The sequence below is a fragment of the Mus caroli genome, unplaced genomic scaffold (genome assembly GCF_978045245.1).
Source record: "Mus caroli unplaced genomic scaffold, Mus_caroli_1 scaffold_8, whole genome shotgun sequence".
In the NCBI taxonomy this organism is placed as follows: Eukaryota; Metazoa; Chordata; class Mammalia; order Rodentia; family Muridae; genus Mus; species Mus caroli.
Genome location: NW_028227263.1, coordinates 118,249,004 through 118,321,092, shown reverse-complemented (window position 1 = coordinate 118,321,092; position 72,089 = coordinate 118,249,004). Strand labels below are relative to the sequence as shown.

At 41.9% G+C, this 72,089-nt stretch overlaps 1 protein-coding gene, 2 long non-coding RNA genes and 2 pseudogenes across 4 annotated transcripts; 2 read left to right on the top strand and 3 right to left on the bottom strand.

The window, feature by feature from the left end:
• The first annotated feature begins 14,825 nt into the window (after window positions 1-14,825).
• On the top strand, window positions 14,826-23,077 carry LOC147003371 (cytochrome P450 2A12). Its single transcript, XM_085842006.1, has 9 exons — window positions 14,826-15,047; window positions 15,344-15,506; window positions 16,533-16,682; window positions 16,900-17,060; window positions 18,285-18,461; window positions 19,881-20,019; window positions 20,463-20,650; window positions 21,164-21,305; window positions 22,700-23,077. Exons 1-9 carry the CDS (start codon window positions 14,871-14,873, stop codon window positions 22,882-22,884), a joined length of 1,482 nt encoding a protein of 493 aa, XP_085698132.1. The 5' UTR covers window positions 14,826-14,870; the 3' UTR covers window positions 22,885-23,077.
• A 1,136-nt stretch (window positions 23,078-24,213) lies between these two features.
• Window positions 24,214-28,824, top strand: LOC147003370 (uncharacterized). The gene is made up of 2 exons (XR_015047990.1): window positions 24,214-24,418; window positions 28,430-28,824. It is a non-coding gene; the product is annotated as an uncharacterized LOC147003370 (long non-coding RNA).
• Window positions 28,825-52,152: 23,328 nt separating this feature from the next.
• Window positions 52,153-53,556, bottom strand: LOC147003369 (apoptosis inhibitor 5 pseudogene; annotated as a pseudogene).
• A 220-nt stretch (window positions 53,557-53,776) lies between these two features.
• LOC147003368 (uncharacterized) lies at window positions 53,777-60,529 on the bottom strand. Its single transcript, XR_015047989.1, has 2 exons — window positions 60,011-60,529; window positions 53,777-56,065 (listed from the first exon to the last, which is right to left on the bottom strand). It is a non-coding gene; the product is annotated as an uncharacterized LOC147003368 (long non-coding RNA).
• Window positions 60,530-61,912: 1,383 nt separating this feature from the next.
• Window positions 61,913-67,848, bottom strand: LOC147003367 (cytochrome P450 2A12-like; annotated as a pseudogene). Its single transcript, XR_015047988.1, has 8 exons — window positions 67,637-67,848; window positions 67,182-67,344; window positions 65,962-66,111; window positions 65,371-65,750; window positions 64,545-64,680; window positions 63,910-64,097; window positions 63,255-63,396; window positions 61,913-62,284 (listed from the first exon to the last, which is right to left on the bottom strand). The product of XR_015047988.1 is annotated as a cytochrome P450 2A12-like (transcript).
• Between the last annotated feature and the right edge of the window lie 4,241 nt (window positions 67,849-72,089).

Genomic DNA, 72,089 nt, shown 5'->3' with positions numbered 1-72,089 from the left:
ATTTTTCGCAGAACTAGTACATCAGTGCTGCAAACCAGACGCAGAAGCTGATTGCTACCTGAGCCAGTGACTTACAGAGATTTTAAGCCTGAAATTCACAATCGCCTGAAATTCACAAACATCTGTGTTAAGTTATTCTTCTAATCAGGATTTAGAGTTAGAGGACTTCCTTAGGAACATGTCTTTTTTGTGCATTTATCCTGCTCCTGTTGGTTGGGGTATTCAAAAGTGGTGGGGGACTTGCCTTGCCTAATATTCATATCTTAACTTGCCAACCAGAATGTCAGCTACTCACCTACATGTCTCTTGTTGTCAAGTAGGAAGTCAATTCCCAGGGAGGTCTTGGGAACTTAAACTTTATTCACCCTTTACTCAAAATGGAAGTCTTATTCCAAATAGCTTCTTATATTTATGCAGGTGTCTCTCTTATGTTGGAGTCCACCCCAGGAGGCAGCTTATCATACACAGGTGCAGGAAGTGCTGCCAGGTGGTTAGTTCCTGTCCAACCTTATTGTGACTAACTAACAAAGTATTTCTAACTGATCTCTATTGTGATTGGTGTTCAAGAACACCAAAGCACAGAACATAACAGAATATGCAGTTGACTCCGGCATGAGAAAGTTTCCTAGTAACAGTAGTAATAGCCTATGATAAAGGGTTTGGGGTTTTTGGGTTTTTTTGTTTGTTTGTTTGTTTTTTTGGTTTTTTTTTTTTGTAACATTAGTAGCAGAATAAAATGGCTAGCTAGAAAGGAAGCAGTTATCTAGGCCTTAACAGATGACATGTACTCTAATATGGAAAGATCATGGAGAAAGCAGGCACACAAAAATTCTAAAGCAGGCCAGAGACAGAGAGGGGACTAGGAGGCAATTAACTTGCACGTGACAATTACAGGACACAGTGTTCTGCACCATCACCAGAAAGATCAGCCAAGAATGAATCGGGATTCTGGAATCAAAGGCCATCATGTACCTGGCCAAGTGCCTTCACATACTGTTGTCCCCACTGTACCCTTTGTAGATCCATGCCAATCAAGTTTCTCCTACAAATTTTCAGCTAAAATTAGCAGATTTCCACACCTATCTCACTCCACCCATCTCCCTGCCTGGTAGTACATTTCTAAGGCAGTTGTACAGGTTTCCCATGTCCAGCTGCATCTAATTGTCAATTGAGAGCAAAGAGGATCCTGAGGGCATCATTCCTTCTTCCAAACGGACATTAAGATCATAATTCTTGGGCAGGCCAACATAGCCACGAAAAAGAGACTTCTGTGTACACTGTGGTGGCAGAGAGAGAGAGACAGGAAGATATTGACAACTAGATATTTGCCTTTATATTTCCTGGGATGGAGGGCTGGACTTTGGTCCTGATTATGCAATTGCTTCACTGCACAGTTTTGTCCCCTAATGCACTATGTGACAACACTGTGGAAGTTGATAGGAAGAGGAGTCCTATTGGTTGATCCACAAGCAGACTGGCTCCAATCGAAGGCTGCATTGGAAGAGAAAATATCCAAGAACTGGTTATGAGATCAACCCCAGTATTTAAGACATTGGATGGTGTGATGGCTATTTATAGTTGACTAATACAGACAAACTTCACAGATAATCACCTGAACTTAGATCTCAGAACAAGTAGGAATGTTAAAGATTGGTGTTATGGATCACAATAGAATTTGATGTTTTGTATTTTCCTGGGATGAAAAAGAATGCATAGCTATAGATATGAGGCACCACTCTGTAGCCGCCTACAGCTACACAAACCAGGTTCCTGAAAGGGAGGCTGGGGCTGCATGGGAGAAAATGGCAAGAGAAATAATGAGACCTAGACAAAGATATTGATCAGACAGTTCAAAGTTTACTGAAGAGTCTGAGCTTATATGGGGGTGGGGGGAATCCCATCCCCCACCATGCCAGGATCTCATTTCATCAGGATAGTGTCAGGAGAACAGGTTCAGCCTCTCAGCAGGTAGTGGCATCTAGGAGGAAATCCCAGAGGTGACAGAAGAATAGACCTATCCAGGTCAGAAAACTCCACCCTAGGTGGGCTTGTTCACAGTGGCAGAACAGCCTGAGCCAGCCTGCTCAAGGCTGGGCGAGGCTACAATTCCTTCCTAATTATATAATAAAAATTAGCTGGATTGGGGCATAAAATTCACTTATGCTCCATGGTCCTGCCTGGGAATTATGGTGGCTGGTGATTGTGCCTATCTTAGGACTGCAGTCTCAATGAAATTATTCTTATCTGTCCTGGAGAACATGTGCAGCTTGTTTGTGTTTATTTGCACAAACACGGCTCTATGGTGTTATTATGAACAAATCATGGCCTCTTGGCACATGCCTCAGTCTTAGATTGAAATAAGTCATTGGCCCAGTGCCTGTCCTTTGCTGATGGCCCTCATTGCACACCTTTCCCCCCAACAGACCAAAGCCACAATATACACTCAATGCATCTCTTCATATTGATGAATTTCTGCCATCTGTGCTTGCTGAAGGTGAGAATGGACAGAAGGTAACCCACCTGCTTGAAATACAAAGCTGAAAGTTGAAAAGCAACAGCATTAAGGTTTTCTGTGGGGAAGTCCAGGTACTCTATTCAGTTGCAAATTAGCAACAATTAAGCCAAGTTCTGCCCTCCTAGTGTGGGGAGGTGACTTTGAGAATCAACAGAAAAGCTATTAGTTTTCATGTAAATAGGCTATGGTACAGAGACTATTAATGAGTGCTTCTATTTCTTTAGGGGATATGGGACTGTTTAGATCATTAACTTGATCCTGATTTAACTTTGGTACCTGGTATCTGTCTAGAAATTTGTTTATTTCATCCAGGTATTCCAATTTTGTTGAGTATAGCCATTTGTAGAAGGATCTGATGGTGTTTTGGATTTCTTCAGGGTCTGTTGTTATGTCTCCCTTTTCATTTCTGAATTTGTTAATTAGGATGCTGTCCCTGTGCCCTCTAGTGAGTCTAGCTAAGGGTTTATCTATATTGTTGACTTTCTCAAAGAACCAGCTCCTCATTTGGTTGATTCTTTCAATAGTTCTTCTTGTTTCCACTTGGTTGATTTCGCCCATGAGTTTGATTATTTCCTGTTGTCTACTCCTCTTGGGTGAATTTGCTTCCATTTTTTCTAGAGCTTTTAGGTGTGTTGTCAAGCTGCTAGTGTGTGCTCTCTCTAGTTTCTTTTTAGAGGCACTCAGAGCTATGAGTTTCCCTCTTAGAAATGCTTTCATTGTGTCCCATAAGTTTGGGTATGTTGTGGCTTCATTTTCATTAAATTCTAAAAAGTCTTTCATTTCTTTCTTTATTCCTTCCTTGACCAGGTATCATTGAGAAGAGTGTTGTTCAGTTTCCACGTGAATGTTGGCTTTCCATTATTTATGTTGTTATTGAAGATCAGCCTTAGTCCATGGTGGTCTGATAGGATGCATGGGACAATTTCAATATTTTTGTATCTGTTGAGGCCTGTTTTGTGACCAATTATATGCTCAGTTTTGGAGAAGGTACCAGAAGATATATCCTTTTGTTTTAGGATAAAATGATCTGTAGATATCTGTTAAGTCCATTTGTTTCATAACTTCTGTTAGTTTCACTGTGTCCCTGTTTAGTTTCTGTTTCCAGGATCTTTCCATTGATGAAAGTGGGGTATTGAAGTCTCCCACTATTATTGTGTGAGGTGCAATGTGTGCTTTGAGCTTTACTAAAGTTTCTTTAATGAATGTGGCTGCCCTTGCATTTGAAGCATAGATATTCAAAATTGAGAGTTCCTCTTAGAGGATTTTACCTTTGATGAGTATGAAGTGTCCCTCCTTGTCTTTTTTGATAACTTTGGGTTGGAAGTCAATTTTATTCAATATTAGAATGGCTACTTCAACTTGTTTCTTTGGACCATTTGCTTGGAAAATTGTTTTCCAGCCTTTCACTCTGAGGTAGTGTTTGTCTTTTTCGCTGAGATGGGTTTCCTGTAAGCAGCAGAATGTTGGATCCTGTTTGTGTAGCCAGTCTGTTAGTCTATGTTTTTCATTGGGGAATTGAAGCCATTGATATTAATAGATATTAAGAAAAAGTAATTGTTGCTTCCTATTATTTTTGTTGTTAGAGTTGGCATTCTGTTCTTGTGGCTGTCTTCTTTGTGGTTTGTTGAGGGATTACTTTCTTGCTTTTTCTAGGGCGTGGTTTCCATCCTTGTATTGGTTTTTTTTTTTTTTTCTGTTATTATCCTTTGAAGGGCTGGATTCGTGGAAAGATAATGTGTGAATTTGGTTTTGTCATGGAATAGTTTGGTTTCTCCATCTATGATAATTGAGAGTTTGGCTGGGTATAGTAGCCTGGGCTGGAATTTGTGTTCTCTTAGGGTCTGTATAACCTCTGTCCAGGATCTTCTGGCTTTCATAGTTTCTGGTCAAACGTCTGGTGGAATTCTGATAGGCCTGCCTTTATATGTTACTTGACCTTTTTCCCTTACTGCTTTTAATATTCTATCTTTATTTAGTGCATTTGTTGTTCTGGTTATTATGTGTCAGGAGGAATTTCTTTTCTGGTCCAGTCTATTTGGAGTTCTGTAGACTTCTTGTATGTTCATGGGCATCTCTTTCTTTAGGTTTGGAAAGTTTTTTTCTATAATTTTGTTGAAGATATTTGCTGGCCCTTTAAGTTGAAAATCTTCATTCTCATCTACTACTATTATCCATAGGTTTGGTCTTCTCGTTGTGTCCTGGATTTCCTGGATGTTTTGAGTGAGGATCTTTTTGCATTTTGTATTTTCTTTGATTGTTGTGCCGATGTTCTCTATGGAATCTTCTGCACCTGAGATTCTCTTTTCCATCTCTTGTATTCTGTTGCTGATGCTCGCTTCTATGGTTACAGATTTCTTTCCTAGTGTTTCTATCTCCAGCGTTGCCTCACTTTGTGAATTCTTTATTGTGTCTACTTCCCTTTTTAGGTCTTGGATGGTTTTATTCAACTCCATCACCTGTTTGGTTGTGGTTTCCTGCAATTCTTTAAGGGATTTTTGTGCTTCCTCTTTAAGGTCTTCTACCTGTTTAGCAATGTTCTCCTGTATTTCTTTAAGTGAGTTATTAAAGTCCTTCTTGATGTCCTCTACCATCATCATGAGATATGCTTTTAAATCCGGGACTATCTTTTCGGGTGTGTTGGGGTGCCCAGGACTGGGTGGGGTGGGAGTGCTGCGTTCTGATGATGGTGAGTGGTCTTGGTTTCTGTTAGTAAGATTCTTAAATTTGCCTTTTGCCATCTGATAATCTCTGGAGTTAGTTGTTATAGTTGTCTCTGGTTAGAGCTTGTTCCTCGGGTGATTCTGTTAGCCTCTATCAGCAGAGCTGGGATTCTAGCTCTCTCCTGAGTTTCAGTGTTCAGAGTACTCTCTGCAGGTAAGCTCTCCTCTTGCAGGGAAGGTGCCCAGATATCTGGTGTTCGAACCTGCCTCCTGGCAGAAGTTGTGATCCACTCACCAGAGGTCCTAAGATCCCGTGGAGAGTCCTATGGGGACCTTGGGGGTGTCCACAGACTCCGCGCCCAAGGTGCTGGTGCGGACCAGAAGGGACTTGTGACCCTGGTCAGGCCGGGTTTTCTGCTTCCCTAATTAATGCAGTCTCGGGTCTGGCGCGATTGGATTGGAGCAGAAGTTGTGTTCCACTCACCAGAGATCTTAAGATCCCATGGAGGGTCCTGTGGAGACCTTGGGGGTGTCTTCAGACTCCGTGCCTAAGGTGCCCCGGTGCTGGCATGGACCAGAAGTGCGAGTAATTACATTTTTAGTTGTGTCTCCTGTTAAAGCAGTTACAACTAGAATGCCTAAAAAGGTGTAATAGCACAGTACATATTTTAATTTTCCAAAATCAGAAATATGAGCAACATCCATTTACCATAATTGATTAGGTGCAAGTTCTCAAAGATTAATACCAGTGTGTGATACAGGAAAAAATTGAGGACATTCAGGGCAAGTCTTTCCAATTTGACATGCACATTTTCTAAAAATATCAAATTGTTGTTTCAAGCTATTACTATTTTGATGATGTAAAGAATGAGAATGTTTAGATAATTGTTCCTGTGTAAAGCCTATAATCGACCTGGTATGCAAATCTGCTGTGGCACTGCCCTCAAAAAGGAGTCCGGGAAATCCAGTATAAGGCTTTTAAATGTCCTATAAAGTAAGGAACAGTGTGTTCTCTTAAATTAAGTTGTATTTGCATAAATAATTGCAAATTTTGAGAATTAGCAGTATCTAAAAAGGAAACAGTTTCAAGCAATTTTAAACCATAAGCTATATATTGGCTATCAGTATACAAATTAAAAGCTTGATTTTTCAACATTTCAAAAACAGTTGCTACAGCTCATAATTTAATAATCTGTGCTGAAGTGGGAAGAAACTCAAGAGAATAAACATGTGATCCAATCACATATGCTGCTTTCACATTAGATGAGCCATCTGTAAATACAGTAAGCACATTTTCTATGTGCAGCATGTGTAAATTTACAGGAAATAAAAAAGCATGCATAGAGACAAATTTTAACAACTTGTCTTTTGGATTATGATTACCTATTTTTCCTGGAAAATTTGCACATGCAATAGGCCAAATATCAGTATTCTGCAAAAATCAATTTAATTGCTGTTTGGAATAAGGAATAAATATTTCATCGGGTAGTAATCAAACAAAGCAATAAAGTTCCCAGAGTCAAAAAAAAAAAAAAAAAAAAAGAAAAAGAAAAAGAAAAGAAATAAATAAAATAAAAAATAAAAAGTTCCCGGAGTCACTGGGTCTGGGGACTTATCAGGATTACCAAGAAAAAAGAAAAGTCACATTCCTCTGCTGTTTACCTCAATCCTTGCATCAGCCCAAACGCAAATACTCTTTTTCTTTTTTAAGATTTACTCTTTTATTATATGTAAGTACACTGTTGCAGTCTTCAGACACACCAGAAGAGGGCATCCGATCTAATTACAGATGGCTGCGAGCCACCATGTGGTTGCTGGGATTTGAACTCAGGACCTCCGGAAGAGCAGTCAGTGCCCTTGGTGTTTGTTTTGTTTGATTGGTTGGTTGGTTTTTGTTTGGTTTGCTTTGGTTTGGTTTGGTTTTTTTTTTTTTAATTAGATACTATCTTTATTTACATTTCAAATGTTATCCCCTTTCCTAGTTTCCCCTCCAAAAATCCTGGATCCCAGTCCCCCTCCTCATGCTCTCCAACCTACCCACTCCAGCCTCCTGGCCGTGGCATTCCCCTATAATGGGGCATAGAGCCTTCACAGGACCAAAGGCCACTCCTCCCATTGATGACAGACTAGGCCATCCTCTGCTACATATGCAGCTAAAGCCATCAGTCCCAACATGTGTTGTCGTTGATTGTGGTTTAGTCACAGGGAGCTCTGGGAGTAATGATTAGTTCATATTGTTAGTCCTCCTATGGGGCTGCAAACCCCTTCAGATACTTGGGTACTTTCTCTAACTCCTTCATTGGGGACCCTGGGCTAAGTCCAATAGATGGCTGTGAACATCCATTTCTATATTTCTCAGGCACTGGCAGAGCCTCTCAGGAGATAACTTTATTAGGCTCCTGTCAGAAAGTTCTTGTTGACATCCCTAATAGTGTCTGGGTTTTGGTGGTTGTTTATGGGGTGGATCCCCAGGAGGGGCAGTCTCTGGATGTTCATTCCTTCAGTCTCTGCTCTGAACTTTGCCTCTGTAACTCCTTCCATGGGTATTTTGTTCACCCTTCTAAGAAGGGTCATACTACCCACACTTTGGTCTGCATTCTTCTTGAGTTTCATGTGTTTTGTAAATTGTATCTTGGGTATTCTGACCTTCTGGGCTAATATCCACTTACCAGTGAGTGCATATCATGTGATTTTGTGATTGGGTTACCTCACTTAAGATGATATCCTCCAGATCAATCCATATGTCTAAGAATTTCATGAATTTATTGTTTTTAATAGCTGCATAATACTCCATTGTGTAAATGTACCACATTTTCTATATCCATTCCTCTGTTGAGGGAACATCTGGGTTCTTTCCAGTTTCTGGCTATTATAAATAAGGCTGTTATGAACAGAGTGCCGCATGTATGTCCTTATTACAAATGGGAGCATCTTATGCCAAAGAGAGGTATTGCTGGATCTTCTGGTAGTACTATGTCCAATTTTCTGAGGATCCATCAAACTGATTTCTGGAGTGGGTGTACCGGCTTGCTATCCCAAAAGCAAAAGAGGAGTGTTCCTCTTTCTCCACATCCTCCCCAGCATCTGCTGTCACCTGAGTTTTTGATCTAAGCCATTATGACTGGTGTGAGGTAGAATCTCAGGGTTATTTTGATTTGCATTTCCCTGATGATTAAAAAGGTTGAACATTTTTTCAAGTGCTTCTCAGCCATTCGATATTCCTCAGTTGAGAATTCTTTGTTTAGCTCTGAACCTCATTTTTAATAGGGCTATTTGGATTTCTGGAGTCCATCTTCTTGACTTCTTTGTATATATTGGATATTAGTCCCCTATCTTATTTAGGATTGGTAAATATCTTTTCCCAATCTGTTGGTTACCTTTTTGCCTTCTTGACAGTGTCCTTTGCCTTAAAGAAGCTTTGCAATTTTATGAGGTCCCAATTGTCAATTCTTGATCTAAGCACATAAGCTGTTGGTATTCTATTCAGGAAATTTTCCCTTGTGGCCATATCTTCGAGGCTCTTCCCCACTTTCTCCTCTATAAGTTTCAGTGTCTCTGGTTTTGTGTGGAGTTCCTTGATCCACTTAGACTTGAGCTTTGTACAAGGAGATAAGAAAGGAACCATTCACAATCTTCTACATGCTAATCACCAGTTGAGCTAGCAAAATTTGTTGAAAATGCTGTCTTTTTCCCACTGGATGATTTTAGCTCCCTTGTCAAAGATCAAGTGACCATAGGTGTGTGGGTTCATTTCTGGGTCTTCAATTCTATTCTGTTGACTTACCTGTCTGTCACTTAACAAGTACCATGCAGTTTTTATCACAATTGCTCTGTTGTACAGCTTGAGGTCAGGCATGGTGATTCCACCAGAAGTTCTTTTATTGTTGAAAATAGCTTTTGCTATTCAAGATTTTTTTGTTATTCCAGATGAATTTGTAAATTGCCCTTTCTAATTCTGTGAAGAATTGAGTTGGAATTTTGATGGGGATTGCATCAAATCTGTAGATTGCTTTCGGCAATTTTTACTATATTAATCATGCCAATCCATGAGCATGGGAGATCTTTTCATCTTCTGAGATCTTTGATTTCTTTCTTTTTTAATATTTTTATTAGGTATTTTCCTCATTTACATTTCCAATGCTATCCCAAAAGTCCCCCATACCCTCCCCACCACTCCCCTACCCACCCACTCCCACTTTTTGGCCATCCCTGCATCCCTGATATAAAGCCTACTTAATCATGATGGATGATTGTTTTGACATGTTCTTGGTTTCAGCTTGCAAAAATTTTATTGAGGATCTTTGCATTAATATTCATAAGGGATATTGGTCTGAAGTTCCCTTTCTTTGTTGGGTCTTTATGTGGTTTAGGTATCAGAGTAATTATGGCTTCATAGAATGAATCATAGAATGGTTAGAGTACCTTCTATTTCTATTTTGGGGGAAAGTTTGAGAAGAATTAGAATTAGGTCTTCTTTGAAGGTCTGATAGAACTCTGCACTAAACCCATCTGGTCCTGGGCTTTTTTTGGTTGGGAGACAATTAATGAATGTTTCTATTTCTTTAGGGATATGGGACTGTTTAGATCATTCATCTGATCCTGATTTAAATTTGGTACCTTGTATCTGTCTAGAAAATTGTCCATTTCATCCAGGTTTTCCAGTTTTGTTGAGTATAGCCTTTTGTAGAAGGATCTGATGGTGCTTTGGATTTCTTCAGGGTCTGTTGTTCTGTCTTCCTTTTAGTTTCTGATTTTGTTAATTAGGATGCTGTCCCTGTGCCCTCTAGTGAGTCTGGCTAAGGATTTATCTATCTTGTTGATTTTCTCAAAGAACCAGCTCCTGGTTTGATTGACTCTTTGTATACTTCTTTTTGTTTATACTTGGTTGTTTTCAGCCATGAGTTTGATTATTTCCTGCTGTCTACTCCTCTTGAGTGAATTTGCTTCCTTTTGTTCTAGAGCTTTTTATGTGCTGTCAAGCTGCTAGTGTATGCTTTCTCTAGTTTCTTTTTAGAGGCACTAAGAGCTTTGAGTTTTCCTCTCAGGACTCCTTTCATTGTGTTCCATAAGTTTGGGTATGATGTGTCTCATTTCCATTAAATTCTAAAAAGTCTTTAATTTCTTTATTTCTTCCTGGCCAAGTTATCATTGAATAGTGTGTTGTTCAGCTTCCATGTGAATGCGGGCTTTCTATTATTTATGTTGTTATTGAAGATCAGCCTTAGTCCATGGTGATCTCAAAGGATGCATGGGATTTATTTCAGTCTTTGTGTATCTGTAGAGGCCTGTTTTGTTACCAATTATATGGTCAATTTTGGAGAAGGTACCATGAGGTGCTGAGAAGAAGGTATAGTCTTTTGTTTTAGGATAAAATGTTCTATAGATCTGTTAAATCCATTTGTTTCATAACTTAAGTTAGTTTCACTGTGTCTCTGTTTAGTTTCTGTTTCCAGGATCTTTTCATTGATGAGAATGGGGTGTTGAAGTCTCCCACTATTATTGTGTGTAGTGCAATATGTGCTTTGAGTTTTACTAAAGTTTCTTTAATGAATGTGGATGCCCTTGCATTTGGAGCATATATGTTCAGAATTGAGAGTGCATCTTGGTAGATTTTACCTTTGATGAGTATGAAGTGTCCTTCTTTGTCTTTTTTTAATAACTTGAGGTTGAAAGTCGATTTTATTCGATATTAGGATGGCTACTCCAGGTTGTTGCTTGGGACCTTTTGCTTGGAAAATTGTTTTCCAGCCTTTTACTCTGAGGTAGCATCTGTCTTTGTCCCTGAGGTGAGTTTCCTGTATGCAGCAAAATGCTGCGTCCTATTTATGTAGCCAGTCTGTTGGTCTATGTCTTTTTATTGAAGAATTGTGTCCAGAGATATTAAGGAAAAGTAATTGTTGCTTCCTGTTATTTTTCTTGTTAGAGTTGGGATTCTGTTCATGTGGCTGTCTTCTTTTATGTTTGTTGAAGGATTACTTTCTTCCACTTTCTATGGTATAATTTTCCTCCTTATGTTGGAGTCTTCCCTTTATTATCCTTTGAATGACTAGATTCCTGGAAAGATATTGTGTAAATTTGGTTTTGTCATGGAATAGTTTGGTTTCTTCATCTATGGTCATTAAGAGTTTTGTTGGGTATAGTTGCCTGGGATGGCATTTGTGTTCTCTTAGGGTCTGTATGACATCTGTCCAGAATCTTCTGGTTTTCATAGTCCCTGATGAGAAGTCTGGTGTGATTCTGATAGGTCTGCCTTTATATGTTACTTAACCTTTTCCCTTGCTGCTTTTAGTATTCTACCTTTATTTAGTGCATTTGTTGTTCTGATTATTATGTGTAAGGAGGAATTTCTTTTCTGGCCCAGTCTACTTGGAGTCCTGTAGGCTTCTTTTATGTTCATGGGTATCTCTTTCTTTAGGTTAGGGAAGTTTTCTCCTATAATTTTGTTGAAGATAATTACTGGTCCTTTAAGTTGAAAATCTTCGTTCTCATCTATACCTATTATCCCTAGGTTTGGTCTTCTCATTGTGTCCTGGATTTCCTGGATGTTTTGAGTTAGGATTTTTTGAATTTTGCATTTTCTTTGACTGTTATGCCCATGTTTTTTATGAAATATTCTGCACCTGAGATTCTCTCATCCATCTCTTGTATTCTGTTGGTAATGCTTGCATCTATGGCTCATGATTTCTTTCCTAGGATTTCTATCTCCACAGTTATCTCCCTTTGTGAATTCTTTATTGTTTCTACTTCTGATTTTAGATCCTGGATGGTTTTGTTCAATTCCATCACCTCTTTGGTTGTATTTTCCTGTAATTCTTTAAGTGTTTTTTGTGTTTCCTCTTTAAGGGCTTCTACCTGTTTAGCTGTGTTCGCCTGTATTTCTTTAAGAGAGTTATTAATGTCCTTCTAAAAATCCTCTACCAGCATCATGAGATATGATTTAAAATCCAAATCTTGCTTTTCCAGTGTGTTAGGGTTTCCAGGACTCGCTGTGGTGGGAGTACTGGGTTCTGATGATGCTAAATAGTCTTGGGTTCTGTTGGTTAGATTCTTGCATTTGCCTTTTGCCATTTGGTAATCTCTGGTGTTAGATATTCTTGCTGTGTCTGCCTGGAGCTTGTTCCTCCTGTGAGTCTGTAAGCCTGTGTCAGCACTTCTGGGAGACTGGCTCTCTCCTAGCAAGACCAGTGCACAGAGGGCTGCAGAAGAGCCCCACCTCCTGGCTGCAGATGTAGGCCCATAAGACCTGTCCCAGCTGCTCTGCTGCTTCTGCAGCCTGTGCACTTCTGAATGGACCTGCCTTAGAGAGGCACCAGAGAGAAAATGGAGATCTCCCCTGAGTCCTGGGGTCAGAGTACTCCAGTTAGTGCACTTAACCACTGAGCCAAATACGCTTATCTGATCTTACTACCTCCTCTGAGCCCAGTGACAAGTACTTGCCAAATTTCTATAAGAGACACCAAGAGCTCTCCACAGTGGTATAACTCTGAATGGACCACTATCAAAGGTGTCCCAGCAACCCACAGTGAGCCCTTTCTAGGATCAAGTGGAAGTCAATCTCAACTCGTATCTGATGCTTGCATACAAAGCTGCTAGGACCACCCTCAGGAATCACATGGTGCCACATCCTCAGGCCCCACCTGATGCCACCCTTATACTTAATGAAAGCAACTGCCAAGCCCCTTTGGCACCAGAAGTAGAAAGCTAAGTTTTACTCATTCAATACCAACTTCTTTCCTACTATAGTGTCTACCTATGTCGCTGATTTCCTGGGTCTATCTGATATCATAACTGCCAGTGGATCTCTCTGCCTACTTATGATGATGTTCTTAACATTCATCTGCCTCTAGACTTGGTCCTCATGTATCTCCCAGGGAAGGCAGTGCCAGATAATGGAGTAACCATAATGAAGTCACCATTGAAACAGCCCAGTTGGCACTAAGACCCAAATGACCAAGCACACATTAACTTAACCTTCCCAGAATACAACATGTTCACCAAAAGGTTGTTGTCCTTATCAGACCTTAAATAACGCACACACACACATAAATAAATAAATAAATAAATAAATAAATAAATAAATAAATAAATAAATAAATGGATTTTTTTTTGGTTTGGGTTTTGAGACAGGATTTCTCTTTGTAACAAGCGCTGGCTATTCTAGACTTGCTTTGTAGACCAGTGTGGAGAGCCGTGCATGCTGCGAGCAATCGCCATTATAAGATGGCGCTGGGCGAGCAACAAATCAGGAGCTGACACGCCACATCAGGTGCTGAAACGCCATGGCTGAGCGCTATATAAGCGACTCCATTTTCTGGGGTCGGGGTCTTCCTGAGAAGTATGCAATAAAGCTTTGCTGCAGAAGATTCCGGTTGTCCTGAGTGTGTTCTTGCCGGCAGGGACAAAAGCTCGGGATAGACCAGACTGGCTGTGAACTCAGAGATCAACCTGCCTCTGCCTCCTGAATGCTGGGATTAAAAGTGTGTGACACCACACAGAAATGTTGAACTTTTTTTTTAAAGAAATTCCGTAAAATAAGATCAGCGTGGTTATTTGCTCCTCCTCTTCTTATAGCGTCAGTATTCCAGGGTCAGCCTATGCTTTCCACACTGGAGTTGACCTAAATTTCTGTCATAACTCTTCCCTCTGCCTACTAAGAGCAGTCACTGAAAAACCAAGAAATATTGCTTTAAAACATCTTATGCACCTTCAAAGGGAACTGTCACTTCACAAGCACCCACTGTGCACAGCTTGTATGGCAATTAATATACAGGATGTCCACAGACTTGGATTAGGGAGCTTGACCCAAGGTCTTTCACCAATGTGCTCCATGCTTGCCCTGTGTCCTGTGGGAAACATGGATACTAATTACAGAAGTGACCAGTATCACAGTGAGCTACCATAAGGGTCTTAATGGGAACTCAGTAGGAGTCTTTGCCAATTAGAAGCCTTCTGACAGCTGGGGTTTCCCAATATTGGTAGTTCAAGCTGTTATTTCACAAAACTTTTATAAGTCCTTCACTAAAGTTCTAGGTTATTCTCCTCTAGTCTGTGAAAAGATCTGATAAAATATAGCTGTGGTTTTCTATCCTTTTCCAAGCCATACATAGGCAGGAAAGGTTGCTCACCCTAACCTGAAGTTGAGGCTCCTTTTAGAACTCTGTGCACCCATCAGTGGTGGCACATGTCTTTAATCCCAGTGCTCAGCAGGCAGAGGCAGGGGGATCGCTGTGAGTTCAAGGCCAACCTGGTCTACAGAGTGAGTTCTAGGATAGCCAGAGCTACACAGAGAAACTCTGTCTGTAAGAGAAAGAAAGAAGAAAGGGAGGGAGAGAGGGAGGGAGGGAGGAAAGGAGGGAGGGAGGGAGGGAGGGAGGGAGGAAGGGAGGGATATAGTGGGAAGGGGTGACAAGGAGGGAGGCAATGAGCCTCTTTGACTCTATCATATCCATGGGGCACCACAACCCAGCAAGGCTTTAAGTATTTCAAATTAAGCCTAGCATCCAGAGGTCTTCCTCTTTGCCCATGTTGTGGGTGTTGCAACACAGACAGATTCCATGTAAGGAGATAGGTTTGGAATCCAAAAGACTCAACTAAGTAAATAGAAGCAAAGGCCATCTTCTGCCCCTTCTGTCGCTGGGAGTATAAAGGCAGTATCTCAGCCTCAGCTATCAGCCTGTCACTCCTCACTGGCCACCATGCTGGGCTCAGGGCTGCTCCTGGTAGCCATACTGGCCTTCCTGAGTGTCATGGTCTTGGTGTCTATCTGGCAGCAGAAAATCAGGGGGAAGTTGCCCCCAGGACCCATCCCTTTGCCTTTCATTGGAAATTATCTGCAACTGAATAGAAAAGATGTCTACAGCTCCATAACACAGGTATCACTGGATGAAGGGATGGATGGGACATGGGACACATACAAGAGTTTGTGTGATTTCAGATGTTTTTGTCAGAAAATTCACAGAATAATCCAACGTCTCTTACTAGTGGGATTTAGAAGGCTCTGGAGCTATTTCAAGTCTTTGGTTTGTTGTTTGTTTGTTTGTTTGTTTGCTTGCTTGCTTGCTTGTTTGTTTTCAAGCTTTTTTTGTAGGATATCACATAATCTGACCTCTGTGTACTGGTCCAGTTAAGTGAATAAGTCCTCTAACAGCCCCCATTTATTCCACATCAGCTCCAAGAGCACTATGGCCCTGTGTTCACCATCCACCTTGGGCCTCGCCGGGTTGTGGTGCTTTATGGATATGATGCAGTCAAAGAGGCTTTGGTGGACCAAGCTGAGGAGTTCAGTGGACGAGGCGAAGTGGCCACCTTTAATACACTCTTCAAAGCCTATGGTGAGGAGAATCTGAAATCTGTGATTGTAGACAGACTTTTGCTACTTTGTGGGTTCTTCTTTCTTCCACCCTTCACCCTCTTCACCCATTTAACCTCCTAACACTAGGTAGAAGAGAAAAATAGAGAGAGTCGAATGGGAACAAAATTATTGTTAGACTACTTCCTGCTCATTAGGAGTGATGAGTTCCTTAGGGCAAGTTTAATCTTCACAGTCAGGATATCTAATTTCTTCTTGCTCTTGTTTCTTTGCACACGACTACTTAACAAACCACAACCAACAGTAACCAACCAACAACCAAAACCATCCTCTTGGGGCCCTAGCATTTATATAACCTCTGAGGAGTCCCCAGAATTCTAAGTACTTCCTCCCTTCTTTTTGTTCTTCTTCCATGGCTTCCACCGAGGCTCCTCAGTCCCTTCTCCTTCCTCAAGGTCTCTAGCCCAGTAAACCTAAACCCTGCCTATGTCTCTACCCCTAACTATTGGCTGATGGGATCTTTATTTACCAATCAGAATTAACTAGGGCAGAGTCCCTCAGGCTAAGTGTAGACTCCAAATCTTAGAGAGTAGCACTTAGCATTATGATAAACAGTGAAAGACAAAACCTCAACACCAGGGTATGTTTTTATATAAGAAGTCCTTACTTTAGTGGGGATTTGCTGTTATCAGAAAATGCTAAATATTGGTTGATTTAGCCATTTCAGGGACCCAGAGCAGCTAACCAGCATCAAGAGGCATGATAGAATTGGTCCAGCTAAAATATTGAGGACTAGTTTCCCTGCCTTCTGAGTCTCTCTGCTTCTGCCTGTTTGTAACTTTCTGTTTCCTTGCCTGGCTGATTAGTTCCAACTTTCTTATTCTGAGTGTGTCTAATGCAGGATCTGTGTTTGTATATTCTGTGTTCTTCCCATCTCTATCCATCTTTGTCTCTCTTCTTTTCTCTTAGAAGCCTTTTCCAGTGTGGACCTGGTCCTTCCTCAGCCTCAATCTACTTCTCTCCAACCCTCATGTTCTTATCTTTACAGGTGTGGTATTCAGCAATGGGGAACGAGCCAAACAACTCAGACGCTTCTCCATAGCCACACTGAGAGATTTCGGTGTGGGCAAGCGTGGTGTGGAGGAGCGCATCCAGGAGGAGGCAGGCTGTTTGATCAAGATGTTGCAGGGCACTTGTGGTAAGCAAGAGACCCTTAAGTGTTTGGGCAAGAGAAGGAACATCCCCTGTACCAAGAGCCTATGAGCTGTGGAGAAGGAGGGTGGGGAAGACCACCTACCAAACCATCCCCAAAATCTGGTGCTGAGAGTTTGGTGCCTCACTCCAATGCCCATACCATCTTCTAACTCTTCTTCCTCATAATTCCAATGTCTTCCCAACAATGTCACTCATCTCAGGAGCCCCCATTGACCCCACCATCTACCTGAGCAAAACAGTCTCCAATGTCATTAGCTCCATTGTCTTCGGGGACCGCTTCAACTATGAGGACAAAGAGTTCCTGTCACTGCTGCAGATGTTGAGTCAAATGAACCAATTTGCTGCTTCACCCACAGGGCAGGTAACAGACTCCAGCTCTGCCAATTGCCCTTGCAATATCCCACATTGGCCATACCCACAAAGGGCAAGGACCACCCCAAATCTCATACCCACAAACATAAGCTCCCCTCAAAACCAGCCTTTACCCTCAGACAATTAACATTTACATCAGAACCCATGGGAGCTATCGAGTACTCAGAACCTAATGACATCTGGATACCTCAAATAGCCTGAGAACAAAGCCCTCTGCTTGGCTCTCTTCCCTGTGCAGGTTTCCCCAGCTTAGTCTCTAACAAATCTTCTGTATGGTCCTCCTGAAAGTTGAGACACCTGCCCAAGGGAAACAACTGACCACCTCAGGTCCCCTCCTCCATTCCTGAACACCTACCTGGTTCTGCAAAATCAAGGCCAGTAAAGTTATTCAGCCCATCCACGCTGCTCTCCCAAAATATCCCACTGGCCCAATGGCACAAAAGTCATCTGCTTGTCCCAGGTCAATTCAGGAAGGAGTAGACAGGCACCTCAACCAAGGAAACTGAACACAGACCTCAGGACAGACTGTTTTCCTAAACAATGATATGAGTGTCTCCCAGCCACACACAGCCTTCATCAAAACAATGTCTGACAGGTGTGTCCACACCTTATACCCTGAACCATCCCACACTGAAGTCCTGACTATGTAGAAAACAGATGCTAATCTCAAACAAGTATCAAGACAACTAAACTCAGCCCTCCCGGATGCCTAAACATCTAGATTCATGAGTCACTGTGACACTCTGTCCTGAATGCTAGAAGCCTGGAGTCATGGTCTGATCCAAAAATTAGTTAAATAGTTGAATGTCTACCAGTGTCCCCTTTGGAGCCACCTCGTCTGGATTGAAAGACAATGACCTTCCTTCTTTAAATCGCTTCAGCGACAGATCAGTGGTTTAAGAGCATGCACGTCTCATCCTGAGTTCAGTTCCCAGCACCTATGACGTTTCCCACCTCTAGGAGATGTGACTTCAGACACCTGTATTCATGCACACACACATAATTAAAAGTAAAATAATAATAATAATAATAATAAATAACAACAACCACAAAATGAATGTAAAGAGTTCTTTAAAGACTAGAGTTGCGGTTTATTGCAACCAGCCTCACATACATACATTAGTACATGGATGGATGCCTTGAGACAAGTCCCACTCGCACTGAGTGTTGCCACTGACAAGCCTCATTCCCGTCTTTTCTCCTCCCACCCCAGCTCTATGACATGTTCCATTCAGTGATGAAGTACCTGCCCGGACCACAGCAACGGATCATCAAGGATTCTCATAAACTGGAAGACTTCATGATACAGAAAGTGAAGCAGAACCACAGTACCCTGGACCCCAATTCCCCACGAGACTTCATTGACTCCTTTCTCATCCACATGCAAAAGGTGATCCCAGCATCTGGGGATGGGACATCTAAACCAGGGCAGCATGAAATCACCCTAGAAAAGGAGGAACAGAGGCCCATTAAGTCCCTATGATGTTCCTCACAGACGCAATCATAATTAAACATCACTTTTCCATCTGTTGAGCCTTCCTTATGCAAGCCAGGGTATGGGCAAGCAAATTAGCATGCTAACCAATATTCCAGTGTTCCCCTACGAGACACTGTTCTCAGTGCATCCTGCTATTTGCCTACTTAGCATGCATTGAAGCTACTGTTGAAGAGCCTGTAAAGCTTAAATTTCACACAGTGTGCCCAGGGTTGCATGCTGACTTCATGCACCCAGAAAACTGTGCACTCTTGCCTCTCTGTGGCTCTCAGGCTTTTGCTCTTGGCCACGTGCTCTCCAGCATTTCATATCACCATTAGGATATACACATCAATACATATCAGTGGCCTAGGCAACTTAAGTGTTTTATGTGATATCTAAGGACTTCTTTCACAACTGAGAAGAAAGGACATAGAATTCTATTGCACATGAAGGTCAAGGGTCTGTTTAGGGGCTCTTCTATGAGTTGTTTGAGGGAGGAGAGAATGAAGTTTAAATTCTGATCTGTGTCTCAGACCTATCTCTAATAACACACCCCATCATGGCATCTGGGTTCTTTCTCACAGTCCTTACCCCTCACTGTCTAAATATCCCAACCATAAAATGAGTGGCAGACAGTCAGTAGACAGAGAAAAGAGCAAAGCTTCTCCTGCAAACCCAAGGCTCCACACAACCTGGAGATTACCTTTCCCGTAGTTGTCTGGACCCTTTGAGAATAAGATCCAAAGAAATGTCCAGAAATGGTGCCTGTTGGGTCAATCTCCTCCATGAGGAACTTAAGCCACAGTTGATGGCTGTTGAGAAAAGAGGAAATCATATTCCTTAGTGGTGTGGCTACCAGTAAATTATCCTTTCTCAAGTGAAGAACCCCTAACCCATACTCATGCAGCCAAGCCTATTTATAACCAGTTGTCCATCCCCCCCAAAAAATACATAACAGGAAAATAGGAAGGAGGCTTATTAAGGATAAGAAAGAATTCCACAAAGTGGAAAAAAGAAGATAACAGAGGGGAATATGGTTAAAGTGCATTTCACATATATGTCTAAAAAATGAGGACTCAAGGTTCAGTGGGTGTGGAAGGGAATTCATCTGGGAGGGGGAGAGGTGTGAATATATTCACAGTAAAATAAATGAAATTCTCAAAGAATTAATAAAAATATTTATAAAAGAATGACTAGAAAGTTTTAGAAAATTAAAATCCTTAATGTTCTCCAAGAGGATGACAAACTGATAGATTTGGGTTCTCTCTCTCTCTCTCTCTCTCTCTCTCTCTCTCTCTCTCTCTCTCTCTCTCTCTCTCTCTCTCTCTCCAGGAGAAAAATGCTAATTCAGAGTTCCACATGAAGAACCTAGTGATGACATCATTGAACCTCTTCTTTGCTGGGTCTGAGACAGTCAGCTCCACACTACGCTATGGCTTCCTGCTACTAATGAAGCATCCAGATGTAGAGGGTAAGGATGGCTGTGTGGCAGGGAAGAAGTTGGGAACCCCAGATGCTCCAACTTTTTCCAACCTGACAATGACCCTCACCTTTCCCAGGTCCCTGGATGCTCAGACATGCCCTGCTATGCAGAAACAAGAGCATATTAAATGCATAAACAGAGTTCTCACTGTTAAAATATTAGATATTCCCAAATTGATTTCCCACTGGCTGCCAGATCCTTACTCTCTGGTCCCTGCCCTGACTCCTCCTTCTTCTCCCCACCATGATTCTGTCATGAAAAGGATAAAATGACCCTGCCCAACATTTAGGTATGGAAATATGCTTTCAATGGCCTATATGCATGTCACTTACAGAGACATGTACTACATACAGTGTTACACATGTGAACTATTGCACCTGCTTTGAGGCCCCTGGACTTTAAAAAACACCCCAACTCCCCTTGTCTTCCAGCCAAGGTCCATGAGGAGATTGACCGAGTGATTGGCAGGAACCGACAGCCCCAATATGAGGACCATGTGAAGATGCCCTACACCCAGGCTGTGATCAATGAGATCCAGAGATTTTCTAACTTTGTTCCTTTGGGCATTCCTCGAAAGATTACCAAGGATACTTCCTTCCGTGGCTTCTTCCTCCCCAAGGTACAGCCATAGCCATCAGGAGGGGCCTTTAGCCCACTTCCTGATGCCTTAGGGCCCCTTTCCATCTACAGTTATCTAACTCCACTCTATTCCCCCAACTACTATGTCAGCCTCACCAGGGTCCTCTGATTAGATAGATTATTGTCACCTCTCCTAGACTTAGTGTCTCTGGAGATTTATCCACATGTCTCCAACTTCTTGTCCCATTGCTTTGAATTCCAAGTTCTATCTGCTCCTCTGTCTTGCTACCTTCCAATATCTCAACTCCTGGGCTGGAGGCAAAGGCCTGGTGTCACTCTAGCAGCCTGTCTCAGAACATGAACCCAATGGAGCTCATATCTCCTACTCCTGGTGGCACACATCACATCTCCTCAAAACTCATACTCCATAATATCCCTTACTCAGGAGACCCCCAACTCTGTGCCTTTCAGATCTCTTCATTTAGAACCTAACACCTTCTGTTGTCCTTTCTCCATTTATCCATCTTCTTAAACTCCATCTTCCCTCTTCCAGGGCACCGAAGTGTTCCCTATACTGGGTTCTCTGATGACAGATCCAAAGTTCTTCTCTAGCCCAAAAGACTTCAACCCACAGCACTTCCTGGATGACAAGGGTCAGTTGAAGAAGATCCCTGCTTTTCTGCCCTTTTCCATTGGTAAGAAAACACTGGGTTACCAGACCACTGCTCACACCAACAGGGGTAGCTCATGCCAGCTCCCCTCTCTGTGATGCAACCTAACATCAAGCCAACCAGTTGCAGCCCCTGGACCTCCCAAGCCTCAGACATCCTGGATGCCTATGAAAGGATCAGTGGGATCAGTGATCTCTTTCAGAGAGCAGGGGGCAGTTTTAATGCAGTTTTAAATGATTTTTTGTTTCCTTTATTTTTTAAAATAATTTATTTAATATGCACTGGTGTAAAGTTGTCGGATACCTTGGAACTCGAGTTAAAGACACTCATGAGCTGCCATATGGGTGCTGGGAATTGAACCTGGGTCCTTTGGAAGAGCAGACAGTGCTCTTAACCACTGAACCATCTCTCCAGCCATATATTCAGACTCTTTAAAAGAGGACAACAGCCAAGTGGTGGTGGTACCTGTCTTTAATCCCAGCACCGGAAAAGCAGAAGCAGGTAGATCTGTGAGTTCAACACCAACCTGGGTCTGTGTAAGTTACAGGACAGCAAAGATTACACAGAGAAAACCCTGACTTACAAAAACTAAAAATAAATAAATAATTGATAGATGATAGATGATAGATAGATAGATAGATTAGATAGATAGATAGATAGATAGATAGATAGATAGATAGATAGATAGATAGATAGATAGATAGATAGATTAGATAGATAGATAGATAGATAGATAGATAGATAGATAGATAGATAGATAGATAGATAGATAGATAGATAGATAAATAGATAGATAGTGTAAAGTTGTCGGATACCTTGGAACTGGAGTTACAGACACTCATGAGCTGCCATATGGGAGATAGATAGATAGATAGATAGATAGATAGATAGATAGATAGATAGATTAGATAGATAGATAGATAGATAGATAGATAGATAGATAGATAGATAGATAGATAGTGTAAAGTTGTCGGATACCTTGGAACTGGAGTTACAGACACTCATGAGCTGCCATATGGGTGATAGATAGATAGATAGATAGATAGATAGATAGATAGATAGATAGATAGATAGATAGACGCATATGTACATACATGTGTACTTAGATACATAGATGATAGATAATTAGATGAATAAATGAGTGAGGCCACAGCAGAGCATTCACATTGGAAATATAATTGGTAATTGGTAGAGGAAACATCTGACTTCTCATTGCTCCAGCCTACCATGGGTTACCCCACTTTGTGTGTAGGAACATTGGGGTTCTGAGAGACTTGGGAGCCTTTCCTAATGATCCCTCACACTCCAGTGTAGAAACCCCTTCTCCCTAAGAGAACACGGCTGCACACTGGGTACTGAGGCAAGGCATCAGTGAGAGCTGACTCCACGCCTGTGCTCCTTCCCTCTCTCCTCTTCAGGGAAGCGATTCTGCTTTGGAGACGGCCTGGCTAAGATGGAGCTGTTCCTGTTCTTCACCACCATCTTGCAGAACTTCCGTTTCAAGTTCGCAAGGAACTTGAAAGAAGATATCAATGAGTCCCCCACACCAGAAGGGTTTACCAGGATCATACCAAAATACACCATGAGCTTCGTGCCCATCTGATTCTGGGTTGAGCCAAGGTGGATCAAGAAGGAGGGAGAGACAGAAGTGGTGCCAGAAGGAAGGTGGAGTGAAGAGAGAAGATGAAGACCGCTGGGTTAAGAAGGGGCCACCTGCATGGAAGAAATAGAAAAGACTACTCACCTTGGTAAAATTGTAACAGTAATAATAAAAAAAAAAAAGAAACACACAGTAAGCAGCAGTAACAAAAGCTGTCACTCATCCAGCAAGGGTCACTCACCTCTGCAAAACTGTCCCATCCTTCTCTCATTCAGTACTCGAAACAAGAGCAGTGTGTTCCCAAGCCCAGTGTACAGGTGGCAAAGATGAAGCTTACAAATTTGAATCTAAACTGAGGTTTAAAAGACTCAGGTTAGCTAAGTCTGAGGCATGGCACTCTATCCCCAGCATTCAGAGGCAGGAAACATGAAACTCTAGGAGGCCAGCCAGGATTACACAATGAGAACTTATCTCAAAAAAGCAGCAAGAGCAACAAAAACAACATCGTTTAAATTGCATTCTCATAGACCATAAGAGTCTAGCACGTACTTAAACACAGATTTGTATCCACAGCCATTTGGTCAGGTTTTTCGTTCTTTTTGTTTTGTTTACCGATTGTGGTTTTGTTTGTTTGTTTGTTTATTTTGTTTTGTTTTGTACATCACTGTTAGGAATATTTAATTTGCATTTACCTATTAGTGTGGATGGTAGAGCATGCCATGGGTCACATGTGGAAACAAAAGGACGGTTTTTGGAAGTGTCATCTCTCCTTACAATACTTGGATCCCAGAACTCAAATTCAGGTGGTCAACCTTGACATCAAGCACTTTTACCCACTGAGACATCTAACTGCCCATTTAGGCAGTTAAAGCAGTTTCTTCCTTCCTTCCTTCCTTCCTTCCTTCCTTCCTTCCTTCCTTCCTTCCTTCCTTCCTCCCTCCCTCCCTCCCTCCCTCCTTTCTTTCTTTCTTTCAAGATAATATATATACATATATGCGCATACACACACATTATATATATAATGTGTGTATATGCATATATATATGTATATGTATGTGTGTATGTATATATATATACATGTATGTGTGTATGCAGATATAGATATAGATATAGATATAGATGTAGATATAGATATAGATGTAGATATAGATATAGATGTAGATATAGATATAGATATAGATACATCTGCATGTTCACCTGCATGCCAGGGAAATCACAAGATCATATTACAGATGTTGTGAGCCACCATGTGGTTGCTGGGAATTGAACTCAAGACCTCTAGAAGAGGAGCCCGTGCCCTTAAAAGCTGAGCCATTTCTCCAGCCCCCTAGACAGTTTCTTAATGTCACCCTTTCCTCAAATAAAACAACAAGGACTTGGGGCATTATTATATACCCAGAATAACCCTGTCTGACGTGTTTTTCCATAGCCCTGGCAGGCAACTGATCTGGCTCCAACACATACTTTCCAACAGTCTTGCTTTCTCCTATACACCTTAATCACCTGAACACCTGCTGTGCCTCACCCCCTGTGAAAGGTAAGGCCACTGTGTCTGACTTAGTCTGAGAGATAAAAATCACTTGGACAGAAATCCAGGAGAACATTAAATTATCATAGGTCAGCAAGGATGTGTGTGTTCATGCATAGAGTGCACATGGCTGTGTGATTGCCCATATGCCCATGTACTCTGCATGAGTTTCATGGGTCTCTGGGGCTCAGCTAAAGGGCACAGATAAAAGTCTTTGAATCTCCTGCCTGCTCCCACATGATTCAGTGTAAAACCTATACATCGGACTGGGATCCTTTTCTTCATAAACTAAATGCTGCATATAGGAATGAAGAGATATCTTATCATGTTAAAGAGATTGCCACTTGTGATAGTTATTCTTGGCTGTCAACTTGACCATATCAGGAATTAACTAAAGCCCAAGGACTGGGCACATCTATGAGGAATTTTTCTTGACTAAATCATTTGAAATGAGAAAACACATTCTAAATTCAGATCTTTGGAGGTGAAAAGGTTTACCTTAAATCTAGGCCATGCCTTCTATGGCTGCCTATATAAACAACATGGAAGAAGGAAGCTCTTGCTCATTGGCTGTTTGGCAGGTCTCATTCTCACTGGCAGGTCTATTCCTTCACTGGCATTAGAAACTACTTCTCTGGGATTCCAGCACATGTAGAAGACTACCTGAGACATCCAGCCTCATAAAATAAACAACTAGTGTATTTGTGGACCCTTTGATGGAAGACAACCATTGCTGGATTTGCTGAACCCACAGCTTCTAATCCAATTATATATTATACATACACATATATATCATACATATAGAATAGATGTTTGTATTTATATATTATACATCTAATTTATATATTTGCACATATCATATAATATAATATAAGTAACATAATAGAGAGAGAGTGTTGTGTGATTGATTCTATCAGTTCTGTTTCTCTAGAGCAGTGGGTCTCAACTTTCCTAATGCTGGAACCCTTTAATACAGTTCTTCATGCTGTGGTGATGCCCAACCACAAAATTATTTCATTACTACCTCATAACTGTATTTTTTCTAGTTATGAATCACAATGTGAATATCTGATATACAAGAAATCTAATGTGTGACCCCTATAGGACTTGTGGTCCACAGGTTGAGAACCACTGCCTAGCGAACCCTGAGTAATACATAAATGGTTCTAGAGTAACAGAAGTATAAGGACAGATTTTTAAATATCTGGAACAAGCTTTTAACTTTCCAACACCTATAGTTACCGAAGTCTCTCATAGAAGCTTGGAAAATACAGAGAGCCCAAGATGTGTGCTATTTAACAAACTCTGAAGACAAATGTATTTGATTATCCTAATTCACCTATTGTGAGATGCAAGGAATCTAGTTATTCTGTACATAAAACTTTTGACAATTTGTGGGAAAGTAAGGAAATGATGATGTGGATTGGTTGCTTCTAGGATCTCTGGATAAATTGACAAAGGGGGAAAAAAAAGCTCTATGATAAAATTAACCAATTTCTAGCATCTCGGAACACTGTGAAGGGAAACAACTAAGTTATAATATTGACCAGCTCCAGGTGCACATAACCAGTCTAAAGGATTCTGAGTGCAGTCTGGAAAAGGATGTTTCACCAGCCAGCCCTCACCAGCCCACCCCAGAGGTCAAGTTGCAGAAAACCAAATCAAAGTCCTCTTTATAACGTTGGCTGAACAACAATTAAAATTCAAGCCTTGAGTGCATAGGCGGTTAAAGACAAGACATTGATTTAGTAGAAAATGGGACCCTGTAACTTGGGATGGAGCTGTATGGGAGGATCCCCTTGAGGCTGAACCCTCAGATTCTCAAGGGCTTATCTCACTCAAGGAAAGAGTCTTTCTCCCTCAGCATAAGATGCACCCCTGTCCACACCCCCTGCCTCTGACTGAAGAAATTAATCCTCCATTGTCTTCAGTGACTTTCCCTGAAGGAAATCCCAGGCAAGACACACTAATGGCCTTCAGGACCCACCAATAATTACCTCTAGCCCCATAACCAGACTTAAAGCAAATCAGGCTCCTAGATGGGAGGTAAAAAGGTGTGCCATGTGACTAAAGAGAATAATGAATTTGCGAATTCATTCAAGCAGAAGTCTGGGAAATCTATGTAGGAATGAATTTCAAGGGTGTGGAATCATTATTTAAGGGTGTGGAAGAAAGATAAAACTGGATCAGCTTGATCTATTGATAATGCTATGGCATTCGAATACTGGGAAAGATGAAAAACTTAGAGTCGATTCAAACTTAGATTAAATGAGTTTGTTCTTAAAAAGGACAGCAGCATTAAAGCCAACAGCATGCTGTGCAGAAGTGGAAATAGGTAGACTTTATAAAGGCACACATCAGAAAGCTGTGTGGAATCCACAACTGGGCAGGAAACTGTTTTACTTCCTTCAGGTTTTTTTCTTTCCCAGTATATAGTAAGAAAAAGACCCTTTTGTCCTTTTCCCATTGCATAAGCATAAGCATATGCAGGGTTTACAGAAGCAAAGACAGTGTTAATAATTCACAGTCCATTGTATCTTATCTAACCTGCAGGCCACTAGGGTCTCCTAGGCACTCCAGAGCAAAAGGTCAATAGGCCTTAAGAGATGTCAGGGTCTGTAGTAAGTCTCTTTAGTCTTCACAGGGGACCTGTGTCAGTTATTACCCAGGTCTGAGCACTGATGGCCTGATGACTGGGAAAGTGCAGTTCATTGCTGGGCAGGCAAAAAGAGAGGGCTGTCATGGTTAGGGCTAGCTGTCACATACCCACAATATGGAATCTCTGGGTGGAGATTCTGGATTTAATCTCAATGGTCACACAGGTGTTTTTGCTTTTGCTTTTGGTTTTGCTTTTGGTTTTGGTTTTGTTTTTTGTTTTTTTGTTTTTTTTTTTTCAGGGGGGAGGGGTTGAGTGCCAAATTTTTATTTGGATGGTTGGCCAAAGCATTTGTCAAAAGATGGCCTACTCAAAAGGAGCTGGAGATGTCTGATATTCCTTGGCTTAGTGTTAGCTGAAGAGATTTAAGGCTTAGTAAAATTGCATTTGTTGTGTGGGTAAACTGTGTAAAACTTAATCCTTCACAGTGGAAAGACCCAGAAGACAGGCCCTTCACTAATCCTCTAAGATGCAAAACTGTCAGAGGGGCATCAGCACATTTGAAGAACTTTGTTGTCTTCCTTTTCTTTGTACTGGCCATAGGGTTAGATGTACTGCTCCTCAGTTGGAGGAATGAAATGCCAGGGCCCCAAAGTAGCAGGGGCCAGGTGGTAGCACTAAATCACCAAAGGCAAGGTGATTGTAGTTATCATAGTAGGCAGCTCAGACAAAGTAATGTTCATAATGACTTAGCCAACAATGGTCAGCACAGGCGAAGTGATTTCTATGGAGGTCTGACTCATACAGACGTTTGGTGCTAGCTAGTTAATCATGGTGTTTTCCAGGCATAAAATAGAGAAAATGCATGCTGTACTTTTTTTAAGCATATAAACAGAAAAGTTCTCTGATCAAAGAAAGAAGGCTTCCTGAGCCTCTTTCCTGCCTCACTCCTCATTTTCACAATTCCTTGTGGAAGGAATGTGACCCTGGATCTTAGTGTGGTGCTGGAGAGCCCTAGAATACAGTGATTGCAACTGTAGTAGGGAGAGGGAGATGCAGGCGATGCTTCAGGTAACTATTTATTCACCAGCCTCTTCTACCAAGATAGCAGACTCTAAAATAAGATCATACATGTGAGTACACACACACATAAAATATGATCATATATGTGAGTACACACACATGCATTCACACATATATACATAGATATACTCACACATGCACACTCATAAACATATACACAAATATACATACACTCTTACATCACACATACATGCAGATACACATGCACGCATAGTACAACACACACACACACACACACACACACTCTTACTCTTTCCAGATTAAGCCCAAGCAATTGTGGGTTGAATATTTTCTGTGTGCCTGTCACTGACTCCATTCCCATGATTTCGTTCCTTTTCTAGAGTGGAACAAAGAGCACACATGGATGGCTTAAAACTGATGATATGCCAAATCAGTTTTAGAAGCTGCAAGTTCAAAACCAAGGTTCAGCAGATCCATAGCATTTGAAACATATATGTGAGAGTTCTTCCTTTCCTTCCCTCTCCTCTAATGACTTCAATGTCTGCAATTCCTGGGCTCACCCCTGAATCACTCCAGCCTCTGCTTTGTGATCACATGACAGGCTCTGTATTTGTTTGACCTTGTATATGCACTTTATTTTGTCTTTGTTTTGTTATGTGTGCACATATGTGTTCACATGCTAAATCTGGGCACACATATATGCAGGTAGTTATGAACATGTGTATTCATGCATGTGTAAGCCAGATGTTGACATCAAATGCTTCCATAACCAGTCTCTGCTTTGCTTACTGTGGCAGGGTCTCTTGCTGAACCCAAAGCTCACAAATCCATCTAGTCTAGCTAGCTGTATTGTCCAAGGAATCCTGTCTCCACCTCCATGTCAACCTGACTTTTAGGTAGGTGTTGGAAATATGTTTCATTCTTCATGGTTGCACAGCAAATACTTTATCCATTGGGCCAACTCTTTGGACCCCTCAAGGGCACTTTCTCATAAGAACACAAGTCATACTGTATTAGAGACCCACCCTACTCCTGACTGATCTCATTTTAACTATATCCTGTTTCCAAATAGTTCACACACTGAGGCCCTCAGGCTAGGCCAGTAATACCTAATACTCATTGTCTTAGTTAGGGTTACTATTACTGTGATGAAACAGCATAGCCAAAGCAACTTGGGGAGGAAAGGGTTTTACTTGGCTTACACTTCCACATCACTGTACACCATAGAAGGAAGTAGGGACAGAAACTCAAGCAAGGCAGGAACCTGGAGGCAGGAACTGATGCCAAGGTCATGAAGAGGTGCTGCTTGCTGCCTTGGTCCCCATGACTTGCTCAGCCGGCATTCTTTTTTTTTTTAAGATTTATTTACTTATTTTATGTATATGAGTACACTGTAGCTGTCTTCAGACACACCAGAAGAGGGCATTAGTTCCCATTACAGATGGTTGTTTGCCACCATGTGGCGGCTGGGAATTGAACTCAAGGCCTGTGGAATAGCAGTCAGTGCTCTTAACATCTGAGCCATCTCTCCAGCCTGCATTCTTATAGAACCCAGTACCATCATCCCAGGATAGCACCACCCAAAATAGGCTGGGCCCTTCCCCATCAATCAATAATTAAGAAAATGCTCTAGAAAAGCACCGGGGCAGCTGGGGCGCAGGGTCGGCTGACACTCGCCAGCTACCCACAACACCCGCCACAGGATCTTAAGACTTCTGGTGAGTGGAGCACAGCTTCTGCTCCAATCCAATTGCACGCGGGACCTGAGACTGCATTAGTTAGGGAAGCAGAAACCGGCCTGAGTAGGGCCACAGGCCTCATCCGGCCGGATCAGCGCCGGGGTAGCTGGAGCGCAGGGTTGCCTGACACCCGCCAGCTACCCACAACCCCCGCCGCAGGATTTTGGGACTGCTGGTGAGTGGAACACAGCTTCTGCTCCAATCTTTAAACAGTGACAACGGTAACAACTAACCCCAGAGATTACCAGATGGCGAAAGGTAAACGTAATAATCTTACTAACAGAAACCAAGACCACTCACCATCATCAGAACCCAGCACCCCCACTTCGCCCAGTCCAGGGCACCCCAACACACCGGAAAAGCTAGACACGGATCTAAAAGCATATCTCCTGATGATGGTAGAGGAGTTCAAGAAGGACTTTAATAACACACTTAAAGAAATACAGGAGAACACTGCTAAACAGGCAGAAGACACTAAAGAGGAAGCACAAAAATCCCTTAAAGAATTGCAGGAGAACACTGCTAAAGAGTTACAAATCCTTAAAGAAAAACAGGATAACATAATCAAACAGGTAGAAGTCCTTACAGAAAAACAGGAAAACACATCCAAACAGATGATGGAAATGAACAAAACCATACTAGACCTAAAAAGGGAAGTAGACACAATAAAGAAAACCCAAAATGAGGCAACACTGGAGATAGAAACCCTAGGAAAGAAATCTGGAACCATAGATACGAGCATCAGCAACAGAATACAAGAGATGGAAGAGAGAATCTCAGGTGCAGAAGATTCCATAGAGAACATCGGCACAACAATCAAGGAAAATGTAAAATGCAAAAAGATCCTAACTCAAAACATCCAAGAAATACAGGACACAATGAGAAGACCAAACCTACGGATAATAGGAGTGGATGAGAATGAAGATTTTCAAACCAAATTCCACGACAAAACCAAAGTATTCCACGACAAAACCAAATTCACACATTATCTCTCCACGAATCCAGCCCTTCAAAGGATAATAACAGAAAAAAACCAATACAAGGACAGGAACCACGCCCTAGAAACAACAAGAAGGTAATCCCTCAACAAACCTAAAAGAAGACAGCCACAAGAACAAAATGCCAACTTTAACAACAAAAATAACAGGAAACAACAATTACTTTTCCTTAATCTCTCTTAATATCAATGGACTCAACTCCCCGATAAAAAGACATAGACTAACAAACTGGCTACACAAACAAGACCCAACATTTTGCTGCTTACAGGAAACTCATCTCAGAGAAAAAGATAGACACTACCTCAGAATGAAAGGCTGGAAAACAATTTTCCAAGCAAATGGTATGAAGAAACAAGCTGGAGTAGCCATTCTAATATCTGATAAGATTGACTTCCAACCCAAAGTCATTAAAAAAGACAGGGAGGGACACTTCATACTCATCAAAGGTAAAATCCTCCAAGAGGAACTATCAATCCTGAATATCTATGCTCCAAATACAAAGGCAGCCACATTCATTAAAGAAACTTTAGTAAATCTCAAAGCACACATTGCACCTCATACAATAGTAGTGGGAGACTTCAACACACCACTTTCACCAATGGACAGATCATGGAAACAGAAACTAAACAGGGACACAGAGAAACTAAGAGAAATTATGAATCAAATGGATCTGGCAGATATCTACAGAACATTCTATCCTAAAACAAAAGGATATACCTTCTTCTCAGCACCTCATGGTACCTTCTCCAAAATTGACCACATAATTGGTCACAAAACAGGCCTCAACAGATACAAAAATATTGAAATTGTCCCATGCATCCTATCAGATCACCATGGACTAAGGCTGATCTTCAATAACAAAATAAATAATAGAAAGCCAACCTTCACGTGGAAACTGAACAACACTCTTCTCAATGATACCTTGGTCAAGGAAGGAATAAAGAAAGAAATTAAGGACTTTTTAGAGTTCAATGAAAATGAAGCCACAACATACCCAAACTTATGTGACGCAATGAAAGCATTTCTAAGAGGAAAACTCATAGCTCTGAGTGCCTCCAAAAGGAAACTAGAGAGAGCACACATTAGCAGCTTGACAACACACCTAAAAGCACTAGAACAAAAGGAAGCAAATTCACCCAAGAGGAGTAAACGGCAGGAAATAATCAAACTCAGGGGTGAAATCAACCAAGTGGAAACAAGAAAAACTATTCAAAGAATCAACCAATCAAGGAGCTGGTTCTTTGAGAAAATCAACAAGATAGATAAACCCTTAGCCAGACTCACTAGAGGGCACAGGGAAAGCATCCTAATTAACAAAATCAGAAATGAAAAAGGAGACATAACAACAGATCCTGAAGACATCCAAAACACCATCAGATCCTTCTACCAAAGGCTATACTCAACAAAACTGGAGAACCTGGATGAAATGGAGAAGTTCCTAGACAGACACCAGATACCAAAGTTGAATCAAGATCAGGTTAATGATCTAAACAGCCCTATATCCCCCAAAGAAATAGAAGCAGTCATTAATAGTCTCCCAACTAAAAAAAGCCCAGGACCAGATGGGTTTAGTGCAGAGTTCTATCAGACCTTCAAAGAAGATCTAATCCCAGTTCTTCACAAACTATTCCACAAAATAGAAACAGAAGGTACTCTACCCAACTCATTCTATGAAGCCACAATTACTCTGATACCTAAACCACAAAAAGACCCAACAAAGATAGAAAACTTCAGACCAATATCCCTTATGAATATTGATGCAAAAATCCTCAATAAAGTTCTTGCTAACCGAATCCAAGAACACATCAAATCAATCATCCATCCTGACCAAGTAGGTTTCATCCCAGGGATGCAGGGATGGTTCAATATACGGAAATCCATCAACGTAATCCAGTATATAAACAAACTCAAAGACAAAAACCACATGGTCATCTCGTTAGATGCGAAAAAAGCATTTGACAAGATCCAACACCCATTCATGATAAAAGTCTTGGAAAGATCAGGAATTCAAGGCCCATACCTAAACATGATAAAAGCAATCTACAGCAAACCGGTAGCCAACATCAAAGTAAATGGTGAGAAGCTTGAAGCAATCCCTCTAAAATCAGGGACTAGACAAGGCTGTCCACTTTCTCCATACCTATTCAACATTGTACTTGAAGTCCTAGCCAGAGCAATTCGACAACAAAAGGAGATCAAAGGGATACAAATTGGAAAAGATGAAGTCAAAATATCACTTTTTGCAGATGATATGATAGTATATATAAGTGACCCTAAAAATTCCACCAGAGAACTCCTAAGCCTGATAAACAGCTTCGGTGAAGTAGCTGGATATAAAATTAACTCAAACAAATCAATGGCCTTTCTCTACACAAAGAATAAACAGGCTGAGAAAGAAATTAGGGAAACAACACCCTTCTCAATAGTCACAAATAATATAAAATATCTTGGCGTGACTCTAACTAAGGAAGTGAAAGATCTGGATAATAAAAACTTCAAGTCTCTGAAGAAAGAAATTATAGAAGATCTCAGAAGATGGAAAGATCTCCCATGCTCATGGATTGGCAGGATCAACATTGTAAAAATGGCTATCTTGCCAAAAGCAATCTACAGATTCAATGCAATCCCCATCAAAATTCCAACTCAATTCTTCAACGAATTAGAAAGTGCAATCTGCAAATTCATCTGGAATAACAAAAAACCTAGGATAGCAAAAACTCTTCTCAAGGATAAAAGAACCTCTGGTGGAATCACCATGCCGGACCTAAAGCTCTACTACAGAGCAATTGTGATAAAAACTGCATGGTACTGGTATAGTGACAGACAAATAGACCAATGGAATAGAATTGAAGACCCAGAAATGAACCCACACACCTACGGTCACTTGATCTTCGACAAGGGAGCTAAAAACATCCAGTGGAAGAAAGACAGCATTTTCAACAAATGGTGCTGGCACAACTGGTTGTTAACATGTAGAAGAATGCGAATCGATCCATTCCTATCTCCTTGTACTAAGGTCAAGTCTAAGTGGATCAAGGAACTTCACATAAAACCAGAGACACTGAAACTTATAGAGGAGAAAGTGGGGAAAAGCCTTGAAGATATGGGCACAGGGGAAAAATTCCTGAATAGAACAGTAATGGCTTGTGCTGTAAGATCGAGAATTGACAAGTGGGACCTCATGAAACTACAAAGCTTCTGCAAGGCTAAAGACACCATCAATAAGACAAAAAAAACCACCAACAGATTGGGAAAGGATCTTCACCTATCCTAAATCAGATAAGGGACTAATATCCAATATATATAAAGAACTCAAGAAGGTGGACTTCAGAAAGTCAAATAACCCCATTAAAAAATGGGGCTCAGAACTGAACAAAGAATTCTCACCTGAGGAATACCGAATGGCAGAGAAACACCTGAAAAAATGTTCAACATCCTTAATCATCAGGGAAATGCAAATCAAAACAACCCTGAGATTCCACCTCACACCAGTCAGAATGGCTAAGATCAAAAATTCAGGTGACAGCACATGCTGGCGAGGATGTGGAGAAAGAGGAACACTCCTCCATTGTTGGTGGGATTGCAAGCTTGTACAACCACTCTGGAAATCAGTCTGGCGGTTCCTCAGAAAATTGGACATAGTACTACCGGAGGATCCAGCAATACCTCTCCTGGGCATATATCCAGAAGATGTCCCAAGCGGTAAAAAGGACACATGCTCCACTATGTTCATAGCAGCCCTATTTATAATAGCCAGAAGCTGGAAAGAACCCAGATGTCCCTCAACAGAGGAATGGATACAGAAATTATGGTACATTTACACAATGGAGTACTACTCAGCTATTAAAAAGAATGAATTTATGAAATTCCTAGCCAAATGGATGGACCTGGAGGGCATCATCTTGAGTGAAGTAACACAATCACAAAAGAACTCACACAATATGTATTCATTGATAAGTGGATATTAGCCCAAAACTTAGGATACCCAAGATATAAGATACAATTTGATAAACGCATGAAACTCAAGAAGAATGAAGACCAAAGTGTGGACACTGTGCACCTTCTTAGCATTGGGAACAAAACACCCAGGGAAGGAGTTACAGAGACAAAGTTCATAGCTGTGATGAAAGGATGGACCATTTAGAGACTGCCGTATCCAGGGATCCATCCCATAATCAGCTTCTAAACGCTGACACCATTGCATACACTAGCAAGATTTTGCTGAAAGGACCCAAATATAGCTGTCTCTTGTGAGACGATGCCGGGGCCTAGCAAACACAGGAGTGGATGTTCACAGTCAGCTATTGGATGTATCACAGGGCTCCCAATGGAGAAGCTAGAGAAAGTACCCAAGGAGCTAAAGGGATCTGCAACCCTATTGTTGGAACAACATGATATACTAACCAGAACCCCGGAGCTCTTGTCTCTAGCTGCATATATATCGAAAGATGGCCTAGTCGGCCATCAATGGAAAGAGAGGCCCATTGGACTTGCAAACTTTATATGCCCCAATATAGGGGAATGCCAGGGCCAAAAGAATGGGAATGGGTGGGTAGGGAAGTGGGGGGCGCTATGGGGGACTTTTGGGATAGCATTGGAAATGTAATTGAGGAAAATATGTAATAAAAATATTAAAAATCAAAAAAAAAAAAAAAGAATGGGGAAGAAGTGCTGGGCGTGGTGGCACACACCTTTAATCCCAGCACTTGGAAGGCAGAGGCAGGCGGATTTCTGAGTTTGAGGTCAGCCTGGTCTACAGAATGAGTTCCAGGACAGCCAGGGCTCTACAGAGAAACCCTGTCTTGAAAAAAAACCAAAACCAACCAAACAAACAAATAGAATGGGGAAGAAACTGGAGTAATCCACATGCTAATAGGTTAGAATTGAAGACTTTAATATGAATTCACATTAATCCTAATTCCGATGCAGCTACTATGTTAGCTTGCCATTACTGCAATAAAATTCTTGAAAAATAAAAATAATAATAATAAAAAAAAAAAGATCTAAATGCCAAACAGCACTATTTAAATGCAATAATTTTACATCTCCTGAGGATGCAGGAGGAGAGCTCTCTAGGGTGGAACTCGAGTCATTGCTTCTGGCAGAATGCTGTTTGCATAACTGTTCAGGCTGCCTTTTAGAGGACAGATGCACTAACTAGAGATAAAGATAGTAAGATGGGAACGTGCAACTAACAGTGGGTAGATGAGAAGTTGGGAAAACTGCAGCTCACAGTGGGTAGACCAGAATTTCAGGGTTGAAGGACTCTTTCTCGAGGTCCTTCTTTTCTCTGACTCTGTGATTATTAGATGGAAAGTGGTGTATTCCTGGACAGATCATGGCAAGCCATCACAGTCCTCACATTGGAGGTCTTTATTAAAAGGTGCCCCTGAATGGGGAGGTAAGGAAATGAAGTGAGGGAGGGAGGGAGAGTGAGCTATGGGTCATGGGTCTGTGACTTTATCTGGACGGTGATGTAGGTAATGCAGGTGGTGATGTTTAGGTGATTCAGGTAACACAGATAATAAATATGCAGAGGGTGCACAACAGTTGCCAAGGCAACAGACACAGGAGGGTATTGTTGCCTAGTGTCATCGCTGGGTTCAGAGGCTGGTTGTAAACAGTTTCTGGCTCTGGATGGTTCTGATGCTAACATACCTCCTTTTTTCTTATCATAAAGAGAGGAAAAAAGGCGGCAGGTGGAAGCTGACGATGAAAGGGGAATAGGGCATCAGATCTCTTAAACTGCTTCCTGCTATCTAGTTGTGCTGTCAATTTTGGGGAGTAGCTGACTTTTACCATCGGCACTCATTTGATAGTCATTCACATAAGGCTCCCCTGTGGACAGTGGTTGGTAATCCTGTAAAAGGAACTTAATTGTTTGGTTAGAAAATTTTTGAATTTGTTGTTGAAAGAATGTGAAGATGAAGTTAATGAGGCAGGGAACAAATAGTAAAGCTGGAAAATATGAGGAAAAGAGGTGTTAAGAAGGGCAGTATCCATTTCCTTATAGGGTTTTTGGAAGATGTGCCACATTGTTCCCTGTGTCTCTGGATGTCTCTGGATGTCTGATTGTAGCTGCTGGATTTTATTTCTTACTATCCCAGATTTGTTGATGTAGAAACAGCATTCTTGTTGGAGAAACAGGCAAAGACTACCTTGTTTAGATGTAAGGACATCTAGTTCCCATCAGTTTTGAAGCACCACTGCTTGTCAAAGAATCCATCTGTCTTTGGATGGTGAGAATAGTGTGGGTCACTTCTTGAAAACTGTTGTCAAGCTGAGAAGAGAACATTTTGTATAGGGTTAGGGAAGTAGTCAGTCCTGCTATTCCAGCACCAGCACCTATAGTTATTCCTGCAGCCACCAGGAATGGCATGCCCTGAACTGTTCTCTTGTTATGTTGGGTAGGTATTGTCTCTACAACTGGGATTGGTAGAGGCACCTTTCTGTGGATTACTCTTAGTTCAGGGCAAAAGAAAACCAACATGCAAATTCCTGACCAGCTGGAAGGTAGGCAATGATATACCTGAATGCCACAGAGAATCGATGTGTTTTGGACTGTGGGACACTGTGATAGAGATGAGGTATCAAAGGTTATGGTTCTATTGTAGTCTATGAAGCTTAGCATTCCTACAGAATGTGTTCCAGTGTCTTAAACAGTCTTCCACGCCGAAAAGAGAGATAGAGAAAAGGCATGGGATCATGGCAACATCAGAGTCAGGGCAGCTGATAAAAGGTGAGGTGAAGTTACATGGCAGAATCACTGGAGAGACTGTAAGTGGCAATTGTGTTAGTTCTAGGGAATACACATAGCCAGCAATCGTTAAAGCAACCAGATCAGGTGACATTAAGGAGTTAGTAGCCTGAGGTTTGAATCAGAAAGCAAAATGATAGGTTATTGACATTTATGAGAGGAGATGTCAAGGAAGTAAGGATCTCAGAGGAGTGTTTAATTACTTCCATTTTTCCGATATCCAGAGGTTGGACGATTGAGACATATTTTCTCTAGATGTGAATTATATTCACTGAGGACCCAGATTTTTTTTGACAGGTGTGCTAAAGGTGCAAAAGAGGGTCCCAGTTGGTGACCCAGGACTCCAAGGGCAAATCCTCCTATTTTGGTTACATAGAGGGAGAAAGGATTAGTCAGGTCAGGGAGGTGTAAGGCCAGGGCCTTAAGGAGAGCCTCTTAGAGTTTTTGAAAAGGCTTGATAATAGGTTTGAGAAGAGGTCCATGGGTGGGGCCTGATGCTGCTTCATATAAGGGTCAGGAAATAAGGGAAAAGGAAGGAACCCAGGAATGTAAAAAAAATTAATATTCCTAGGAATGATAAAACTCTTCCTTTGTAGAAGGAATTCTTAGAAACTGAATTAGATTCTTTCTATCTAAGGTAATATAACCTTGTGAGTTGGGCTAAATGTTAATCCCAAATAGGTAACCTGAGGAGTAGACAGTTAGACTTTAGAAGGTGAGACCCTGTAGCCTTGACTGAACAGGAAATTTAGAAGAGCAGTGGTGTGAGCTTGGCTAATTTTTAGAGAGAGATTACAGAGAAGAATATCATCTATGTAATGGACAATCTTAGATTTAGAAAAAGGCAGAGAAAGTAAGTCAGAAGCCAGGGCCTGCCCGAATAGGTGTGGGCTTTTCCAGAATCCCTGGGGTAGAACAGTCCAGGTGAGTTGAGTAGAAAAGTGGGTGTCAGTGTCAGTCTATGTAAAGGCAAAGATGTTCTGTGAGTGGACATCTAGAGGTATATAGAATGCATCCTTGAGATCTAGGACCTAGAAATGAGACATTCCTGAAGGGATAGTGGAAAGAAGTATATGAGCATTAGCCACAACAGGATGGAGAGAAACCACTGCAGAACTAATGTGCCTGAGATCTTGAACCAGGCAATAGGTTTCTTAACTGCTAGTATAGGGGTACTAAAGGTGGAAGAGGTAGGACAGAGTTTTTTCCTTAAGAGGTCAAAGATGATAGGCTTAAATCCCCTGAGGCTCTGGAGAGAAAGAGGGTATTGAGATTTTGTGATGTACCTGGTAGGGTCCAGTAATTGGATGACAAAAGGAGAATGATGCTTAGCAACAGAGGAGTTCTAAATGTCCTAGACTTGAGGGTCTACCTGAGAAGCTGGCAAAGGAAACAATATATTAGAGTTAGTAGGTTGAATGTCAAGGAGGAGGAGCAGGAGGAGGAGGGGGAGGAGGAGGAGGAAGAGGACCGGGTCTGCTGGCAAGGTTGTGTTTAGGTGAATGGGGGGAGCAAAAGAAATAGAGGCTCCCAATTTATCTAAAAGATCCCTTCCCGATAAGGGGACAGGACACATTGGCACTACAAAAAAGGAATGGGTGAAAGGAACTCCCCTAAAAATGCAACTAAGTGGTGGGGTTTGGTGAGGAAAGCAAGGCTGTCCTCCTACCCTGACACCAGGGGAACAGGAAGGAGAAGTAGGTTCCCAAGACTCCATCAGGACTGAGTAAGTAGCCCCAGTGTCCAAGAGCACATTTGTTGTAACCTCCATACCTTCATCAGATGTTGTCTCTGTTCCCAGGAGGCTTTTCAGAATGACACCAAAGCATCTGTATATGATTAAGATCCAAACCCTATCCTCAATCATTCTCTTCACCATCCTTCTAATAAAGTCCAACCAGACACAATGGAACACAGAGGCCAGCAAAGAGAATGGGATTCCTGAGTTCACACTATCTCATCCAAGATGTTCCAGGGCATTGCCCATCCAAACCATCCCCTGTGGGAAATCAGACAGTGAGATGCCTGCCCTCTGACATGGAAAACAGCAAGAGCAAGAGAATCTCCAGCTGTCTCCCAACTCCTTGTACCATTCTAATGTTGTGAGATCCCTTGGCGGATTATGGGAGCCAGTTTGGACAGGCCTCTGGACCCTTCCTCCTGCCACCTGAATTGAGAAACAATTTCCCTAGCTGCCTCCTCCTTCTTACTCAAGAGAACAGAGGGGGCAGCAGGAGCCCAGGGCAGATACCATCCCAGGCACTGGCCAGAAAGCATCATGTGATAGACTAATACCCACCAGGTTGTACTCACTCAATCTTTCTCCATCCCAAACCAACAAACATCTTTCCTATGTCTGTCCTTTGTCCCTCCAGGATTCAGAGTCCAGAATTAATGAATACTTTCCAATGTGTGTGTCAATACTGGGTCTGCTAGCATGGCATGCCTCTCAGGTGGAGGTTGAGTCAGCCCATAACTCCAAGACACTGCCACCAGTGCCTGCCAAGCCCAATGGGGCTCCTCCATGGTAAGCTGAGAACAACCCAACTCTGAAACTCTGGTTTCACGTTCTACCTGATGCTCATGTTTGAAGATCAAGGCTCATTTTTGATCCTATAATAGCTACCTTCTCATAGTCCTGAATGTAAGCTTCTAGGCTCACGCTGAATATTGTCTACCAATAGTGAGTCTTTCATCTTCTTTTGGCATGGCATCTCTAAGAACCTCTTACATATCACAGTAGCCATTGCTATCTCAACCTGATGCCTTGACGGTCTTATATCTCTCTGGCTTTAGAATTCTCCAAGATAATCTGTTCTCATTGGTGAAGCCCATCTCCTCAGTCATTCCTACTAAGCATAGTTCCCACATGACCCTCCAGTCCAACCCCAATTTTTTCTTTGCTTCTTAACTTGATGACATTAGTGTGGTTGATGATGAGTAAGCTTCAGTGTTACAAAACTGTGTAACACCATGGCCACAGAGATTAAATCTTACTGGAATGCACCATGCTCAAAATTTGGCAAGTGCGAATAAATTAACAGTGAACAGTTTTGTGGAGAGGACAGAGAAGGGGAGAGGTGAATGAGAACATAGGTTGCCACACCAACCCCAGTAGAATCTGTGTGACAAGTTCCACAGACTAAGGTGAAAACTTCAAAACAAGGAGGCCTCCTGGAACCAGTTGTGGAACTCTTGGCTGGAGCAAAATATTGAGCCGTAGTTCTCATGGCAATTTATCTGTTTTGTTTTCTCTCATTCCTTTTCTTATTAATGACATGTTCCTGGTAGCCTAGGCCAGGATCTTCAGCGAGAATAATGGGTAAGAAACCATCCCTAGAGATGGGGGGGGGGGGGGTGGTCACTAACATGGTCTTATTTCTGGGAAAACCAACACTTTTACTTCATACATCATTTATAAAGTTATATAATAGTATTGTGACAGATAAAAACTTTCCCAACAATAAAATTTCATAAGACTTCATGTGTGTCATCAGAGGTGGGCTTTGGTATATGATAAAGAAAGCCTTAAATAAAAAGAATTAAAATAGTTTAAATTTATGCATTGAAGATTTATAAAAACTCAGGCATTAGATGTTAAACAATAATTGTCCATAAAGATTTATTAACCCGCTCTTGGATACATGTCACTAGCCTTGGATGATTGATTATATCCTTTCAGAGTTGTTATACTTGGATGATTTCTATTAATCATGATGTTACCTGTTCTGTTTGTGATTCACTGAGTACATCTTTTCAGAGTTGTGATGCTCACTTGATTTTGGTGCTTTACTGTGCCAAATGATAATGATGGTATTTGTGATTGCTTCGCTATTCACATCTTGTAAGTGTTGCAATATTTGCTCTTTTAATGTACAAAACCCCATGCTTTAGAGTTGCAAAATACACTCGGATTCAAACTGCCTCGGTGTTTGTTTCTGTTTGTCACTGCTCAATCCTTACCCACCGAGCTTCGAGGACCCTCATTCCAGGGACCCCCATGCCCGACTGGGGTGGTCCGTGGCAATAGGTAGTAATATATATGTAAGAAAAGATCAGTGAGAAATGCATTTCTTTGTATGCTAATAATAGCATTATGGTGATATAAAGAATTTGCATGAGATGCCGTGTAGCCTTGCATTCTTTCCAGCTTCCTCCCCATAGTCCACTGTGCTTCCCACACATTTACTCAAACCTCATGCCAGATTTCATTCTTCCATTTTCTAATTATTTCCTAGATACCAGTAATCACTCCAGAAGGAGATGCACCACAGCCTTAGCTATGACGTTCCCTTTTCAATGGTGGGGAAATGAGAGTCCAGAAGCAGAAAAATCAGAATGAACAGGATAGACAAAGGTTCAAGGCCTTTGGCCCGAGGGTCTCTCAGCCATGTGCTCCCTGTCACCCTCTCTGTCCTGTCTGTAGTGCCCCCGTAGGAAAATGGAAGTCTTGATAACACAACAGCTACTGAAATGACCCGAGGAAGGGAAAGCCTCTGTTCAGGGCCTTCATAGCCGAGCTGTGGCAGTGGGAGTGGGGTGAGGTTTGATAAATTAGAACCCACTGGTCTGTGACTCTCAAACTAATTTTAATTTTTATTGCCCTGATGGTGTACGATGCCAAGCTTCCACCCCCCTCTCTCTCACACACACACACACACAATCTCTCTCTCTTAAATTATTTTATTTTTTTACTTATTCACTTTACATCCTGCTCACTGGCCCCCTCCTGGTCACCCCTCCAACAATCCTTCTCCTATTTCCTCTCCTCTCCTCCTTGAGGGGGTGGGGGTCCCTCTGTGTATCCTCCTACCCTGGCACTTCAAATCTCTGAAAGGCTATGCATTCTGCTTCCACTGAGGCCAGAAGGCAGCCCAACTAGAAGAACATCTCCCACATGCAACAGCTTTTGGGATAACCCCCAGTCCAGTTGTTCAGAACCCACATGAAGAACCCATATCTCCTACATTTGTGCAGGGAGTCCTAGGTCCAGCCCCTGTATGTTCTGCTTATTTGACAGTTGTTTTTTTTTTTTTTTTTTTTTTTTGGAGAACTGTCTGTTCGGTTCACTTATCCATTTATTGTTTGGCAAATACACACACACACACACACACACATGTTGCCAGCTGTGTTCCTTGTTAGACAGAAGCTCTCTGAACTTCATGTAATCTTGTCATTTTGAACATTATATCTCTATCTCTGAATTTATTACATTAAATTTAATATATATAATTATATTATAGAGGGTTCTTGTATATATTGATACTTCGGTGTCCTTTCCCTACATTTTCTTCTAGAAGTTCCAGAATTTGAGATTAAGAATATTTTATTACAGTTTTGAACTTGTGCATGTGTGTGTAAGTGTATGCATGTGTATGTATATATGTGTGTATGTGTATTCGTATGTGTTAAAATGATATGGTGTGTGTGTGTGTGTTAGTGTGTGTGTGGTAATCAAAGGAAAGCTTGTGGAAGTCAATTCTTTCCTCCCACCATATATCTGAGGACTGAACTCCTGGCATCAGGTTTCGTGCAAGCTTTCTTCCACTGTGCCATTCCATTGGATTTTGTAAATATGCTAAGTCCTACCATAAAGATAATTAGACATCCATTTTTATTGGTACACGATCCTCAGGGAGCCAACCTAGGAGTCCCCTCAGAAGAAGACTGTGATACCTACACAATGGAGTCTTCTTCAGCTGTAAAGAAAATGAAATCATGGCAATGGTAGGAACATGGAAGAAACTAGAAACTACTAAGTTTAAGCAAAGTGTTCCAGACTCAAAAGACTAGAGCTATGCCTCTTCTAAGAAGAAACCCTCGACTTGTGTGCATATATGAGGTTGTAGATCTTGAAATTAGAGAGAGGAGAAACAGGTATTGTGAGAGAACATTGGCAATGAGTGAGAAAGAATAACAAAATATGTGTTCTGTACCAGGAGTGGGGAAATGATGTAGCAGGAAGATGGAGGGGATGGATAGAAGAGTGGAGAGCGAGGGTCAGTGAAAGCAAGCTATGTGTGGCTGTAACATAATGAAACTCATTATTTTGTATGCTCAGTTTTTAGTTACAATCTTCTTTATTCTTGAGAGACAATTTGTACGTGTGTAATGAAATATGATCACACCCACTCATTTTCTTCTTCCAAATCTCATCAACTTTCCCATCCTGAAGTCATGTCTTCTTTTTTGATAACTCACTAAATTAAAGCTGCTCGTGTGTGAATGGGTGAGAAGGGGGCCATTTACTGGAGCATGGGAAACCCTACCGGTTTCCCACTGGTGGCAGTGGGAACACTCCTTCTAAAAGCATGCTTAGTTCTCCTCCATCAGCTCTCAATTGCCAATAACTCTTCATTAAATTATAGGGTTTGGGGTACACTTTCCTCACTTATGCCAGAATTGGCTGAGTTCATCTTGTCCAGGTCTTCTGTGAGTAACCACAGTTGTTGTGGGTTTATGAATGCAACCACGATGTCACATCTATAAGACAGCACTCCACAGCACTCCTTCTCATTCTCCAGCTCCTACATTCCTCCTGCCTCTTCTGCAACATTTCCTGAGCCATGGTGGTGATAGGAGGACATTGATAAAGATGTCCCAATTATTTAGGACAGACCCTCCATCTCCTGTTTCTAGCACTGTGACCAATTGAGTGTTTCTGCATTTATTTATTTTTTTATTATTTTTTATTTTTTTCCAAAACAATTTTTATTAGATATTTTCTTCATTTACATTTCAAATGCTATCCTGAAAGTCCCCTATACACCCCCCTAGCCCTGATCCCAAACCCACCCACTCCTACTCCCTGTACTGGGGCATATAATCTTTGCAAGACCAAGGGCATCTCCTCCCAATGATGGCTGACTAGGCCATCTTCTGCTACATATGCAGTCAGAGATGTGAGCTCTGGGGCTACTGGTTAGTTCATATGTTGTTCCTCCTATAGGATTGCAGACCCCTTCAGCTCCTTGGGTACTGTCTTAATCAGGGTTTCTATTCCTGCACAAACATCATGAGCAAGAAGCAGTTGGCGAGGAAGGGGTTTACATTTCCACATTGCTGTTCATAACACCAAATGGATTTTCTAGCCCAAAGTTCCAAAGTCCTGCCACAGTCCTCCCCAAAATATGGTCAGGTTGTCACAGGAATACCCTACTCTTGGTACCAACTTCTATATTAGTTAGGGTTTTGCTGCTGTGAACAGACACCATGACCAAGGCAAGTCTTATTAAAAAACAACATTTAATTGGGGCTGGCTTACAGATTTAGAGGTTCAGTCCATTACCATCAAGGTGGGAGTATGGCAGTATCCAGGCAGGCATGGTGCAGGAGGAGCTGAGAGTTCTATGTCTTCATTCAAAGGCTGCTATTGGAAGACTGACTTCCAGGCAACTAGGGTGAGGATCTTATGCTCACACCCACAGTGACACACCTACTCCAACCAGGTCACACCAATTCCAACAAGGCCACACCCTCAAATGGTGCCACTCCCTGATCCAAGAATATATAAACCATCAGAGGTACTTTCTCTAGCTCCTCCACTGGGGGCCCTTTATTCCATCCAATAGATGACTGTGAGCATCCACTTCTGTATTTGCGAGGCCCTGGCATAGCCTCACAAGAGACAGCTATATCAGGGTCCTGGCAGCAAAATCTTGCTGGCATATGCAATAGTGTCTGGGTTTGTTTTTTTTTTATGAGATGGATCCATTGGTGGGGCAGCCTCTGAATGGTCCTTCCTTCTGCCTCAGTTTTGAACTTTGTCTCTGTAACTCCTTCCATGGGTATTTTGTTCCCCATTCTAAGAAGGAACGAAGTATCGCCACTTTGGTTTTCCTTCTTCTTGAGTTTCAAGTGTTTTGCAAATTGTATCTTGGGTATTATAAGTATCTGGGCTAATATCCACTTATCAGTGAGTGCTTGTCATGTGTGTTCTTTTGTGATTGGGTTATGTTGGAGTTTGTCAAAAGACCCTTACTCACAAGGACCACAGAGACCGCCACCATCACTGCAAAATGCATGAGGATTTTTATTGATCCAACATGTTGGGGACTCCCCTCTCAGCACACAGGCCAGAGGAGAGACCAAGAACAAAGAAAGAACACACTTTTTATACCTTTGTAAGGGGCAGATTTGAGCAACAGGGTTCTCATTAGTGTAGCAAGTAACCCTTTCAGGCATTGGTTGGTTTGTATAGTGACTAAGTAACCCTTTGGCCTAGTGACTCACTTTGCTTGCCCCCATGGTGGGTTATTATGATTTGGTCAGAAAAGTAATAGTATATTTTTGAACTTATGAGTGAGCTATTAATGTCACAGCTATCAACCTCACGGGGATTCTAGTGACAAGGTCAGGGTGGTTTGTGGTCTTTGGCAGAATTCAGTGTGGGGCAGGGGACAGGAGAATTGCTAATCTTGATATGGTTATGTCTCTGAGGACAGCTAATATTATTTTGGTAGCTGCAGGCTTAATCATTTTGACCAGTAAAACTATGTTTTTACATTTGTTTAGTCAGCCAGCTTCCTTATCTGGCTCTGCACTTTGCCTGCTAGTACACTTTGGAAAGTCCTTTTCGAGGGGGAAGGTACTGGGTGGTCTTGAATTCATTTTGGATATTACAGGTACCTCACTCAGGATGATATCCTCCAGATCCATCCATTAGCCTAAAATTTCATAAATTCATTGTTTTTAATTGCTGAGTAGTACTCCATTGTGAAAATGTACCACATTTTCTGTATCCATTCCTCTGTTGAGGAACATCTGGGTTCTTTTCAGCTTCTGGCTATTATAAGTAAGGCTGCTATGAACATAGTCAAGCATGTATCCTTATTACAAGTTGGAACATCTTCTGGGTATATTCCCAGGAGAGGTATTGCTGGATCTTCGGTAGAAGTATGTCCAGTTTTTTGAGGAACCGCCAGACTGATTTCCAGAATGGCTGTACAAGCTTGCAATCCCACTAGCCATGGAAGAGTGTTCCTTTTTCACCACATCCTAGCCAGCATCTGCTGTCACCTGAATTTTTTATCTTAGCCATTCTGAATGGTGTGAGGTGGAATCTCAGGGTTGTTTTGATTTGCATTTCCCTGATGATTAAGGATGTTGAACATTTTTTCAGGTGCTTCTCAGCCATTTGGTATTCCTCAGTTGAGAATTCTTTGTTTAGCTCTGTGCCCCAATTTAAAAAAAAAAATATTAGGTATTTTCTTCATTTACATTTCCAATGCTATCCCAAAAGTTTCCCATACACTCCCCCCTACCTACCCACTACCATTTCTTGGCCCTGACATTCCCCTGTACTGAGGCATATAAAGTTTGCAAGACCAATGGGCCTCTCTTTCCAATGATGGCTGACTAGACCAAGTTCTGATACATATGCAGCTAGAGGCACAAGTTCTGGGGAGTACTGGTTAGTTCATATTGTTGTTCCACGAATAGGGTTGCAGACCCTTTTAGCTCCTTGGGTACTTTCTCTAGTTCCTCTATTGGGGGCCCTGTGATCCATCCAATAGCTGGCTGTGAGCATCCACTTCTGTGTTTGCTAGGTCCCGCCATAGCCTCACAAGAGACAGCTATATCTGGGTCCTTTCAGCAAAATCTTGCTAGTGTATGCAATGGTGTCAGTGTTTGGAGGCTGATTATGGGATAGATCCCCGGGTATGGCAGTCTCTAGATGGTCCATTCTTTTGTTTCAGCTCCAAACTTTGTCTCTGTAACTCCTTCCATGGGTGTTTTGTTCCCAATTCTAAGAAGGGGCAAAGTGTCTACACTTTGGTCTTCATTTTTCTTGAGTTTCATGTGTTTTGCAAATTGTATCTTGCATCTTGGATATTCTAAGTTTCTGGGCTAATATCCACTTATCAGTGAGTTCATATCATGGGAGTTCTTTTGTGATTGGGTTACCTCACTCAAGATGATGCCCTCCAGTGCCACAGACCCTCTGGGTCCCTTTGTCTGCGTGGGACGGGTCTCTAGTCATGTGTGGGCAAAGCGTCGAATGAATTGACAGACAGATGCACACAGGAGAGGTTGTATAGAATCTGAATGTAATTTGTCAAATCGAGCATCAAACTTTTTATACAGAAGACAATAAGGAAGTTGGGTGACACACCAGCAAGGTACAAAGAGGTTACTGGATTCTTACATAAAACAGAGGAATGCAAACACAAAAGGTCTAACAGGAACCACCTGGGATAGAATTCATTGTTAGCAACTGATAACAACAAGGGCTCCACCTAAGATTCACTTAATCTTAGAAGCCAGGGTCAAGGGCTTCGTGCCCTTGTCATAGTTCCTATTTTAGTCTATTGTATAGTTCACCTTCCCCCTAGGCCGTTGTAAATACATGTGTATGGGTGTAACTCAGCTATCTATAGTTCTAAGTATCTACTCTGGTTTCTCCTTAGGTCTGAAACTTCCTTCTTCCTAGGTGATGGTAAATTCCTATGTAGGACAGAGACCTAGCTTTTATTAAAAGTGATAGTGTAATTCTAAATGTCACTAAATAGCAACATTCTTCCTGAATTCCAAGCCCATGCTCTGCTCAAGGACATTCTAGGACATTGGAACACTGGCGAAGGCTTTAGCTATGTCAGAATTAAATGGCACTTATAGTAAGATAATACTAAAAGAGAGCACGTGGATCCATACACCAGACTAACGCGGGAATGGAATATTAATGTATGGGTTAGGGCGAATGCCAAACTCCAGGAGGTGAGTTTCCGTAAAACTCTTCTGCCTCGTGAGTAGCTTCTAAGCCTCTCGGCTTGTCAAGTTGACTCGACCAGAGTGCGTGACACTCCAGATCTATCCATTTGCCTAGGAATTTCAAAAAATCATTCTTTTTAATAGCTGATTAATTATCTATTGTGTAAATCTACCGCATGTTCTGTATCCATTCCTCTGTTAAGGGACATCTGGGTTCATTCCAGCTTCTGGCTATTATAAGTAAGGCTGCTATGAACATAGTGGAGCATGTGTCCTTCTTACCAGTTGGAACATCTTCTGGATATATGCCCAGGAGAGATATTGTGGGATACTCTGGTAGTACTATGTCCTATTTTCCGAGAACCCGCAAGACTGATTTCCAGAGTGGTTGTACAAGCTTGCAATCCCACCGACAATGGAGGAGTGTTCCTCTTTCTCCACATCCTCGCCAGCATGTGCTGTCACCTGAATTTTTGATCTTAGCCATTCTGACTGGTGTGAGGTGGAATCTCAGGGTTGTTTTGATTTGCATTTCCCTGATGATTAAGGATGTTGAACATTTTCTCAGGTGCTTCACATCCATTCGATATTCCTCAGTTGAGAATTCTTTGTTTAGCTCTGTACACCATTTTTAATGAGGTTATTTCATTTTCTGGAGTCCAGCTTCTGAGTTCTTTGTATACATTGGATATTAGTCCCCTATCTGATTTAGAATTTTAAGTATTCTTTCCAAATCTGTTGATGGCCTTTTTGTCTTATTGACAGTGTCTTTTGCCTTACAGAAACTTTGGAATTTTATGAGGTCCCATTTGTCGATTCTCGATCTTACAGCACAAGCCATTGTTGTTCTATTCATGAATTTTTCCCCTGTGCCCATATCTTTGAGGCTTTCCTCCACTTTCTCCTCTATAAGTTTTAGTGTCTCTGGTCTTATTGAGAACGCATTTGACAAAATCCAACACCCATTCATGATACAAGTCTTGGAAAGATCAGGAATTCAAGGCCCATATATAAACATAATCAAAACAATATACAGAAAACCAGTAGCCCACATCAAACTAAATGGAGAGAAACTTGAAGCAATCTCACTAAAATCAGGGACTAGACAAGGCTGACCACTTTCTCCCTACCTATTCAATATAGTACTTGGAGTCCTAACCAGAGCAATTAGACAACAAAAGGAGGTCAAGGGGATACAAATTGGAAAGGAAGAATTCAAAATATCATTATTTGCAAATGATATGATAGTATATATAAGTGACTTTAAAAATTCCACCAGAGAACTCCTAAACCTGATGAACAGCTTCAGTGCAGTAGCTGCATATAAAATTACACTTGATCTTAGACAAAAGGCCGAGAAGCAATGGATATAAAATTAACTCAAACAAATCAGTGGCCTTTTTCTACACAAAGGATAAACAGGCTGAGAAAGAAATTATGGAAACAACATCCTTCACAATAGTCTCAAATAATATGAAATACCTTGGTGTGTCTCTAACTTAGCAAGTGAAAGAGATGTATGATAAGAACTTCAAATCTCTGAAGAAAGAAATCGAAGATCTCAGAAGATGGAAACATCTCCCATGCTCATGGCAATCTACAGATTCAATGAAATCTGTATCAAAATCCCAACTCAATTATTCACCAAGTTAGAAAGGGGAATTTTCAAATTCATCTAGAATAACAAAAATCCTAGGATAGCAAAAAAGTATTCTCACTAATAAAAGAACCTCTGGTGGAATCACTATGCCTGACCTCAAGCTGTACTACAGAGCAATTGTGATAAAAACTGCATGGTACTGGTACAGTGACAGGTAGGTGGATCAATGGAATAGAATTGAAGATCCAGAAATGAACCCATAAACCTATGGTCACTTGATTTTTGACAAAGGACCTAAAACCATCCAGTGGAAAAAAGACAGCACTTTCAAAAAATGGTGCTGGCTCAACTGGCAGTTAGCATGTAGAAGAGTGTGAATTTATTCATTCTTATCTCCTTGAACAAAGCTCAAGTTTAAGTGGATCAATGAACTTTGCTCTGATTTCTATCTGCTGCATAAAGAAGGTTCTCTGGCCAAGGCTGAGAGCAGCCAGGACTCTAGGTATAAAAATAAATACTTTGAAGGCAATTTGACAACCTGACCATTGTGTAAGCAATTTTAAATCTAATTTTACTGAGAACTAATTTGAAATTCTTGGACAGTTAGGATTTCTCTCTGTGTTGGTGGTTGATATTATTGCTTCATAAGACCAGCTCAGTCCCTGTGTCACCTGGAATTTCACCTGCCTTTCTCCTCATCCCAGGGATTGTTCCAGAGACCTGAGAAGCTGACTGCCTTCCCCTTTCCCTGTCACATGTGGGAATGGACACTATTGGTTATATTATTATATTGTATCAGTTCTGGCCATAGTTTGAGGTTTCCTTAGGAACTCTTGGTATTGGGAGACAGCATAAGGTCAAAGAGAAGATAACACCTGGGTTCTGGTGCTGGCTGCAGAGTGCTATTGGACATTCAATACACATCACCTGCCAGGAACTCTACACCCACAGGTCTGGATCCTCTATTAACGCAATGTCTTCAGATTACAACTCTGGAATCCCCCTTCCTAAGATATTAACTTTTGATGCATTCTCACTAAAGGGTCCTGAATCCACAGCAACATGTTCCATGCTATCAAACTAAAAGTCCCAAACCTCTGGATTCCTTTTAAAACCACTAATCCATGTGTCTGTGATGTCCTGTCTATGGTTGAGCCTCTCAACCTCTGTCTGGATGCTTTCTTCACGTGCAGATATTACTACATCTTCAATTCTGGAAATGTACTAATCCACACTCTCATCCCATTATGCAAGCCTGGTACACTGTCCTAAAATCCATTACCCCCTCCTCTTTCGTTGCTGCTGGTTTCATATCCAAGGCAATGGAATGACATGGCAATAGCTAGGAGGAAAAAAAAGAGATAATTATTAAACAGGAGCCTGAGCCACCCTTTAGCCTAGAGTATAAAGATACAATATCCCAGAGATAACCATCTGCCTGTCCATCCCACTGCCACCATGCTGACCTCGGATGCTCCTGGTAGCTGTGCTGACCTGCTTCATTGCCATGATCACAATGTCTGTGTTGAGGTAGAGGAAACTCTTAGGGAAGATGCCTCCAGGACCTACCCCGTTACCTTTCCTTGGCAACTTTCTGGAACTGGACACAAAGAAGTTTTATGATTTCTTCTTAAGGGTAGTACTGGGCAGAGAGATGGTACATTTCGGGTGTGGAGCATGCCTGGTGTGGCTCAGATTCTGAGGCAGAGGACTGACTAGGTCAGGATGCAGACATATGTTAGAGGCTTGACACCAGATCCTAATGCATCTCATATGCCTGACATCAGGACACGGGCAGTTCCAGGAATGGCTTCTCTAACTTCTCCCTTTGAAAGATCAGGGAGTGGTATGGTCCTGTGTTCACCGTCCACCTGGGGCCTCATTCTGCTGTGGTGCCATGGGCATATGATGCAGTAAAGGAGGCTCTGGTGGACCAGGCTGAGCAATTCAGTGGCCATGGAGAGCAAGCTTTCTTGGACTGGTTCTTCAAAGGCTATGGTGAGGATGACAGCACATGTGGGAGATAAGCAGACAGATGTGCAGTGGCAGGTTCCATGGCCTTCCCTGACTTGCCTGCCCACTCAAAGCTCTCTCTTTTTTTTTGATCCACTTGCCTGTTCAATGTTAATTTGCTCTGTGGCCTTTTCTAGATTGTTTTAGCATTCTGTTTCTTCCTGCAATTCTGTGGTTCTCTACCTGTCTCCCTGGTCTTTTTCTGGGTATCCCTTTCCTGATCTTACAAATGTTATTATTATTATTTTAAATAATTTTATTCATTTACACTTCAAATAATATTACGTCTTCACAACCCTCCCATCCCTTTCTTTGCCTCTATGAGGGTGCTCCTCCACCCACTCCCACATCACTGCTCTAGCATCCCTCTATGCTGGGACATCAAACCTCCACAGGACCAAGAGCCTTCCCTCTCATTGATAACAGATAAGGCAATCCTCTGCTACATATGTATCTGGAGCCATGGATTCCTCCATATGTAGTCTTTGGTTGGTGGCTTAGTCTCTGGAAGGGAGCTCTGGGTGGTCTAGTTAGTTGTTATTGTTCTTCCTATGGGGTTGCAATCCCCTTCAGCTCCTTCAGTCCTTTCCCTACTCTTCTACTGGGGTCCCTGGGCTTGGGCTGTGAGTATCTGCATGTATATTGGTGAGGTGCTGGTAGAACCCCTCAGGGAACAGCCATATTAGGCTCCTGTCAGCAACCACTTCTTGGCATCAGCAATAGTGTTGGGGTTTGGTGTCTGTAGATGGGATGGGTCCCTAAGGAACCTACTCACAGAAATATGTCACAAACCTTGTAGAATGGACATGTTTAGAGAACAGAGGCACAGACTGCCACGTGCACTGCAGTAGCCTGTCCACACAGTCAGGCTCTGAGGGGTTAAAGGTCTGCTCCAGGTCAGCCTGTTCTGCTGTCTGGTCTGCTGCCTCTTCTACCAGCTACTGTCTTCCACTCACTGCCTGTAAGCTTTTTAAACCAGCCAGTATGTTCATGAACAAAACAAACCCTTCCCCAGTCACAACTTCCTGGACCATTTTGGATTCAGTGAGAGTGATCTCCTCTCCTTCCTTAGTTAACACTTCATCTAGGAGCATCTTGAGTTTTGTGGACAGGAATTTAATTGCTCATTTTCTAACAATGTCTTCTCATGGAAGAATCTGGCTAAACAAGCCACCTAATGTTTCTTTTGAATCCATCTTAAATATATTTAACAGAGCATTGTTCACCAAATTAAATTCTTCAGAGTCATCTATCTGCAGAAGCTGGGTCAGTATATCTGCTATTCTCTGAAAGTTTTCTCCTGTGGCAAACTGAGGCAGCTCTTTAATTGCTTGGTGTCATATTGACACATCCTCATGCTTACATAGGTCTAACTTTGCATTGATAGCAGAATCAGCCAGCTCTGGAAAATGCTTGAAGAATTTAGGTATAAACTGAACTGCTAATTGCTTTTCCTTCGTACTGCCTTTCACACCACCCAGTATCACTTGGTAGGCATTTTTATGCTGGCCCACACATTCCGCAGCTTAGGCGAGGATGCTGTAGTTGTAGTACAGCTCCTTCATCATCGGTATGCTGAGCACCAAGTTCTGGGCCCACCCTTGTCGCCCAATACCTCCTCTCCTCAGTTTTGAACGTCCAACTTCCCCTGTGTCTAGGTGGTGAATCTTCCCTTGTCTGACTCCCAGAGTTCCTCTCTCTGTTCAGATGTCTCACCTTACTCTTCTGCCTTAGGCTATAGGCCATAAGCCTTTTATTTTAACAAATCAAAAGATACCTTAAGCAGGCAAGGAAGGATAGAGGCACATCTTTTGCACAGTGCATATAAACAGTACCCTACAATATCACACATGGATGCGGATGCAAGTTCCAATCATAGAGCCTTGAACAGAATAAATTTCATGACCACATAGATGAACAAAACATTCATTATGTTCTACATAGTGCCAATAAGGAAGAAAGCAAAAATAACAAAATTTAAGTGACATTCCATTTCCTTCTGTCAACCTTACAATATCCACCAACCAGTATGAAGAAAAATTATAATAATTAATAAAAATAAAAAGAGAAGCCTCATAGGCAAAGAGGACACTCCAGTGGAACTTGGAGGAAAATGGTCTCAAATCACCAACAGAAAGACAATGATTGGCTGATGGGATTAAAAAGAGCACACAACACAGCTACATTTGCCATTGTATGCTTCTCAATAGCCAAGGTATGAGATCAACCTAGATGTCATGAGCAGATATATAGAAAGTATAAAGAAAATGGGGCACACACAGCACAGAATCTTATACCAGAAAAACAAGAATAAAATTATGACATTCACAGGATATGGATAGATCATCATGTTAAGTAACACAAAACCAAGTTTTCTCTTATTGTTATCTGTTCAGTCAGGATCTAAATGTGTGTGTGTGTGTGTGTGTGTGTGTGTGTGTGTGCACATACAGGAAAATGGGAAAGGGACTATGGAAGAGGAGAAAGATGCAAAGAAATGGGGGTGTTGGAGAACATAAGAGAGTTCATGGGATACAAGAGTAGAAGGAAGAACTGTTTGAGTGGTTGAGGGTATGTACATACATAGGTGTATATAGGTTATGAATATAGGAGGGAGAGATCTAGAGATCTTAAGTGGGTGTGTGTGTGAAAGCAGAAAGGCTCCATCTAAGTCATCAGTGAAAGTCATGAGATGTACACTAAAATCCCACTTTCCTACACAACAATGCCCTTTGTCACTCCCTAGTTGTTGGACTTCAGGGGAATTTGAAGGCATTCTCTGTTCCTGTGGGCCACATAGAGTAGCCTGGAGTTTTATAAGGTTGAGTGATTCATGAGTATGCTGGCTAGTTTTATGACAACTTGACATAAGCTAGAGTCATTGGAGAGGAGAGATCCTGACTGAGAAAATGCCTCTATACGATTAGTCTATAGGCAGATCTATAGAGCATTTTCTTAATTAGTGATTGATGGGGAAGGGCCCAGCCTATTGTGGGTGGTGCTATCCTGGGATGATGGTACTGGGTTCTATAAGAATGCAGGCTGGAGAGACGGCTCAGAGGTTAAGAGCACTGACTGCTCTTCCAGAGGCCTTGAGTTCAATTCCCAGCAGCCACATGGTGGCAAACAACCATCTGTAATGGGAACTGATGCCCTCTTCTGGTGTGTCTGAAGACAGCTACAGTGTACTCATATACATAAAATAAGTAAATGAATCTTAAAAAAAAAAAAAAAGAATGCCGGCTGAGCAAGTCATTGGGACCAAGGCAGTAAGCAGCACCTCTTCATGACCTCGGCATCAGTTCCTGCCTCCAGGTTCCTGCCTTGCTTGAGTTTCTGTCCCTACTTCCTTCTATGGTGTACAGTGATGTGGAAGTGTAAGCCAAGTAAAACCCTTTCCTCCCCAAGTTGCTTTGGCTATGCTGTTTCATCACAGTAATAGTAACCCTAACTAAGACAATGAGTATTAGGTATTACTGGCCTAGCCTAAGGGCCACAGTGTGTGAACTATTTGGAAACAGGATATAGTTAAAATGAGATCTTTCAGGAGTGGGGTGGGTCTCTAATACAGTATGACTTGTGTTCTTATGAGAAAGTGCCCTTGAGGGGTCCAAGGAGTTGGCCCAATGGATAAAGTATTTGCTGTGCAACCATGAAGAGTGAAACATATTTCCAACACCTACCTAAAAGTCAGGTTGACATGGAGGTGGAGACAGGATTCCTTGGACAATACAGCTAGCTAGACTAGATGGATTTGTGAGCTTTGGGTTCACCAAGAGACCCTGCCACAGTAAGCAAAGCAGAGACTGGTTATGGAAGCATTTGATGTCAATCTCTGGCTTACACATGCATGAATACACATATTCATAACTACCTGCATATATGTGTGCCCCGATTTAGCATGTGAACACATATGTGCACACATAACAAAACAAAGACAAAATAAAGTGCATATACAAGGTCAAACAAATACAGAGCCTGTCATGTGATCACAAAGCAGAGGCTGGAGTGATTCAGGGGTGAGCCCAGGAATTGCAGACATTGCAGTCATTAGAGGAGAGGGAAGGAAAGGAAGAACTCTCACATATATGTTTCAAATGCTATGGATCTGCTGAACCTTGGTTTTGAACTTGCAGCTCCTAAAACTGATTTGGCATATTATCAGTTTTAAGCCATCCATGTGTGCTCTTTCTTCCACACTAGAAAAGGAACGAAATCATGGGAATGGAGTCAGTGACAGGCACACAGAAAATATTCAACCCACCATTGCTTGGGCATAATCTGGAAAGAGTAAGAGTGTGTGTGTGTGTGTATGTGTGTGTTGTACTATGCGTGCATGTGTATCTGCATGTATGTGTGATGTAAGAGTGTATGTATGTTTGTGCATATGTTTATGAGTGTGTATGTGTGAGTATATCTATGTATATATGTGTGAATGCATGTGTGAGGACTCACATATATGATCATATTTTATGTGTGTGTGTACTCACATGTATGATCATATTTTAGAGTCCACTATCTTGGTAGAAGAGGCTGGTGAATAAATAGTTACCTGAAGCATCGCCTGCATCTCCCTCTCACTACTACAGTTGCAATCACTGTATTCTAGGGCTCTCCAGCACCACACTAAGACCCAGTATCACATTCCTCCCACAAGGAATTGTGAAAACGAAGAGTGAGGCAGCAAAGAGGCTCAGGAAGCCTTCTTTATTTGATCAGAGAACTTTTCTGTTTATATGCTTTTAAAAAGTACAGCATGCATTTTCTCTATTTTATGCCTGGAAAACACCATGATTAACTAGCTAGCACCAAAAGTCTGTATGAGTCAGACCTCCATAGAAATCACTTCGCCTGTGCTGACCATTGTCGGCTAAGTCATTATGAACATTACTTTGTCTGAGCTGCCTACTATGATAACTACAATCACCTTGCCTTTGGTGATTTAGTGCTACCACCTGGCCCCTGCTACTTTGGAGCCCTGGCATTTCATTCCTCCAACTGAGGAGCAGTACATCTAACCCTATGGCCAGTACAAAGAAAAGGAAGACAACAAAGTTCTTCAAATGTGCTGATGACCCTCTGACAGTTTTGCATCTTAGAGGATTAGTGAAGGGCCTGTCTTCTGGGTCTTTCCACTGTGAAGGATTAAGTTTTACACAGTTTACCCACACAACAAATGCAATTTTACTAAGCCTTAAAATCCCTTCAGCAACACTAAACCAAGGAATATCAGACATCTCCACCTCTTTTGAGTAGGCCATCTTTTGACAAATGCTTTGGCCAACCACCCAAATAAAAATTTGGCACTCAAAAAAACAAAAGCAAAACCAAAATCACCTGTGTGAGCTTTGAGATTAAATCCAGAATCTCCACTCAGAGGTTCCGTATTGTGGGTATGTGACAGCTAGCCCTAACCATGACAGCCCTCTCTTTTTGCCTGCCTAGCAATGAACTGCACTTTCCAAGTCATCAGGCCATCAGTGCTCAGACCTGGGTAATAACTGACACAGGTCCCCTGTGAAGACTAAAGAGACTTACTGTGGACCCAGGCATCTCTTAAGGCCTATTGACCTTTTGCTCTGGAGTGCCTAGGAGACCCTAGTGGCCTGCAGGTGAGATAAGATACAATGGACTGTGAATTATTAACACTGTCTTTGCTTCTGTAAACCCTGCATATGCTTATGCTTATGCAATGGGAAAAGGACAAAAGGGTCTTTTTCTTACTATATAGTGAGAAAGAAAAAAACCTGAAGGAAGTAAAACAGTTTCCTGCTCAGCTGTGGATGCCACACAGCTTTCTGATGTGTGCCTTTATAAAGTCTACCTATTTCCACTTCTGCACAGCATGCTGTTGGCTTTAATGCTGTTGTCGTTTGTAAAAACAAACTCATTTAATCTAAGTTTGAATTGACTCTAAGTTTTTCATCTTTCCCAGTGTATTCGAATGCCATAGCATTATCAATAGATCAAGCTGATCCAGTTTTATCTTTCTTCCACACCCTTAAATACTGATTCCACACCCTTGAAATTCATTCCTACATAGATTTCCCAGACTTCTGCTTGAATGAATTAGCAAATTCATTATTCTCTTTAGTCACGTGGCACACCTTTCTACCTCCCATCTAGGAGCCTGATTTGCTTTAAGTCTGGTTATGGGGTTTGAGGTAGTTATTGGTGGGTCCTGAAGGCCATCAGTGTGTCTTGCCTGGGATTTCCTTCAGGGAAAGTCAATGAAGACAATGGAGGATTAATTTCTTCAATCAGAAGGAGGGGGTGTGGATAGGGGTGCATCTTATGCTGAGGGTAGAAAGACTCTTTCCTTGAGTGAGATAAGCCCTTGAGAATCTGAGGGTTCAGCCTCAAGGGGATCCTCCCATCCAGCTCCATCCCAAGTTACAGGATCCCATTCTCTACTAAATCAATGTCTTGTCTTTAACCGCCTATGCACTCAAGGCTGTGGCTTGAAATTTCATTGTCATTCAGCCAAATTTATAAAGAGGACTTTGATTTGGTTTTCTGCATCTTGACCTCTGGGGTGGGCTGGTGAGGGCTGGCTGGTGAAAGATCCTTTTCCAGGCTGCACTCAGAATCCTTTAGACTGGTTATGTGCACCTGGAGCTGGTCAATATTGTAACTTAGTTGTTTCCCTTCACAGTGTTCTGAGATGTTAGAAATTTTATCACAGAGCTTGTTTTTTCCCCCTTGTCAATTTATCCAGAGATCCTAGAAGCAACCAATCCACATCATCATTTCCTTACTTTCCCACAAATTGTCAAAAGTTTTATGTACAGAATAACTAGATTCCTTGCATCTCACAATAGGTGAATTAGGATAATCAAATACATTTGTCTTCAGAGTTTGTTAAATAGCACACATCTTGGGCTCTCTGTATTTTCCAAGCTTCTATGAGAGACTTCAGTAACTATAGGTGTTGGCAAGTTAAAAGCTTGTTCCAGATATTTAAAAATCTATCCTTATACTTCTGTTACTCTAGAACCATTTATGTATTACTCAGGGTTCTCTACGCAGTGGTTCTCAACCTGTGGACCACAAGTCCTATAGGGGTCACACATTAGATTTCTTGTATATCAGATATTCACATTGTGATTCATAACTAGAAAAAATACAGTTATGAAGTAGTAATGAAATAATCTTGTGGTTGGGCTTCACCACAGTATGAAGGGTTCCAGCATTAGGAAGGTTGAGACCCACTGCTCTAGAGAAACAGAACTGATAGAATGAATCACACAACACACTCTCTCTATTATGTTACTTATATTATATTATATTATATTATATGTGTAACATAAATATATAAATTAGATGTATAATATATAAATACAAACATCTATTCTATATGTATGATATATATGTGTGTATATATAATATATGATTGGATTAGAAGCTATGGTTCAGCAAATCCAACAATGGTTGTCTTCCATCAAAGGGTCCACAAATACACTAGTTGTTTAGTTTATGAGGCTGGATGTCTCAGGTCGTCTTCTACATGTGCTGGAATCCCAGAGAAGTAGTTTCTAATGCCAGTGAAGGAATAGACCTGCCAGTGAGAATGAGACCTGCCAAACAGCCAAAGAGCAAGAGCTTCCTTCTTCCATGTTGTTTATATAGGCAGCCATAGAAGGCATGGCCTAGATTTAAGATAAACCTTTTCACCTCCAAAGATCTGAATTTAGAATGTGTTTTCTCATTTCAAATGATTCAGTCAAGAAAAATTCCTCATAGGTGTGCCCAGTCCTTAGGCATTAGTTAATTCCTGATATGGTCAAGTTGACAGCCAAGAATAGCTATCACAAGTGGCAATCTCTTTAATATGATATCTCTTCATTCCTATATGCAGCATTTAGTTTATGAAGAAAAGGATCCCAGTCCGATGTATAGGTTTTACACTGAATCATGTGGGAGCAGGCAGGAGATTCAAAGACTTTTATCTGTGCCCTTTAACTGTGCCCCAGAGACCCATGAAACTCATGCAGAGTACATGGGCATATGGGCAATCACACAGCCATGTGCACTCTATGCATGAACACACACATCCTTGCTGATCTATGATAATTTAATGTTCTCCTGGATTTCTGTCCAAGTGATTTTTATCTCTCAGACTAAGTCAGACACAGTGGCCTTACCTTTCACAGGGGGTGAGGCACAACAGGTGTTCAGGTGACTAAGGTGTATAGGAGAAACCAAGACTGTTGGAAAGTATGTGTTGGAGCCAGATCAGTTGCCTGCCAGGGCTATGGAAAAACACGTCAGACAGGGTTATTCTGGGTATATAATAATACCCCAAGTCCTTGTTGTTTCATTTGAGGAAAGGGTGACATTAAGAAACTGTCTAGGGGGCTGGAGAGATGGCTCAGCTTTTAAGGGCACGGGCTGCTCTTCTAGAGGTCTTGAGTTCAATTCCCAGCAACCACATGGTGGCTCACAACCATCTGTAATATGGTCTTGTGATTTCTTGCAGATAGACTATATATATACATACATATACATATACATATAAATATACATATACATATACATATATGAGAGAAAGAGAGCTGGAAAGATGGCTCAGCAGTTAAGAGCAGTTAAGACCTCTGCTCTTCCAGAGGTCCTGAGTTCAACTCTCAGCAACCACATGGTGACTCACAACCATATGTAATGAGATCTGATGCTCTCTTCTGGAGTGTCTGTAGGAAGCTACTATATATATATATATATATATATATATACATATATATACGTATATATATGTATATATGTGTATATATGTGTATATATGTGTATATATATGTATATATATGTATATATATGTATATATGTATATATATATGCCCCAGATATATATATATATATACCATCTTGAAAGAGAGGAAGGAAGTAACAAACAAAGGAAGGAAGGAAGGAAGGAAGGAAGGAACAAACGAAGGAAGAAAGGAAGGAAGGAAGGAAGGAAGGAAGGAAGGAAGGAAGGTAGGAAGAAAGGAAGGAAGAAACTGCTTAACCTGCCTAAATGGGCAGTTAGATGTCTCAGTGGATTTTATGGCTAGTTTTGTGTCAACTTGACACAGCTGGAGTTATCACAGAGAAAGGAGCTTCAGTTGAGGAAATGCTTCCATGAGATCCAACTGTAAGGCATTTTCTCAATTAGTGATCAAGGGGGAAAGGCCCCTTGTGGATGGGACCATCTCGGAGCTGGTAGTCTTGGGTTCTATAAGAGAGCAGGCTGAGCAAGCCAGGGGAAGCAAGCCAGTAAAGAACATACCTCCATGGCCTCTGCTCAGCTCCTGCTTCCTGAGCTGCTTGAGTTCCAGTCCTGACTTCCTTTGGTGATGAACAACAGCATGGAAGTGTAAGACGAATAAACCCTTTCCTCCCCAACGTGCTTCTTGGTCATCATGTTTGTGCAGGAATAGAAACCCTAAGACGGTGGGTAAAAGTGCTTGCTGTAAATGTTGACCACCTGAATTTGAGTTCTGGGATCCAAGTATTGAAGGGGAGACTACACTTCCAAAAATTGTCCTTTTGTTTCCACATGTGACCCATGGCATGCTCTACCACCCACACTACTAAGTAAATGCAAGTTAAATATTCCTAACAGTGATGTACAAAACAAAAAGAAAAACACAATCGGTAAACAAAACAAAAAGAACGAAAAACCTGACCAAATGGCTGTGGATACAAATCTGTGTTTAAGTACGTGCTAGACTCTTATGGTCTATGAGAATGCAATTTAAACGATGTTGTTTTTGTGCTCTTGCTGCTTTTTTGAGATAAGTTCTCATTGTGTAATCCTGGCTGGCCTCCTAGAGTTTCATGTTTCCTCCCTCTGAATGCTGGGGATAGAGTGCCATGCCTCAGACTTAGCTAACCTGAGTCTTTTAAACCTCAGTTTAGATTCAAATTTGTAAGCTTCATCTTTGCCACCTGTACACTGGGCTTGGGAACACACTGCTCTTGTTTCGAGTACTGAATGAGAGAAGGATGGGACAGTTTTGCAGAGGTGAGTGACCCTTGCTGGATGAGTGACAGCTGTTGTTACTGCTGCCCACTGTGTGTTTCTTTTTTTATTATTATTACTGTTACAATTTTACCAAGGTGAGTAGTCTTTTCTATTTCTTCCATGCAGGTGGCCCCTTCTTAACCCCGCGGTCTTCATCTTCTCTCTTCACTCCACCTTCCTTCTGGCACCACTTCCGTCTCTCCCTCCCTCTTGACCCACCTTGGCTCAACCCAGAATCAGATGGGCACGAAGCTCATGGTGTACTTTGGTATGATCCTGGTAAACCCTTCTGGTTTGGGAGACTCGATGATATCTTCTAGTTTCCTTGGGAACTTGAAATGGAAGTTCTGCAAGATGATGGTGAAGAACAGGAACAGCTCCATCTTACCCAGGCTGTATCCCAAACAGGATCGCTTCCCTGAAGAGGAGAGAGGGAATGAGCACAGGCATGGAGACAGCTCTCACTGATGCCTTGCCTCAGTACCCAGTGGGCAGCCATGTTCTCTTAGGGAGAAGGGGTTTCTACACTGGAGTGTGAGGGATCATTAGGAAAGGATCCTAAGTCTCTCAGAACCCCAATATCCCTACACACAAAGTGGGGTAACCCATGGGAGGCTGGAACAATGAGAAGTCAAGATGTTTCCTCTACCAATTACCAATTATATTTCCAATGTGAATGCTCTGCTGTGGCCTCACTCATTTATTCATCTAATTATCTATCATCTATGTATCTAAGTACACATGTATGTACATATGCATCTATCTATCTTTCGATCTATCATCTATCATCTATCTATTATTTATTTATTTATTTATTTTTAGTTTTTTTTAAGTCAGAGTTTTCTCTGAGTAGTCTTTGCTGTCCTGTAACTTACACAGACCCAGGTTGGTGTTGAACTCACAGATCTACCTGCTTCTTCTTTTCCAGTGCTGGGATTAAAGGCATGTACCACCACCACTTGGCTGTTGTCCTCTTTTAAAGAGTCTGAATATATGGCTAGAGAGATGGGTCAGTAGTTAAGAGCACTGTCTGCTCTTCCAAAGGACACAGGTTCAATTCCCAGCACCCATATGGCAGCTCATGAGTGTCTGTAACTCCAGTTCCAAGGTATCCGACAACTTTACACCAAAGCACATTAAATAAATTATTTTTTTTAAAAAGGAAACAAAAAATCATTTAAAACTGCATTAAAAACTGCCCCCCTGATCTCTGAAAGAGATCACTGATCCCACTGATCCTTTGATAGGCATCCAGGAGGTCTGACCCTTGGGAGGTCCAGTGGATGCAACTGGTTGGCTTGATGCTAGTCTGTATCACAGAGAGGGGAGCTGACATGAGCTACCCCTGTTGGTGTGAGCAGTGGTCTGGTAACCCAGTGTTTTCTTACCAATGGAAAAGGGCAGAAAAGCAGGGATCTTCTTCAACTGTCCCTTGTCATCCAGGAAGTGCTGTGGGTTGAAGTCTTTGGGGCTAGAGAAGAACTTTGGATCTGTCATCAGAGAACTCAGTATAGGGAACACTTCGGTGCCCTGGAAGAGGGAAGATGGAGTTTAAGAAGATGGACAAATGGAGAAAGGACCACAGAAGGTGTTAGGTTCTAAATGAAGAGATCTGAAAGGCACAGAGTTGGGGGTCTCCTGAGTAAGGGATATTATGGAGTATGAGTTTTGAGGAGATGTGATGTGTGCCACCAGGAGTAGGAGATATGAGCTCCATTGGGTTCATGTTCTGAGACAGGCTGCTAGAGTGACACCAGGCCTTTGCCTCCAGCCCAGGAGTTGAGATATTGGAAGGTAGCAAGACAGAGGAGCAGATAGAACTTGGAATTCAAAGCAATGGGACAAGAAGTTGGAGACATGTGGATAAATCTCCAGAGACACTAAGTCTAGGAGAGGTGACAATAATCTATCTAATCAGAGGACCCTGGTGAGGCTGACATAGTAGTTGGGGGAATAGAGTGGAGTTAGATAACTGTAGATGGAAAGGGGCCTTAAGGCATCAGGAAGTGGGCTAAAGGCCCCTCCTGATGGCTATGGCTGTACCTTGGGGAGGAAGAAGCCACGGAAGGAAGTATCCTTGGTAATCTTTCGAGGAATGCCCAAAGGAGCAAAGTTAGAAGATCTGTGGATCTCATTGATCACAGCCTGGGTGTAGGGCATCTTCATATGGTCTTCATATTGGGGCTGTCGGTTCCTGCCAATCACTCAGTCAATCTCCTCATGGACCTTGGCTGGAAGACAAGGGGAGTTGGGGTGTTTTTTAAAGTCCAGGGGCCTCAAAGCAGGTGCAATAGTTCACATGTGTAACACTGTATGTAGTACATGTCTCTGTAAGTGACATGCATATAGGCCATTGAAAACATATTTCCATACCTAAATGTTGGGCAGTGTCATTTTATCCTTTTCATGACAGAATCATGGTGGGGAGGAGAAGGAGGAGTCAGGCTAGGGACCAGAGAGTAAGGATCTGGCAGCCAGTGGGAAATCAATTTGGGAATGTCTAATATTTTAACAGTTAGTGAGAACTCTGTTTATGCATTTAATATGCTCTTGTTTCTGCATAGCAGGGCATGTCTGAGCATCCAGGGACCTGGGAAAAGTGAGGGTCAAGGTCAGGTGGGAAAAAGTTGGAACATCTGGGTTTCCCAATTTCTTCCCTGCCACACAGCCAGCCGTACTCTCCACATCTGGATGCTTCATTAGTAGCAGGAAGCCATAGCGTAGTAAAGAGCAGACTGTCTCAGACCCAGCAAAGAAGAGGTTCAATGATGTCATCACTAGGTTCTTCATGTGAAACTCTGAATTAACATTTTTCTCCTGGAGGGGGAGAGAGAGAGAGAGAGAGAGAGAGAGAGAGAGAGAGAGAGAGAGAGAGAGAGAGAGAGAGAGAGAGAGAGAGAACACAAATCTATCAGTTTGTCATCCTCTTGGGGAATATTAAGGATTTTAATTTTCTAAAACTTTCTAGTCATTCTTTTATAAATATTTTTATTAATTCTTTGAGAATTTCATTTATTTTACTGTGAATATATTCACACCTCTCCCCCTCCCAGATGAATTCCCTTCCACACCCACTGAACCTTGAGTCCTCATTTTTTTAGACATATATGTGAAATGCACTTTAACCATATTCCCCTCTATTATCTTCTATTTTCCACTTTGTGGAACTCTTTCTTATCCTTAATAAGCCTTCTTCCTATTTTCCCATTTTATTTTTGTTTTTTGTTTTTTTTGGGGGGTGGGCAATTGCTTATAACTAGGTTGGCTGCATGAGTATGGGTGAAGGTTTCTTTACTTGAGAAAGACTAATTTACTAGTAGCCACACCACTAAGGAATATGATTTCCTCTTCTCTCAACAGCCATCAACTGTGGATTAAATTCCTCATGGAGGAGATTGACCCAACAGGCACCATTTCTGGACATGTATTTGGAGGACCATACAGAAGATTTGTTAGAGACTAAACTGGGGAAACCTGCACAGGGAAGAGAGCCAAGCAGAGGGCTTTGTTCTCAGGCTATTTGAGGTATCCAGATATCATTATGTTCTGAGTACTGGATAGCTCCCATGGGTTCTGATGTAAATGTTAATTGTCTGAGGGTAAAGGCTGGTTTTGAGGGGAGCTTATGTTTGTGGGTATGAGATTTGGGGTGGTCCTTGCCCTTTGTGGGTATGGCCAATGTGGGATATTGCAAGGGCAATTGGCAGAGCTGGAGTCTGTTATCTGCCCTGTGGGTGAAGCAGCAAATTGGTTCATTTGACTCAACATCTGCAGCAGTGACAGGAACTCTTTGTCCTCATAGTTGAAGCGGTCCCCGAAGACAATGGAGCTAATGACATTGGAGACTGTTTTGCTCAGGTAGATGGTGGGGTCAATGGGGGCTCCTGAGATGAGTGACATTGTTGGGAAGACATTGGAATTATGAGGGAGAAGAGTTAGAAGATGGTATGGGCATTGGAGTGAGGCACCAAACTCTCAGCACCAGATTTTGGGGATGGTTTGGTAGGTGGTCTTCCCCACCCTCCTTCTCCACAGCCCTCTTGATGCAGGGGATGTTCCTTCCCTTGCCCAAACACTTAAGGGTCTCTTGCTTACCACAAGTGCCCTGCAACATCTTGATCAAACAGCCTGCCTCCTCCTGGATGCGCTCCTCCACACCACGCTTGCCCACACCGAAATCTCTCAGTGTGGCTATGGAGAAGCTTCTGAGTTGTTTGGCTCGTTCCCCATTGCTGAATACCACACCTGTAAAGATAAGAACATGAGGGTTGGAGAGAAGTAGATTGAGGCTGAGGAAGGACCAGGTCCACACTGGAAAAGGCTTCTAAGAGAAAAGAAAAGAGACAAAGATGGATAGTGATGGGAAGAACACAGAATATACAAACACAGATCCTGCATTGGAAATGTAAATGAAGAAAATACCTAATAAAAGTAAATCTGCTAAACTAAAAAAAAAAAAAAAAAGTTGGAAAAAATCAGACAGGCAAGGAAACAGAAAGTTACAAACTGGAAGAAGCAGAGAGACTCAGAAGGCAGAGAGACTAGTCCTCAATATTTTAGCTGGACCAATTCCATCACTCCTCTAGATGCTGGTTAGCTGCTCTGGGTCCCTGAAATGGCTAAATCAACCAATATTTAGCATTTTCTGAAAACAGCAAATCCCCATTGAAGCAAGAACTGCCTACATAAAAACATACCCGGGTGTTGAGGTTTTGTCTTTTACTGTTTATTGTAATGCTATGTGCTAGTCTCTAAGATTTGAAATCTGCACTTAGCCTGAAGGACTCTGCCCTAGTAAATTCTGATTGGTAAATAAAAATGCCAGCAGCCAATAGTTAGGGGAAGAGACATAGGTGGGGTTTAGATTTACTGGGCTAGAGACCTTGAGGAAAGACAATGGGACTGAGGAGACTGGGTGGAAGCCATGGAAGAAGAACAAGCAGAAGGGAGGAAGCACTTAGAATTCTGGGGACTCTTCAGAGGTTATATAAATGCTAGGGCCCCAAGAGGAGGGTTTTGGTTGTTGGTTGGTTGCTGCTGGTTGTGGTTCGTTAAGTAGTCTGTGCAAAGAAACAAGAGCAAGAAGAAATTAGATATCCTGACTGTGAAGATTAAACTTGCCTTAAGGAACTCATCACTCCTAATCAGCAGGAAGTAGTCTAACAATAATTTTGTTCATGTTCACCTCTCTCTCTTTTTCTCTCCTACCTAGTGTTAGGAGGTTAAAAGGGTGAAGAGGGTGAAGGGTGGAAGAAAGAAGAACTCACAAAGTAGCAAAAGTCTGTCTACAATCACAGATTTCAGATCCTCCTCACCATAGCCTTTGAAGAGTGTATTAAAGGTGGCCACTTCGCCTCGTCCACTGAACTCCTCAGCTTGGTCCTCCAAAGCCTCTTTGACTGCATCATATCCATAAAGCACCACAACCCGGCGAGGCCCAAGGTGGATGGTGAACACAGGGCCATAGTGCTCTTGGAGCTGATGTGGGATAAATGGGGGCTGTTAGAGGACTTATTCACTTACCTGGACCAGTACAGAGGTCAGATTATGTGATATACTACAAACAAATGCTTGAAAACAAACAAACAAGCAAGCAAACAAACAAACAAACAAACAACAAACCAAAGACTTGAAATAGCTCCAGGACCTTCAAAACCCCACTAGTAAGAGACTTTGGATTATTCTGTGAATTTTCTGACACAAAACATCTGAAATCACATAGACTCTTGTCTGTGTGCTATGTCTCATCCATCCCCTCATCCAGTGATACCTGTGTGATGGAGCTGTAGACATCTTTTCTATTCAGTTGCAGATAATTTCCAATGAAAGGCAAAGGAATGGGTCCTGGGGGCAACTTCCCCCTGATTTTCTGCTGCCAGATAGACACCAAGACCATGACACACAGGAAGGCCAGTATGGCTACCAGGAGCAGCCCTGAGCCCAGCATGGTGGCCAGTGAGGACTGACAGGCTGATAGCCGAGGCTGAGATACTGCCTTTATACTCCCAGGGACAGAAGGGGCAGAAGATGGCCTTTGCTTCTATTTACTTAGTTGAGTCTTTTGGATTCCAAACCTATCTCCTTACATGGAATCTGTCTGTGTTGCAACACCCACAACATGGGCAAAGAGGAAGACCTCTGGATGCTAGGCTTAATTTGAAATACTTAAAGCCTTGCTGGGTTGTGGTGCCCCATGGATATGATAGAGTCAAAGAGGCTCATTGCCTCCCTCCTTGTCACCCCTTCCCACTATATCCCTCCCTTCCTCCCTCCCTCCCTCCCTCCCTCCTTTCCTCCCTCCCTCCCTCCCTTCCTTCCTTCCTCCCTTCCTTCCTTTCTTCTTTCTTTCTCTTACAGACAGAGTTTCTCTGTGTAGCTCTGGCTATCCTAGGACTCACTCTATAGACCAGGTTGGCCCTGAACTCACAGCAATCCCCCTGCCTCTGCCTGCTGAGCACTGGGATTAAAGGCATGTGCCACCACTGATGGGTGCACAGATTTCTAAAAGGAGCCTCAACTTCAGGTTAGGGTGAGCACCTTTTCCTGCCTATGCATGGCTTGGAAAAGGGTAGAACACCACAGCTATATTTTATCAGATATTTTCACAGACTAGAGGAGAATAACCTAGAACGTTAGTGAAGGACTTATAGAACTTTTGTGAAATAACAGCTTGAACTACCAATATTGGGAATCCCCAGCTGTCAGAAGGCTTCTAATTGGCAAAGACTCCTACTGAGTTCCCATTAAGACCCTTATGGTAGCTCACTGGGATACCAGTCACTTCTGTAATTAGTATCCATGTTTCCCACAGGACACAGGTCAGGCATGGAGCACATTGGTGAAAGACCTTTGGGTCAAGCTCCCTAACCCAAGTCTGTGGGCATCCTGTATCTTAATTGCCATACAAGCTGTGCACAGTGGGTGCTTGTGAAGTGACAGTTCCCTTTGAAGGTGCATAAGATGTTTTAAAGCAGCATTTCTTGGTTTTTCAGGGCCTGCTCTTAGTAGGCAAAGGAAAGATTTATGACAGAAATTTAGGTCAACTCCAGTATGGAGAGCATAGGCTGACCCTGGAATACTGAAGCTATGAGAAGAGGAGGAGCAAATAACCATGCTGATCTTATTTTACTGAATTTCTTTTAAAAAAAGTTCAACATTTCTGTGTGTGGTGTCACATACCTTTAATCCAAGCATTCAGGAGGCAGAGGCAGGTGGATCTCTGAGTTCATGGCCAGTCTGGTCTACAAAGCAAGTCTAGCATAGCCAGCGCTTGTTACAAAGAGAAATCCTGTCTCAAAATCAAAACCAAAAAAATCCAACATTTATTTATGTATTTATTTATTTATTTATTTGTGTGTGTGTGTGTGTGTGTGTGTGTGTGTGTGTGTATACATTACATGTGCATGTGCCACTGTGTATAAGTGGAGGTCAAAACAAAACTTCTAGGGACTTGATTCTCTTTTTTGATCATGTGGACTTTAGCATTTAACTGTGAACATCAAGCTTGGTGGGTCTTACCTGCTGAACTGTACCACCAAACTCAGTTATTTAAGGTCTGATAAGGACAACAACCTTGTGGTGAACATGTTGTATTCTGGGAAGGTTAAGTTAATGTGTGCTTGGTCATTTGGGTCTTAGTGCCAACTGGGCTGTTTCAATGGTGACTTCATTATGATTACTCCATTATCTGGCACTGCCTTCCCTGGGAGATACATGAGGACCAAGGCTAGAGGCAGATAAGTGTTGAGAACGTCATCATAAGTGGGCAGAGAGATCTACTGGCAGTTATGATATCAGATAGTCCCAGGAAATCAGCGACATAGGTAGACACTATAGTAGGAAAGAAGTTGGTATTGAATGAGTAAAACTTAGCTTTCTACTTCTGGTGCCAAAGGGGCTTGGCAGTTGCTTTCATTAAGTATAAGGGTGGCATCAGGTGGGGCCTGAGGATGTGGCACCATGTGATTCCTGAGGATGGTCCTAGCAGCTTTGTATGCAAGCATCAGATACGAGTTGAGATTGACTTCCACTTGATCCTAGAAAGGGCTCACTGTGGGTTGCTGGGACACCTTTGATAGTGGTCCATTCAGAGTTATACCACTGTGGAGAGCTCTTGGTGTCTCTTATAGAAATTTGGCAAGTACTTGTCACTGGGCTCAGAGGAGGTAGTAAGATCAGATAAGTGTATTTGGCTCAGTGGTTAAGTGCACTAACTGGAGTACTCTGACCCCAGGACTCAGGGGAGATCTCCATTTTCTCTCTGGTGCCTCTCTAAGGCAGGTCCATTCAGAAGTGCACAGGCTGCAGAAGCAGCAGAGCAGCTGGGACAGGTCTTATGGGCCTACATCTGCAGCCAGGAGGTGGGGCTCTTCTGCAGCCCTCTGTACACTGGTCTTGCTAGGAGAGAGCCAGTCTCCGAGGAGTGCTGACACAGGCTTACAGACTCACAGGAGGAACAAGCTCCAGGCAGACACAGCAAGAATATCTAACACCAGAGATTACCAAATGGCAAAAGGCAAATGCAAGAATCTAACCAACAGAACCCAAGACTATTTAGCATCATCAGAACCCAGTACTCCCACCACAGCGAGTCCTGGAAACCCTAACACACTGGAAAAGCAAGATTTGAATTTAAAATCATATCTCATGATGCTGGTAGAGGATTTTAAGAAGGACATTAATAACTCCCTTAAAGAAATACAGGAGAACACAGCTAAACAGGAGAAGCTCTTAAAGAGAAAACACAAAAAACACTTAAAGAATTATAGGAAAACACAATCAAACAGGTGATGGTGAAAGAGGAAAATAACTGGACACCTGAACTCTCCATGAACTCTTCAGCTCAGAGTCCTCTTACCCCTCCCATCTAGGGACTGTTCCCGGAACACTCCTGAACTTTTTACCTCAGAGTACATTCCTGAACTCTTTACCCCAGAGTCCGACCCCCTCCCAATTGAAAACTGTTCCAGGAACATTTTTAGATAAGGGTCTCCTGGAACAAACCTAGCCCTACCCCTCCTAACTGAGGACTGTTCCAAGAACATTTTTGAGATAGGGGCCTCCTGGTACTACCCCAGAATGTTCCAATAGATCGGGTACATTGCCAAAAATATAGGACACGACCCCTTGGTGACGTAAAACTTGTACTTTTCCCCTGGCTTTTTCCTATAAAAGCCTGTAAAAATTTGGGCCGGGCGTCGATTCTCCTCTACACCATGCTGGGTGTATGAGTTTCGACCCCAGAGCTCTGGTATATGTGCTTTTTATGTGCTTTCTTGTCGTTGCTGTATTAAATCTTACCCTCTACATCTTAAGTTCGGTCTCAGTGTCTTCTTGGGTGCGCGGCTGTCCCGAGGCTTGAGTGAGTGTCTGCCCTCCGGGGGTCTTTCAATGGAATTGAACAAAACCATCCAGGATCTAAAAACGGAAGTAGAAACAATAAAGAATTCACAAAGGTAGATAACTCTGGAGATAGAAATCCTAGGAAAGAAATCATGAGCCATAGATGCAAGCATTTCCAACATAATACAAGAGATGGATGAGAGAATCTCAGGTGCAGAACATTTCATAAAAAACATGGACACAACACTCAAAGAAAATGCATAATGCAAAAAGATCCTAACTCAAAACATCCAGGAAATCCAGGACACAATGAGAAGACCAAACCTAGGGATAATAGGTATAGATGAGAACGAAGATTTTCAACTTAAAGGACCAGTAATTATCTTCAACAAAATTATAGGAGAAAACTTCCCTAACCTAAAGAAAGAGATACCCATGAACATAAAAGAAGCCTACAGGACTCCAAGTAGACTGGGCCAGAAAAGAAATTCCTCCTTACACATAATAATCAGAACAACAAATGCACTAAATAAAGATAGAATACTAAAAGCAGCAAGGGAAAAGGTTAAGTAACATATAAAGGCAGACCTATGAGAATTACACCAGACTTCTCACCAGAGACTATGAAACCCAGAAGATCCTGAACAGATGTCATACAGACCCTAAGAGAACACAAATGCCAGTCCAGGCTACTATACCCAGCAAAACTCTCAATTACCATAGATGGAGAAACCAAACTATTTCAGGACAAAACCAAATTTACACAATATCTTTCCATGAATCTAGCCATTCAAAGGATAATAAAGGGAAGACTCCAACACAAGGAGGAAAATTATACCCTTGAAAAAGGAAGAAAGTAATCCTTCAACAAACCTAAAAGA

What these genes read in the sequence shown, in the direction of transcription:
- LOC147003371 (XM_085842006.1), top strand. Translation starts at nt 14,871, where the DNA reads ATGCTGGGCTCAGGGCTGCTCCTGGTAGCCATACTGGCCTTCCTGAGT. An exon ending in CTGCTTCACCCACAGGGCAG is followed by an intron (nt 17,061 to 18,284) that starts GTAACAGACTCC and finishes CTCCCACCCCAG; the next exon opens with CTCTATGACATGTTCCATTC. An exon ending in TTTTCTGCCCTTTTCCATTG is followed by an intron (nt 21,306 to 22,699) that starts GTAAGAAAACAC and finishes TCTCCTCTTCAG; the next exon opens with GGAAGCGATTCTGCTTTGGA.